The 62942-nt window shown below is 34.7% G+C and overlaps 2 protein-coding genes across 8 annotated transcripts; one reads left to right on the forward strand and one right to left on the reverse strand.

Moving 5' to 3' along the window:
* The first annotated feature begins 15014 nt into the window (after positions 1 to 15014).
* Positions 15015 to 15881, forward strand: LOC134241896 (ankyrin repeat domain-containing protein 17-like). Its single transcript, XM_062723913.1, has one exon. It carries the CDS (start codon positions 15015 to 15017, stop codon positions 15879 to 15881), a length of 867 nt encoding a protein of 288 aa, XP_062579897.1.
* Positions 15882 to 18990: 3109 nt separating this feature from the next.
* Positions 18991 to 49427, reverse strand: LOC134241894 (neogenin-like). 7 transcript variants are annotated; one of them, XM_062723906.1, is made up of 28 exons: positions 49149 to 49426; positions 45546 to 45708; positions 40551 to 40681; positions 39604 to 39891; positions 38846 to 39011; positions 37943 to 38085; positions 37270 to 37542; positions 36806 to 36998; positions 36064 to 36209; positions 35754 to 35939; positions 35279 to 35430; positions 34683 to 34941; positions 33935 to 34132; positions 33368 to 33463; positions 32836 to 33016; positions 31879 to 32024; positions 31330 to 31437; positions 30714 to 30911; positions 29179 to 29280; positions 27976 to 28147; positions 26983 to 27191; positions 26672 to 26815; positions 26423 to 26587; positions 25278 to 25304; positions 24483 to 24572; positions 23575 to 23775; positions 21387 to 21523; positions 18991 to 21105 (listed from the first exon to the last, which is right to left on the reverse strand). In XM_062723906.1, the coding sequence occupies exons 1-28, from the start codon at positions 49228 to 49230 to the stop codon at positions 21007 to 21009; spliced, it is 4455 nt and encodes a 1484-aa protein (XP_062579890.1). In that variant the 5' UTR covers positions 49231 to 49426; the 3' UTR covers positions 18991 to 21006. The 7 variants fall into 7 exon arrangements, with proteins under 7 accessions (XP_062579890.1, XP_062579892.1, XP_062579891.1 ...); XM_062723908.1 differs by lacking the exon at positions 29179 to 29280 and having other exon boundaries at positions 49149 to 49427; XM_062723907.1 differs by lacking the exon at positions 25278 to 25304.
* Between the last annotated feature and the right edge of the window lie 13515 nt (positions 49428 to 62942).

Here is a 62942-nt window from a genome sequence, read left to right on the forward strand (position 1 = left end):
AAAGTAAGCAAAACTCATGGTCGTTTTTGTTTGTTAAAGTTTTGAATACATGTAACAATAACAGCTCTGTATCATATCCATTAGTTAAGTGTTACAAATGATGTTCAATATTTCAGTGTATTTTTTTGAGAATGTTTTCTTAATCAAGTTATGTCTTAGAATAACAAATTCCTGTTTCGATTGTATGTATGATGCCAGCATAAATTTTAGGAAGTGCATTAAAAAATGTTTTGAGCATTTTTGCGTTTAGATGTCCTGTATATATTAAACTACGTGTATGTAATGACAAACCGTTTTGCACTTCATAAAAAATACTAGTATGAAGTACATATATTACATGTTTGTGGAGGAAAATAGGGATGTATTAATACGATATCTCTCAGTACTTATCAATGAAATTATAAAACAGGGTTTAGTGATAATCAAGAATTGATTTGTTAAGTAGACATTTATTTTTTGTGAACAAAGGACCTATATATATATATATTAATCATGTGATGCAGTTTAGTGGATATAAAGCATATACATATTTCCTTGTAATTTTTGTATCATTCAACTTGCATTTTATGAGATGTGTAAACAGGTAAACTGAATATAAATATTTCTTTACATTGACAATTCCTCTTTTGTAATCCTTTATTAACAAAGTTTTACAAGTTTAGTACTTAATTTTATCAGAATATTAGCATGTTTGATTAATAAAACTCTTTTCAACACTCATATGTGTGCTTGTATTTTTGAGATATAGGTGATGGAAAAAGAAGCATAAATACAAATGGCTATAAATTAAATTACTTTAGCTTTGTATGTTAAAACCTTAATGATATTACTTTAAAACTCGCTAAATGTCACAAACACAATGATTAATTTAACATGATGATCCTATTCAAAAATTAGATAAGAAATTGATATGATTCTTCTTTTAATGCTGACGATCAGCTTTAAGCATGTAAAAAGTCACCAAGGTTTGTAAAAATAAAAAAAATGCGGTTTACAATAATCAACATTTAGCATCGTTGTAAAAGAAATAATGTATAAAGATGTTTATGGACCGATGATTCCATACAAAGTTTTATTTTCTATCTAACAATTCGTTACATGTTCTACTGAAGAGTTGGGATTTAAAATTACAAACCTTAATTCACAATATAGTTGGTCTCAAAATAACAAGAATATGATGCTTAACATTTGGAATATTCTTCTGAATAAGATAAACATAATCTTAAAGGTAAGTAATTTAATGAATTATTTTCCTTAGTTATATATAAATAATTTAATTTCAGTTGTAACACGTCATTTGATTGGTTAAACGGTTTTATCCATTTTGTATAACATAACTTGCCTAATTCACAATGAATTACGTCAAAAACGTAACACTCCGCTTGCCGTTAACTTTAAAATATGCGATATTTAAAGCCTTTTTCCGAAGATAAAAATGGAAAAAAATTGTGTCATTGTCTACATTGAAATTAGATTATAAGGAATGAAGCTAATTTCAACTTATGTTATCCGATTTAACATAACTTGGGGCAATTTACGCTTTCTTATAAACTGCTTCGCGGTTTATAAAGCGTAAACTGCCCCAAGTTATGTTACACCAGATAACATAAGTTAAAATAAGCTTCATTCCTTAAATAAATAAATATTTAATGATTTTTTTTTGCGTGTGATGTTTATTCATCCTGGGATTAATTAGTGTCTCTGGTATGCATTTTTTTTTTAGAAAACTGAGTAAGTTATTGATATGTTTTGATAAATCCATCGATAACAAACTTATAAAGCATAATTTTTTTTTATTTTTTTTTATAATCAAGATAATGACAAATATGATAAAAAAGTTTTTTCTATATTTTTCTTCATTATCTCTCTTATTGTGGAAAACGTTAAGATGATCAGCATTAGAATGAATTTTGTATTTCAAAAAAAATGACAAAGAAAAGAACACAGAGTAGAACTACAAAGAATACATATCTTTTTTTAATTAAAGTAATAAACGCTATAATGTGCGTCATTTTAAAATACGGCAAAAAATTCAGATATTTTGTTTACCAATAAAAGTTACGAAAATGCTGTAAATTACACCATTTAAATAAAATTTGTTATAAAGTTATCAAATTATAGTTATTTATTATCCTGCAAGGAGAATAATGTCTATTTTTAAGTAAATCCACCACGTGACGCAGTCGCTACGTTTAGTTTGATAAATAATCACGGCGTCAAGAAAACGAGGTAAGCCCTTTGAGATACAACTCACTTTTACATGGATTGATTGATTGATTGTATACTGTTTTACGTCCCGCTCCAGAATATTTCACTGATATGGAGACGTCACCATTGCCGGTGAAGGGCTGCAAATTTAGGCCTATGCTCGGCACTCAGGGCCTTTGAGCAGGGAGGGATCTTTATCGTGCCACACCTGCTGTGACACGGGGCCTCGGTTTATACGGTCTCATCCGAAGGACCGCCACATTTAGTCGCCTTTTACGACAAGCAAGGGGTACTGAGGACCTATTCTAACCCAGATCCCCACAGGGTCACTTTTACATGGATGGCGTGTTACTATTAATATAAATTAGCTTTAAATGTAATCAGTATCAACCATCTATACTTTGTTATGACGCATATTAACCTTTTATTTGTAATCGTCGTCAAAATGCAACGTGCTTCGTTGTCTATAATTTCCCGTGGACATAAGTGTCTATATTTAAACCTACTGTTTACGCACTTCCTTTATCAATATTCATGAAAAGACTGAATTCTTGATTGCAGATATTGCTTTATTGTTCTGTTATTACAACGAGTTTTATAGTTAAATTTTGTGGAAATATTTTTTTTCGTTACACATTATGTGTTTCAATTATTTAATCATTTTGTTTCACATACAAATCGGCATCCATACGGCTTATATTACATTAAACTTGTGTAAATATCAATAAAAAAAATATTCCATTCATAGGTAGGCCTATCCGAAATGTGAATATATACAATGTACCGTACCGCGATAGGAATATTGCCTAGTACGTTCTGATCAACAATAGTGTCGAAAATATTCACCATTTCCGGGTGTTCTTGTGTTTAAAAATTATTATGTTTGCAGGATTTTTTTTTTTATACTTTTAAGAATTGATCTTTGGCTGTATATATTCATGTTAAATTTCGAATATTGGGTATTGACAGATGTTAGGAAATTCGAACAAAAAGTTACAATCTCGAAACTCGACAGCTGTTTCTGACATTTCAGAACTTTACAACGGAACATGGTATAGATTATATTATATATAAGTATGGTAGATAAAACATCGGATAAGGGATTTTTTATCCGTGCCGTTTGTGATAGATATTTTTTCCTATTTATCATATTCCAATTTTAATCGGCAAATAGCGTTTCTGTGCACGCACTGGTCAAAATTATACAGCAGATTTCTTGGACCACATATCGCCTAAAATACAATATAGCCGTTGAAATTAAAAGCAAATATTTTATGAAGTCGTGTTTTATTTATCTACTCTCAATTGTTTTTAAAATAAAATTTTACCAATTAAGATTCTTTTTTTTAACCCCCGTGTATACAAGGCGGCTACATGAAAATGTTTGGCGCGTGACCAGGCAATCGTTCTCAGAGGACACAAACTAAGACTACCAGGTAGCACGGGTAGCTGGCCTGTCAATTAAATCAGAAGCTATTGTTTTTTAAATGATTGACAGGCGGTAAAGTATTGATCTTGAATCAGGTAGATTTTGGGGGCGTTAACATAAAATTGGGTGTTTAAGTAATAATCATCAGATTATATCACTTACTTCTTTTATTTGTTGCATCACATCGTCTGATGAATGAAAAAACGCGATTTTAACCCCACTCCAGAAAATCGGGAAAAACTATTCTGTTTATAGCTCGAGTTTCCTCGTGAATATTATTCCACATTAGCACGTGGTTGGCATGTGAATATATCTGCTGTGAATTGATGCGTTTATTACCATGATTATATTTAATTTTTCATGGAACAAGTCTTGATAATTTGTAGGTTTCTTTAAAATTGTCCTAAACATATGTGTTTACAGCGGATCTCTTTTCTGTGGCGATAGAAGTTATTTTCAAATGGAGCGCTGCAAGGAGGATGCCTAGCATTTAATTTGAAAATGGTAAGAATATACGGGCAGTTATAGGTTTTCCTTCAGGCACCTCACATAAATAGCTCGCTTGTTTACAATGACCCAAACACTGTATGGAGTAATGTTTGGACATAAAACACATCATGTCTCATTATGTTGACAACGTTGTAATATTAATATTAAGCTCTCACTCATTGAACATACCAAGTTTAATAAAATATATCAAGTTGTTTCTTTGAAATTCAAAAGCGAGCACAATGTTTCCAAAGAAAGGTCCATTGCATATGCTTTGTCTATCTTTGCAAAAAAGAGTGAGTGTGAGCCCCCCCCCCCCCCCCCCCCCCCCCCCCGGGGAAAATCCTTTGTTCAAAATAGTGCCAAAGTTTCAAATATTTTGCATTACTATGTATGTGGTGGAACATGTACTAGCCTTATGAGACCACTTGTTATAAATAAAAATTTGGTTGCCCTTTCTCCCGCCCTTCTGCCTAGAAATTGTCCGACTCAATCTATTTTTTATATACCATTGATTTCACGATTTTTTTCCTTCCGTCGACCATGTGTTTAAATTTTCAGGATTTTTTTTTCACCTATAAGTACGGATCAAATAATTTTTCCATAGCCTGAGTTTGGAGGACCATCAAATAATTTTAAAGATTGGTCTAAAATATTGAATTACATATGTATGTTAATTTTTTTTCTTTAAAGTTGTAATTCTGACAATATTGGCAAATAGAAAAAATATTTAAAATATACCATAAATATTACAGTCGTTTGTTGGACGAGATCCACTGAGACAACCATGCATTTTCCGTCACAACTGACCTGCATAGTGAAGTCACTTTCACATTGTGACGTCATAAACAAGGAGCAAAACTTTATTCAGCATAAGCTATTAATAGAACTTGCGTATGGCTCTGTGTGTTCCAAATTTGTTTTTAATCTGAACTGTGGTTTTGTAGATATAAAGAAAGTTCCCGAACTTTCTGATGACCCCTCGTACTATAAGGTAATAAAACAAGGTCATTCATATCGATTTTATGTGTCTAATTTTCTTAGTGTTTCATAAGTGATAATTAAAATTTTGATAGATACTATATGTTATCTGTGGCAGACTTACAAACTCTTTATTTTTAACTTTGATGGTACTCCTTTTTCCCTACCTGGAATCAAAGAGTTTAAGATTTTTTTTATATCAATACGTGAACTATTTAACAACTGTTCGATAATAATACTAAATTAGTTACTTTAAGCTACATTATAACACATTTCCTCTTTGAAAGTTTTCATATTATTTGAAATATTTTGCAACTGTAATTCTCTTCTACATTTAAAGATTGTTATGTCGCTCCATATTAAAAGAGGTCTGAAAAAAAAAAATTCTTTGCTTAAAATAGACCACGTGCTGCTATCCATAACTTCTTTCATAGTACTTACATTCATTTGAAGACAATGGTACCTTGTTTTGCTTGAAATTATCATTTAAAAATGCAAACTTTAGACATTTTCTCAATAAATGATTGTAGAGAGAATACATGTATTAATGCAGAGTTCGCATATTTTTTTTTGATTTTTTAAGGCTCTGCTGAATTCTGTAGCTGTGCTGTTCTAAGGAGCACATCAAAAGCATTTTTCTGCAAAAGTATAGATTATATATGCAAAATATGCATTCAATTATGCATATTTACTGTATCTTTATCATAAAGACGTAAAATTTGATCAAAATATGATAAATTTTAGCCATTTGAAGAAATGTTTACATTTTGTTTACACTGCACTAAAGGTGGCCGTACATCCCCCTTAGACAAGCATTATGTCTATACGTTTTATGAAAATATTTTATTCTGTAAGGAAATGTATTCTGTCTTTACAGCACAGGGTACAATTGTAAAGATCTACAATGTCTCTGTCAAAGTACACGTCCACAACAGACAACAAACCTGGCACGTCTCGCCAGACTTATTCTGGGTCCTTGTACAGATGTGTTACGTGACATTCTCAAAAAGGAAATCCCTCCCTCTACCTTATCAAGGCCATTTAAGGCGTGGATTGATCACCTTAAAAACCAGAATGCAAAATGTCCTCTTACAAAACAACAGACAGTCAGATATCATTTTCCCGCCTTCTACAAAACAATATGGCGGAAATTATTCAGACTTTGACGTCACATTTCTATATTTACTTTTACGAAACGTGTACAACATAACAGAACATGCGGCGGGATGGGGAAATCAGCCTCAACCCGGGGATAGAAGTGTGTCTGCTAACATTGAAAGACTTCGACTGATCAGGAACAAATACTATGGACACGCGTCAAATTTCTCCCTAGCTGATCGGAATTTAGACAAGAATGGCGGAATGTTCCTGACATAATCGTTGAGTTAGAGTGTTACCGTGGAACAACCACGGCTTTTTAGGACTCTGTTAACGAAATCAAAACGTGCTCGATGGATCCTGATTTGGAGCAAAAGTACATCTATTATTAGGTAAACTTTTAGTGATTGGCGAATTACAAAACACCGTCGAAAACCTTTCAGAGGTAACTATCGTTTATTGGAACCGGGAGATATTAAACTGTAAGGTATTGTTTTACTGTCCATTCCTAGTTAATTTCAATTTATTTGCATGTAAAATTTGGTTGTGATTAGTGTTGGCAACGAGTACCCGGTTAACCGGTTAACCGTCGAACGTTGCGAGTATCGGTTAGTAAAACTGCTATTCGGTTACTCGGATAAAATAAATTCTACATAGTAAAGGTATAGAAAATGAATGTTTTATCATTTATAAATTTATACTAAGTTACACATTTCCCTAATTTTAGGTACCGTTAGACTTGATCTAGGGTATAGTTGTAGTGAATCAAATTACTTTGATTAGTTTTCACAGTTTCTTTAATTAATAGCTTTGATTGCTTGGGGTTTACATAGTTTGAAGGCCTGCGTTATAATTACCTTAATTGATAATTTAACGAGACACCGCCAGAGACATAATAAGCTTGGAGTTCTAACAAAAAAAACCCAGCTGATTCAAGTTCAAGTTCGAGTTCTTTATTGACTTTGAGCAATATAGCTCATCAGTACAAACAAATACAAACATGACTGTACAGGTTTACAGGAGAATATGGTAATTATGTACATATGAAACATATATATTGTTACGTTTTACTAAGAGTACCTGTGAAATTCGGGTTAACTCTTGTTTACAAGTTTGGAAAAAATGGACATTGAACCCGATGTTTATAAACTGCGTAAATATTTGTCAATGAACATTTAACGAAAGAAATGAACAATAATTGATTTGATGACTTTATTAATTTAACATGTATAATTTTATGAGAAAGTGATGTATTTTGTATGTTTTATATGGGTACAACGTTATTAAGGGGGATGTACAAGCCAATTGGATCTTGACTGGTGTGAAATAAGAAATGCCAAGAATTCGCTTAATACTCGTCTAAACTAGCCCAAAGTTACTCAAAGTGTTAATGCACTAGTTACCTACTGTAAGAGACCAAAATTAGTAAATAATTAAGTTTATTTTGTTTTAATTAGGAGGAAATTAATCATTGTAGAACTGCGCAGCTACAGCATTCACGAGATAAAAAATGCATTGAAAATGGTGTTAGTGTGATTCATTGATAATATGGCTACAACCATTTGTTTCGCTTTTTTCTTGTCATTATCTAGAATTCTTGAAAATTTGATTTTTCATATGTGTGTCTTCCTGGGGCCATGTGTTTATTTCGTCCGCCATTCCTCTGTCACACAGAGTTTGAATAACATTGATTTTAGAATAAATGCGACCATAAAAACGTCAAGACAAGAAATTACTAAGTAATAATCATTAGGTAATATTACTTACTACTTTTATTTGTTGCATCGCTTCGTCTGATTAATGAAAAAACGCGATTTTAACCCCACTCCAGCAAATCGGGAAAAACTGTTCTGCTCACAGCTCGAGTTTCCTAGTAAATATTAATACACTGAGCACGTGTTTGACATGTGCATATATCTGCTGTGGATAGATGCGTTTATTACTATGATTATATTTAATTTTTCGCGGAACAAGTCTTGATAATTTGTTGGTTTCTGTAAAACTCAAGAAAAAAGCTAAAAAATGCCCTAAACATGTGTGTTTACGTCGGCCTTTTTTTCTGTGGCGATAGAAGTTATTTTGAAATGGGGCACTGCAAGGAGGATGCTTAGCATTTAATTTAAAAATGTTAAACAATATGCGGTGCATGAAAAACAAATTGCAATTACATTTCTTACAATCGAAAAGTTGGTACATATGTCTATTTTGTTTAGCAGTTAGATAAAAAAAATAGGCAGTTAAAGGATTTCCTTCAGGCACCTCACATAAATAGCTTGATTGTTTGCAATGACCAACACATCGTATGGAGTAATGTTTGGACATAAAAACGCATCATGTCTCATTAAGTTGACTACGTTGTAAGCTCTCGATCATTGAACAAACGAAGCTTGATAAAATATATAGAGTTGTTTTTTTTAAATTTAGAAGCAATCACAATGTTTGCAAACAAAGGTCCATTGCACAGGCTATGTCTATCATCGCAAAAAAAATGAGAGACTACCCCCCCCTTCCGAAAATCCTATGTTCTTTTTTCAAAATAGTGCCAAAGATTAAAAAATTTGCATTACTAAGTATGTGATGGAACATGTACTAGCCTTATAAGACCATTTGTTGTAAAAATGTTTGGTTGCCCTCTCTCCCGATCTACTGCCTAAAAATGGCCCGACTCAATTTTATTTTACATCCAATTACAGGATTTTTTTTTCTTCCGTCAACAAATATGTTTAAATTTTAAGGAATTTTTTCTCATACCATAAATACGGACCCAATAATTTTCCCTGAGTTGGGAGGTCCACCAAACGTCATTTTAAAGATGGTATAAAATATTTAATTTTGTTGATTTTTTTCTTTACTCTGTAAAATTGTAATTTTGACAAAATGGGCAAATAGAAAAAAAAATATTCATTAAATCTCCTAACCCACTCTGAATGATTTTATTCCTTTTCAAATGTTGCTCCGCTGTAATGAAAATTGTAAATGTTTATTTGACAGAGTATATCGGGGGGGGGGGTGATCAAAAGTAAACGATATCTTAGGTATTTGATAGTTATATTATTGTTGAAATATTCAAGTATTTTTCAAAGTGTAAATTGGAGATCTTTGATAGCATATTGCTTAATTAAAAACAAACCCCTTTTCAAATTTGCTTTCACCGGGCAACATAACAAGTATCATATTCAACCATCTGCCTTCCTTCACTAAAACGGTCTATCCAATCATTGATTGAATTATTAGGAAGTCATTTGTCTTAATACACTATGAACAAATTCTTTTACGTTACTTCAAAGGCAGTTTTAAGATATACCATAATTATTTTAGTCGTTTGTTGAATGAGTTCCACGGAGATATAACCGGTAAAAATACACAAGTCGGTACTTCGTTTAATATTTTATTAACGATCCAAACTTGGTATTTACTACACGATCGGTATGTCGGCGTGGACAGTGCAAGGTCCAGTTTCCAACTGACGATCATGTACAAAACAACCAATTTATAACAATAATGAAAGAACAATTATAATGAAGAGTTACTCAAGGCATTAATGCATAATTAACATAATTGGAAATAATTAACAATTTAACTCAAGTACAGGTGGCATGAAATGTCTAGCGGTCATGGTCTATAATTATGTTATTTTAAGTACTAGATCAGAGAAAATAATTATCACTCAAAATATGTTCATTTCACACGGTCACAGAGACATGCAACCATTTTTCGTCACAAGTACCTGCATAATGACTTTATTTTCACATTGTGAGCAAATCTTTATTCGGCATATGCTATTTATAGAACTTGAGTGTGCACCAAATTTGTTTCTAATCTAAATTGTGGTTTTGTAGATATAGAGATAGTTCGAGAACTTTTTGATCACCCCTCGATCGTACTAGTAGATACTAACACAAGGTTTTTCATATCGATTTTAGGTATTTAATTTCTTTGTGTTTCATTGGTGATAATTAAACTTGTGATAGATATTATAAGTTATCTGTGGCAAACTTACAAACTCTTAATTTTAAACTTTGATGGTGCTCATTTTTCCTTACCTGGAATCAAAAAGTTATTTCAATACGTACACTATTTAACAACTGTTCGATAATAATACTAAATATTTACATCTCCAATAAATTTCTCCTATGATTCTTTACAAAATAAAATGCAGTATATTTTCTCATGAACTACATTAGGTATGTATCACAAATAAGCATGAATATCTCCATTGTTACGTCATAATACCGATCTTGTCGTCAAAAAGTAAAAAAATATAGTGCACAGTTTTCTTTTAAAAATGACAGTTGAACAGCGTAGATTTATGGCAAGTCATCAGAAAAATAATGTAAATATAAGAAATGAATTTAATTTTTGAAGATTCATGAGGTATATGAACTACAACGCTTCACGCCGGCATATTTATCATGAAGCGCTAACGCGCTTCATGAAATATGCCGGCGTGAAGCGTCGTAGTTCATAACCTCATGAATCTTCAAAAATTAAATTCATTTCTTAAATAAATTACTTCAAGCCACACTATAACACAATTCCTCTTTTAAAAGTGTTCATATTATTTGAAATATTTTGCAACTGTAATTCTCTTCTACATTTAAAGATTGTTATGTCCCTCCATATTAAGAAGAGGTCTGGAAAACAAAATTCTGTGCTAAAAATAGACCACGTGCTGCTTTCAATGAACTACTTTCAGGGTTCTTTACACTCTTTTTGAAGACAACGATACCTTGTTTTGAACTTAAAATTATCATTTAAAAGTGCAAAATTTAGACATTTTCTCAACAAATGGTTGTAGAGAGAACATTAATGCACACTTTGCGTATTTTTTTGGATTTTTTAAGGCTCTGCTGAATTCTGTAGCTGCGCAGTTCTTAGGAGCATATCAAAAGCATTTTTCTGCAAAAGTATAGATTATATATGCACAACATGCATTCAGTTATGCATATTTATTGTATCTTTATCATAAGGGTTTAGAATTTGATCAAAATATAATGTACTTTAGCCATTTGAAGAAATGTTTACATTTTGTTCTCACTGCACTAAATATGGCCGTACATCCCCCTTAATTTAGTAGGTAATTTTGTTGGTTAAAACCCGCTAAGTTATTAATTGATTGTATTGATTATGACGTAATAGGTATCTGATTGTTTCTTACGTCATCAACTCATCATAACAATTTTTGTCTATATAAACCAGCTGTTTTGGGTTTAGACTTCAGTCGGCTGTGGGGAGCGACTCGGAGCACACAGCCTTCCCTGGTAAGGGAAAAGTGACCTAAGTCACTTTGGGGAACGATTCCGTATACTTCGGTTGTAAGACGGTACCAAGTCTATGTATACGAAACCATTAAAGGGACCAAGTTAGTAGGAACGTCCTGTATTGACCATCGGTTGGTCACCTTTTTGTTAACCAAATAACGTTGTACCAACCAAGTTACAGTGTACCATTCTGTGTGTTTATAAGTGAACCATTTGATCGTCTTAATAAATGTTATAAACTTTTAACAAGTGTTATTCCTAAGAAACATTGTTTAAAGTGACCAAAAGTTGGCCATTACGTTAACCTATGAAGTGACCGAAAATTGGTCATTACGGCAACCAAAGAAGTGACCAAAAGTTGGTCATTACGTCAACCAAGGAAGGGACCAAATGTTGGTCATTACGTCAACCAAATAAGTGACCAAAAGTTGGTCACTATGTCAACCAAATAAGTGACAAAAAGTTGGTCATCACGTTAACCGATCAAGTGACCAAAAATTGGTTATTAACCATTATATAGACTGTAACCAACTGAACTATCAAACCTCGACCAAGTGACCAGAAAAACTAATAGCGGCCCACGAGTTTCATTTCACGATACCCTCGGTCTCATTACAATATATATAAATATATGTCATAAATGGTTAATTTAACATGTCTTTTCTAGTTTTTAGGCTAAAGTAAATAAAGTTACCTAAGTTGCATAGTTCTTTAACATTTTCAACATTAAAAAGTTGCAACAATTCAAAATCTGTTATATCACCTAAGCTTGCATAAGTAGGAAACCAGCGATTTAGTGGACATTCCCCATATTAACTATTAATTATGGAGTATGTAAATAATTATTCTCCTTGATGATTGCGACATATTTCAGGAGCTGAAAAAAAGTGTAAAATGGTGATTGACGATGACGTATTTATTAGTCTTTGTGTGTCGAATTCCTTATTCATATGTGTGTATTGTAAATATACTGCCCCTATACAGTATATTTATGCATTACTACTACCGATAAGTATAGTGTAAGATAAATAATTTATTTAAATACTTTTACCAAAAATCATCCGAGTATCCGGGTACTCGATCGGAAGATGAAGCGAGTAACCGGTTACTAAATATCGTCCGATTTGCCAACACTAGTTGTGATACTATTGAATGTTGGTAAAAAGTAAACAATCAATAAATTATATAATTTTGGATGAAAATCTTTGTAAAAGGTTTTATTTTAAGTAAAGATGGTAACAGTAAATTCACAGTTCAGTATTATAAATCTTGATTTATGAAATTCGAAAAATACATTTTCACAAAAAATCATCGAGAAAAAGAAGTTATTTAGTTCATAACTTTATGATGAATAATTGGTATTTCAGATGACATTAAAAAACTACACTGCGTTATCCCTGTGCATATTATATTTTTGGATTGATGATTTTGATCAATTTATATTACATGAAGCCAAGACATACCTCTTTCCACCTTTTACTTTGTAAATAAGTGATATTTTAAATGTTTATCTTAATGTATCTCTTTGTTATTATTAAATTATAAAGGTAAAATATGGAATCAAATGTTTCAACACCTTTTTATGTAACAGTTATAAATTATTATCCCATATATATTGAAAGTTACCAGAGAAAGAAATTTCTAACCTTTTATCAATGTAACGGAAATGTGGAGAGAGTAAGTTTTTCAAAAATATATAAAGTAATTCTACACACGTATTTCAATATATGACCTTTATATGTTTAAGCACAACACGAGGTAGAATATATCAGGAAATGGATAGAGGAAGATTCGGATTTTGTGGAAACTCACGGCTTCCCTGAATTTCTTCAGAAGGTAAGAGAGCAGCCACATGTGACGTTTGTTGGAGTTCCCGAATCCGGCAAATCCGCCACAGTTCAGCACATTGCTCTTCTACTCCAGCAAGAGGGATACGAAGTGGTACCTGTATTAGACTTTAGAGATCTTACCCAATAGTGTGATCCTAGTAACCCTCAGGTGTTTGTTATTAATATTGTAGTAGGTGTACTGGGTGTGCAAAAATCAAAGTTGGAATCCTTTTTAGAGTACGAGCAAAAACTTATAAAAGCGTCCTTTGAAAAAACAAAGGTTCTGATGACATGCAGAGAAACGCTTTTTAATCAATGCAACAAATCCTTCTTCACTAATGAACAAAATACCATTAAGCTTCACAACTCGGAGAATGAATTGAGTGAAGATGACCAGAGGAATATTCTTGAAAACATGGATTAGACCGAGATTTGTTGTCCTCTGCAATGCTTACAGAATCCTCGCGAATGTTTCCTTTATTGTGTAAACTATATTCCAATGAAGCAAAGTTCCGAATCAATGGTGAACGCTTTTTTATCAGTCTCATCGAATGCATTGTCGAGGAATTTGACAAGATGCAACAACCAAACAATTTATTATATGCGACACTGGTGTTGTGCACACTAAAGAACAACATTTTGTCTGAAGACATTCTTAAAGATGTGAAAAATAGATGTTTTCAGGAAATGAAGCATAGGGTGTTAGAAAGTTGTGAAGTTAAAAGTTCAACAGATACATTTAAGTTTGTGAAAGCTTTCTTAGCGATGGAGGGGACATACACGAAATCTTGTGGTAGAGAGCTCACATTTATTCACGATTCTATCTTTGAAATAACTGCATATCACTTTGGTAGACAGTTTCTATACCTGATTTTAGAATATATGAAAAGTAGTTACATTGCAAACTGTGTCAAACTCATGGGAAACACAAAAAGGAGAAGAATATTGAAACAAATGACAAAAAAGCCTGGAGTCAACTTGTGCAAGCAGTGATGAAAAGCCTGAAATAAAGGAAGGTATAGATCTGTGTATAAGGGTTTCTAAAAATCAGTATCCAATGTTCGCTCAAAGGTTGTACAGAGATATAGAGAATATGGAACTCTACGATGTGTTTATGAATAATGCTTGAAAGATAATCAGTTGTGTAAAGCATTTATTAATGTACTGGAGACAAAATCATACACAGAATTAAAATCACTTTTTCTAAGTAAACAAGAAAACGCTTCCAAAGTGCTGAGATGGGAAGTCAAAAGAAGTGGGAAAAAAGACAAAGGAATTAACGACTTTTATTATATAAAAGAGCTTTTACTTGGTTCACGACTGTTCGAATGATCAGATTACAACGCGAGAGTAATCAGTTGGATTATTGGCTATGGACATCACAAAATACTTAAGTACATCATACATCAAACCGAACTACACAAAGAGACATCATCTGCACTATTTGGAAATTTAAATTCTGACTTTGAACATTTTAATTTGAAACCAAACAGGGAACCAATGCTAGTGATATAAATAAAGTGATAGATGATTTTGATGAAATATTTTCAGACTCTCTAAAAGTTAGCTTTGCATCCTTGTATCAAAAGGAAAACATTCAAAACTTTGTCATAGAACAAACCCGCTTACTTGTTCTCAATTGTTATGGGGGTGATGTGAATACTGTTAAGATCTTACTGAAACATGTCGATTTAAACTACTCAATCAACAGAACGCCACATGTCTACTCTCATTGGGCAGTGCCTAGGGGAACTGAAAAAATACCCCTCTTCATGTTTATTTGGTCATGTTTCTGTTGTAAATGAGTTGATAGGTGTAGGAGCTGATGTTAACAAACTGGGTCATAGTCATACACCACTGACAGCAGCATGCAGTGCTGGACATTTGAGTGTTGTGAGAGAACTTTGCAAAATGGATGCAAATGTCAATTTAGAGTGTAATTTCGATACACCACTAGTAAAAGCATGCAAAGGTGGATATTCAGGTATTGTAAAGGAGCTGATTACTTGTGGAGCTTCAACAAATTTAGAGTCTGCAAGTAATTTACCACTTATAGCTGCATGTGAAAATGGACATCTAAATGTAGTACAAATATTGCTGCAATCAGGGGCCATTGTCAATCAAAAAAAGGATTTCAATAACCCTCTGATATCTGCATGTAGTTGTGGTGAATTGGTTATAGTGAGGGAACTTTTAAAAGCTGGGGCCAACATTAATTTACAATGTGGAAGTATATGTACAATGGATGCATTGACAGCTGCATGTAAAGGAGGACACATTTCTGTGGTGACAGAACTACTGAAGAAAGGAGCAAAAGTTAATCCTCAGGGTCTGTATGATTCACCATTAAATGCTGCATGTCGTGAAAATCATTCCGATGTAGTCATTGAACTGCTACGAGTTGGGGCCGATGTCAATTCATTGCGTTTGACCGGTACAGCACTGATAAATGCATGTTCAAGAATTCATCCAAATTTGTCGTTAATAAAAGAACTTCTTGAAGCAAAAGCTGATGTCAACCAGCAAGATGATGATGGGAATACACCATTATTAAGTTCTGTTTTCGAAAAAAGGATAAAAGTTTAATAAAATATCTAATTGAGGCTGGTGCTGATATCAATCAACACAATAAAGAATGGTATACACCACTGACTGCTGCTTGTTTAGATGGAGATTTAAACCTTGTGAGAGATCTTCTTGAAATGGGGGCTTCGGTTAATCCACAGCAAATATGGATTGATCGTTTAAAATATATACAGATGGTTCGATTAATCGCATCTTCTTTCGGCATTTACATCAATCCAGAGACAATTTCGGGGTTCCTAGCGAATGGACCGGGTTATCATCATACAACACCACTGACAGCTGCATGTCTAAATGGCAATCTGATCATGGTGAGAGAACTGCTTCAAAAAGGGGCTGATGTTAATCCAAAGTATGTATGGAAAACACCATTAATTACTGCTTGTAAATGTAGACGATTGGATGTTTTGAAGGAATTGCTGAAATTTGGAGCCAAAGTCAATTTCAATCCTTGGCATCCAAGGAAACCAAATAAATACAAAACACCGTTGACAGTTGCCTGTAAGAGAGGAAAATTAGAAATGGTTAAAGAGCTTTTGAATGCAAAAGCAGTTGTTAATCCACAGGGTGCATATAATACACCATTGGTAGCTGCGTGCACAAATGGATTCGGAGATGTGGTGAAAGAGAATTACTTAAAAAGGGGGCTGATGTCAAACTACAGAGTAGATATAGCACTCCACTGACAGCTGCATGTAAAGGGGGACATTTGAATGTAGTGAAGGAGTTGATAGAGGCTGGAGCAGACGTCAATTTACACCATGATGCTGATGAAGATAATATGCCACTGATAATATCATGTAAGTATGGAAGCATAAATATTGTAAAGGAACTGATTGAAGCGGGGGCTGATGTTAATTTACAGGGTAAATATAGCACTCCTCTGACTGCCGCATGCCATTTGGAAAATGTTGATGTTGTAAAAGAACTATTAAATGCTGGAGCTCAAATCAATCGAAGCACATTATGGAATACGCCTTTGATAGCAGCATGTACAGGGCATAATGCAAACACAGTGAAGGTGGTGCTTGAAGCTGGTGCTAACGTCAATTTACAAAATCAAGAAGGGGAGACGGCGCTGTATAAGACAGTCGATAGCGAGAATCCATCCATCATTGTATTGAAAATGCTTGTCGAACGCGGTGCTGATTGTACAATTTGTACAAAATCTGGAATATCACCTTTATACCATACATTAATTAACAACAAGATGAATATTTTTAAGTTCTTTAAAAAATCAGAAAATAAACAACAGCAAATTAGAAAAAATCTGCATTTGTTCACCATACTAAGAGATATTAGGCATGCGGACGTGGCGACTGATAGTAAGGATGATGTGGTGTCAACGAAGAAACTAATGTGGGATCTAAAAAGTAATTTGCACGAAAAATTACTTCAAGCTGACTGTTATGTTTTAAATCATTTGCTGCATATCGGTCTTGATTCCAACCAAGATATTTTTATTCGCCAGAAACCAAAACAGTCGGATATCAAACCCTTACTTTTCAGAGTTATTGATGGCGATTTATTTTTAAATCATAATTCCATATGCCACGAGAAAACAGTAAGCATTTTACTTGATGCCGGAGCAGATGTTAATGTGAGGGTCAAATACACAGAGTATAACCGTTTAGTTGACAGCGAGGGTTTGTCCGCTTTAGAGAGAACAAACAAACTGATATATGAAAACAAACATTCCAAAATAGATCTCTTCTATAAGAGAATGAAGGTACGTGAATATCGAAAGTGTTTAAAAGAAATCAAGAAATATGTCAGAAGATACTCCATATGATTTGACTACAGGTAATTAACTTCTGAATAGCCATCCCCAACTGACAATGTTAAATTAGATTTTCAAATGATGTTTGATTCACTTCTCTGACCGACTGACAAAAACTGGTCCATCTCTAATGCTTTTTACGTTTCAAGACAAAATATTTTTATTCATTTCGTCATCTAATCCCGTAAACAAATTTGGTGAAATCTGGAAAGAAAATGGGGACTTACCTACCGACCCAATAACATAAACTTGAATCTGATTAAGGCACGCAATCAATATTTAAAAGATATCCTTGAATGACTATAACAAAGCCAGGTATTATGTTTCCTTTGGAGAAAAAGAGCATTAAATTATTTGCTAAACGTGTATATTACCTACAAAACCCATGGTCATTTTTGTTGAGAAACATAAAAATTTGAATACATGTAACAATAACAGTCAGCTCTGTATCATACCAATTAGTTTGCTTAATCAGTTAAGTGCTACAAATGATGTTCAATTTTTTAAAGAATGTTTTCTTATTCAAGCTATATCTTAGAATAACAAATTCCTGTTTCGATTGTATGTATGATATCAGTATGAATTTTAGGAAGTGCGCGTTTAAAGATGTTTTAAGCATTTTTGCATTTATATTTTCTGTATATTTTAAACTACATGTATGTAATGACATAAAATGAAATTATATTGGTCCTAACTTTAGGAGGCTGGGGTCAACAAATTAACCTTCAGATATAACTTGATTTTTTAAATATGTATGTTATGTTATTTGTCAAGTATCATTAAGCTAAGAAAAATTTCATACATATTAGTCTTTAAATTTGATAATTTTTGTTTAGCTTTTTATGGAGCTTTTTTTTTTTTTTAAAGAGATCAATTCAGTCTAAAAATGTTCCACAAATGTTCCTTCCAGCTCTCTTGAGATTCCTGTATCTTTTTCAATTTCCTAACATATTTTTAAACAATATTTTTTTATTAATAATTTTCATGTTATACCAAGACATTGTAATTTTAACATTTTAAACATACATCCTTTGTAAAAGCCAATAAATATTAAAGATAAAACTTGGACATAATCTCTTTCATTTTCAATGAATTTTGTACCATATGAGCATCTTAGTACAAAACTAGGAAATATGGTGTTAGAAGTTTCACTTGAGCATTTAGTTACGATGCAGGATGACCCTGCTGTTTTGAACTCTTAATGATTTGAACATATTTAAATTAACGCCATTTGAGGATGCTCTCACATAAATTTCATTTATCAACCTTGTATTAAACATGGTATTTCTATGTCAATATTCGAAAAGATACCTCAGTCAATAGAACACAGAGTAATTATGATAATTTATTGAAAAAAGATGTTTTGTTCAAGGTCAAAATGTCTACAAAAACACAAACACAACCAAAAGCAATATTCATCACTTGTGACGTCATCAAACGTGACGTCACATGATTAAAGTACTAAGTATAAAATACAACTACGTATTGAAAACAAAAAAAATGTGTAAAACACAATGCATTTCTATAAATAACGAGTACACAACCTTTGACATAAAGCAAATGATATATAAAAAAATATCTAAAATGTATCCAAGTTAAACATTTCACTTACAAATGTAAAGAAGAGTGGTTTATGTGTAAAAGAGAAATGGGAGTAATAAAAACAGGAAACTTTCCATTATACTTACTTCAGTAAAAAAATTCTTAAAATCCAGGATTTACATTTTGTGACAATAAGAACATTTTTCAAGTCTATAGATTAAAAAAGCTTATTTTATGGTGAAATTTAAAGAAAAGAGTTGAAACCATCAACTTCCAATTGTGCAAAGAAAAATATAAACCAAGGTGCATTACAACATTAAATTCATTACAAATGAAGATTCCATGTTGTCAATACAAGAGCAATTTGTCTTTGCCAGTTTACATTATTAAACTACTATGATGTATTTATCAATTAACACAAATGTAAAATAAAAAACACAACAGTTTTACATTAAAAATGATTAAGTACATATGTTTGTGGCAAAATAATACAGACATATACAAAATGATAAACAAGATATCAGCAGTACAGATCTATAAAAAAAAAACAAACATCTGAGTCGGGGTCTGTGTTCAATAAGATATTCTCTCCTGCTTTGTGTAATATTTATACTCAAATTTTGTAAACAAAGGACCTCCCTCTAAAAGAAAACATAAATAAAGGTAACTATAATTCTAGGTCAAAGTGTTGATGATGTTACTAAAAATAGCACCACTAACCAGTCACAAAACACAAGGGATCTATGTTACACAATATAATCCTTGTTTAAGTGACCTAAAAATGACAAATTTGATTTCATTCTCCTTAATAATTTTTGTATTTACAACATATTTAAAGCGTAATAAAGATCCATGTTTTGCCGAAAAAACAAGGCTTTGAAAAAATACAAAAAAATTGGTCTATTCATGAGAGATATACACTGCAGGTGTATATGGCTAAGGTTTGACACATGGTTTTAAGAATTCTAAAAACACTTTGTTATTGATAATATCAGGATATCTTCAATGAAGGTTGGATTTTTGGCTTAAAATGACAAAATGTTTCTTCATGATAATTATTTTTTACATTATCACAAATGTATATGTATGAAATGACAATCTCTTTCTTACAATGCAGGCACCAAAAAACAACAATGTTCTGGCCGTCTCTCTCACATTGACTTATCTAGACTAAAGTGAGGCGACGTGAGAATGAGGCCGATTCAGGTGGTTCATACTTCCACATTCTTTGTTATACAAGTCAAATGATCAGTTTAATATGGCATCTGTTGGCAAAGAAGAACATTGATATATTCTTCTACAGATTTACTACTGTATTTGTTGATTAATTAATGAGTGTGTTAATTAACAGAAATTTCACTTTCCTTTTTACTTCTTCAAGCAGTAACCACTCATATTTCACAGAGTTGGACTTTCCAATTTGGATCACATACTGCTCTTATTTCACGTTCACTTAAAAATGTCCTTATTTTGAAAATTCACTTCACTACCTCAAGCCAAAAATGCTTGTTTAATTCCATTTTCAATGCAATTTGATTACTGATAAACTGACTTTTTCATTCCATTTTGACATTATTGAATTACTCCAAGTGGAGAGTTCCAAATAGATGCCCAAAGACGTTTATTTAACATCACTTTCTCCCACCAGTACAATTGTACAAGGGTGACACCTTAATCCACAAAATCTTGTAGTAGAATCTTCACCCAGGTTTTCCTGTATTATACTAAGAATATTTCGTTTCCTGGGATTGAAGAATTTTCTGGGTTTATTTAACACTACACTACATTAGCTGACTAAGAACGAGGCTACACTTCAAAGTTCTGCTGGGTAATGGCATTCAAGTCTTTCATTAAACAATCCAGGTTCGCCATTTCAGCAGATAATTCTTCTGTGCTCTCTGATTTCTGTGGAAAACAAAAACAAAACAAGGTACATGTAGTTTAAATACTATATCTTAATTTCATCAATATAATACACATGTCAAGGAACATTCCAAAGAACATCTGGGGAAAGTTTCCTTACAGAAGGCACTCTTAAAATTAATTTAAAACAATAATGCTGATTTCTGTCCAGTATGTAGATGTAATTGTACATGTAATTCTCTCCTAAAACTGAGGCAAACTTGAAATTTTTAATTTTTAATCTGATTATGTTTCTATTTTAACCACCCCCCCCCTTATTTTACCTGTATGTCTGGGTCAGCCCCTGCTTTCAGTACGACGTCTGGAGCCTTTGGTTTTATGACGGGTATGGCACGAGGTTTTACAGGTACAGCTGATAATGGTGGCCCTGCCTTCTTATATGGAGATTGCTGTGGTTTTACTAAAACAGGAAAAGAATGCAAAGGTCAGATATACAAATAAAAATTTTCCATTCCAAGGAGTGCACTTTTGTCTCAGAGAAAAGGAGGAACAATTTTAAAATACTTTAACAATCTCACTTAAAATGGGTATCCTTGCCTTATACCAGTGAGTCATATAAATTATCTGCTTTTTATTTCCACATCAAAAACATGTTTAAAAAATTAGAAATTTTCTATTTAAAATAATGTTTATAGTGATTTTACTGTTGTAGTATTTAGGTATTTGGGTGTGGTGTGTTTGTTAAATGAATTTATTTAGATAACTTCGCTGTTGCAAGGCTTTAGAATTAAACAAAATTTTGTTTTGTCTAAATACCTGTTTTATTGAAAAAAAAAAATAAGCATTAGGTTTAATTAATTTCTATCTCAGCAATATTTTAGTTTCTCCTGTTGCAGCAATGTATGCACCTGAATCTTTATTTGTACCTTATATAATATATTCTATGGGTCATTTTTGCATCATTGAATTTTTATAATTTTAACTTCAAATCTGTGTTTTCCATGCATTTTCATGCACTGTATGTTTTGTAATTTCAGCCAAATTCTTGAGACACAAGTATCCTATTTTCTTTCTTGAATGTATTTAAAACAACAATTTTCTGAAAAGTAAACAGGTAAAAAACAAAAGTAGGTGGTACATTTTTACACATGCAGCAAAGCTATGAAAACTACATGCAATGACAATTTGGCCAACCACCTTTGAGCACAACATTGAGATAAAAAAAACATTACAAAGAAAAAAAAAAGCAAAATTCATATATGACAGATCTTTTTTGATATTAGAAAATTGCATCCATACTGGAACAAAAATTTTTGAACCTATCCCAATTTTTAAAATGAAGGGATACAATATATGTTTGTAGTTATATCTCATTAAGCAATGTTAAGCTCATAAATGAAGGCTAGCTAAATTCAATACATTCTAGTTAAAGCATGCAAAAATGAAGACACAGGACACATAATAAATCTCTGGAGATATTTGATCAAAATCCTTGCATTTCACAAATCTTGGGGTCCTTTCATAAAGCAATTTTTTTCTCTTTTTTTCATCACTAGAAAAATTTGTTTACTTAAAAAAGAGCTCACACAATATGGTGAAGGGCTTCAAATTTAAATCTTGACTTCTCATTTGGTGCCATTGAGCAATAAAAGCCCTTTGGATGTCTAAGCGAACCATGGCATATCTTCGCTGGCAACCGTTTTGTGATAAAAAAAAAATCCAAATTTGGATTAGAAACCCTTGGATAGCAAAGATGTGTCATAACACTGGACCCATTTTTAGCATCTAATCTCAAAGACAGACTGTTAAGAAAGGCAGCCTGCCTTGGGTTGAAGCTAAACAGTCATGTTTTATATCAACTGCTGTGAAATTCATTGTAGTAGTTTTAACTTATCATTAGAGGGTTTAAAAGGTTACTGGTTGGCAGGGAATGCTTACTTCTCCTTGGCACCTGAACCCCCTCCCCCTTTCTTGTTTAAACAGGGGAAGACTGTCCTGCACTTTATTCTTGTTGCTTATACTCTATACATGAGTATAGGATGTATGAGATTGATCTATGTCCCTCATCTTATCCTTTTTCATTTCTTTACAAATAGATAAGGATGCCTCTATATGAGGAATCCAAAGAAAAATATAAGCCCCAAAGTATTTTGTAAAAAGGAATGCCAAATCACACATCCAAAAAGAGTATCAAAATAGAAAAATTCTTCCTTGAAGTGTTACCTAAATCTACCTCATTTCTAGTGGTGAGGAGTCTTTAATTTATCCCCATAATCACTTTTTTGTGCAAAATAGCTTAGAAAAGGCTTATTTTGAATCTTACTATTTATTCCAGCTTGTATTTCTTTAAAAAATTTTAGTTTACACCTCTCTGTAGATAATTTATTGTTCAATGCTTGACATGCTTTATGCTTCATAAAATTCCAGCTTTTCGGTTTGAGGGTTCATTACTTGACTTTTCCCCTTAACATTGACACCATTTACATGGCAACTGGGGGTTTCCCGTCTTACCTATCTGATGTTTTGGGGTGCTATGGTGATGAACCCCTGACAACGGTTTGGGGTAATTATGGGGGTTCGGGGATGTAAAGCTTCTCATTGGTCGGTTTCCTCGGGGCAGACTTCGGTAACCGTCAAACTCGTGTTGTCCGGGCGATATGACAGCCATAGGCTGACCTTGACCCAAGGAGTGACAGTCAGGGGGCCTCTGGCCTGAAAAGGGAGGGAGGGGTCAAAAGGTCAAAACTAAAAATAGCAAAACTACAATATCAAATAAAAGCAAGGAATTACAATACCATCAATAAAAAATAAAATGCACAACAGTTAAAGCTAAAATTTAAAAATGGTATTGATAAGATAAATGATATGTAAATGAGAAAAGCATTTGAAGGATAAAGGGCTGCAGATGATTGATTGATATGATGGGGCTACCCGAAGGTCACCGATAGGTCAAATTAAAATGTGTTTATATATTAAGCTTATGTTTCAGATATTGAGTAATGCAATGATTATTAAACTGTTATATATTGATAATATATAATTCATAGGTTACAAAGAGCAAAACCTATTTCTAGGACAAAGATGTTACAGTAAATATTGTCAAAATAAAATACCCTGGAATGAAAAACCCATTTGATAATACAGGGGGAAAAATTACAATTTGTTAATTCAGATAGAATGATTAAGTTAACTCTAATAGAACTAAACTAAACTGAATTTTTTTTTTTTAAATCCATTAACTACTACTGAAGAAATGTTAATATTTACAGACAGACCGTTAAAGGGAATACAATATAGATATAGAGACTGACAACGGGAATATGTTACAGACAGACAGACAGACAGAGGGATACATTACAGACAGACAGACAGACAGAGGGATACATTACAGACAGACAGACAGACAGAGGGATACATGCCATAGCCAATGGATCTACTGGAAAAGGAATGGTCGTCATGACAACTGTGTAAGCTGGAGCTATCGTCATCATCAAAAGCGGGACGTTTGTCTGCGAAGCAAAAATATCAGGAAATCGTCACAGCAAAAAAATATCAGGAAATCGTCACAACAAAAAAATTAAATATAAACTGCTGGAACAAGGCTATAGAAAAAAAAATAAGGAAAGAAGAAAAACATACAGATTTATACCAAACACTAAATAAACAGTTGTATAACAGGCTTAATTAGTTCAATCAATCTAAATTGCATTTTATGCTTTGCAGTTGGAAAAATTTGCTGGGCACTTGTTGGGCACTTATTGTCAATTAAAAAAAATATGAAATCAAAAACTGAAAATTCTAACAACTCGCACACACAAACTACAGAAAGGAATTTCAAACTTTTTGAAAAAGTGTTTTATCAAATTACTCATAAAACTAATATATAGTGTGCAAATTTGTCAAGGAAAATGATTAAAATTCTACAACTTCATAGCAGAAAAAAAAAACAATGAATAGAGCAAATGGCTAATGGTTAATTAAAATTAACTCGGGTCTGTTGAAGGAGAACACCCCACTTTTTTATTTTGTAATTTTCTCAAAAGAATATTGAGAAATGAAATTCCTAGCTGATTCAGTACAATAAATTTACCAAACATTTGAAAATAAATATTTATCTAAAGTAAGCATGGTGATTGATCAAGAGTTATCTCCCTTGGCAGAGGATGTGTTCCACCTTAACTGAGCTGTATATAAGTTAATAGTGAGACACTTACATGCATACTCTACAGGAAATGCTTGAACTACAAAGAAAAGGAAACAAAACGTAAACCATGCAGCTCTACACAATATATAGTAGAAAAAAAATTGTCAGAAGAAATCAGGCCTATTTCATTTCGGTTTTGTTTGAGGTTCAACCACTTATGGTGGGACAAACCTGTGGCAATTTGTAGTTGTATTCCTACCCCTAAGGTTCTTTATATGAAAGAGAAAAAAAAATGTTCAACGAGTTCCAATTGTTTCACAAAATGCTTGTTTGACACAGCTTTTACCACTGTTAAAAGGAGTGTTCATAAATGTGTTGAATTGTGTGTAGACTGGGCTTACTCTCTGGGTTATAACAAGAGAGGGAGTGGGACAGTGGAGGACCACAATCAGTATGTGTGTCTGAGGGGCGGGCATCTTCATTTTTATGAGTGTATAAGGCCAAAAAAAATTAATAAATTGTTTCTCAGGCCAAAAAATTCAAAATTCAATGCAGCAGGCAGGCTTTTTTTTGAAACAGGTTTTGCACCTTTTTTATAAGTCATTTGTGCAGTTAAATGATAATATCTACTAATTCTTAAGTTTTGTTCTCTAAAATTAGTTATAACATGTATTCAACATTAAATAATGTAATTCCAAACATTTATTTAAAAGTTAACTGATAAAATACTTTAGATTTAGAAAATATATTGTTTTTCTAATAAAAACGTCTTTCTTAGCATTTATGAAAAGGGGAATAACTCGATTTTCTTTTTCAACTTGGAAAAATAGAAAATCGAGTTATTTCCCTTTTCAATATGTCAATAAAATTGATCAATGCGGCCGTTTTTGAACTGATGCGGCGGTGCCTGAGAAACTATTTATTAATTTTTTTTGGCCTAAGAAGAGGCTGCTCTCTTGCTCTGGAAAGTATTTAAGAGGTTAAAGAAAGGGGCCTGGGAAATTTGTCACTCTAACACAAGGTATTACTTAAACATGTCTTAGTTTGGCTTTCTCTCTAGTTACTGTTTATGGTTATTATGGTCAGACTAGATAAGAGAAGAGGAAGTTTACAAACAATTACTTGGGATGTTTTTACTAAAATGTGGGCAGAGTATGCTGTCTGGGACAATCTGAGGGTCTTGGAGGGGTAGAGGGGGTCACACTTCACACTTACTTGGTGGGGGTTGAGGTAGATCCCCAGCATTGACCCTGGGTCCCCCTCCACTGGTGTACTGCATGTTGTACTGGGTCCGGGGAAATCCCGGCCGTGATAACATCCCCGCCTCTCCACGGTCCATGTTCAACGCTCCATTAGGTAGAGCCGTCACCATGGCTATAGCTAGAAAAGAGAGCATTATATTAGCATTGTTTAATAGACTTTTGATACTGTTTCTATCCTATAGTCCTATATTTTTTTTCTTACGTTCCCTGGGTGGTGGCTGAGCATCAACAGAAATCATGAGAGGTTTGGTGGCCTTGGGGCGGATTATCCCGGGGTTAGGTTGTCTGGGGGGCAGGAACCTCTCCCGTTCTTCGTGATCAGATGGTGGATGATAGTACATCTCATCTAGTTAACAAGACAATGAAAAATTTATAATGTTTTAACATGCTTTAGTCAAATTGAAAGATTGTTCAAATTTTATTTGTAATCTCTGTCCATTACTTGAATTCTCTGTTCCTGTTGTCAAGAAACATAAAATTTTCACTTGAATTAACTTTGATTTTAAGTCTTACTTCTCTCCTCATGGTAAGGTGGAAGATCATCCATCGATCTGTAATCATTAGAACTCCGGCGAGTTGTGCTCATTGTCAAGGTCGACTCGCTTCTCTGACCTTTGTCTATGTTCTTCATCTCCATGTTGTCATGGATCCAGAGGTCAGGGGGTTTAAGGTCACGACCTTGACCTTTAGCCTTCAGTGGAGATTGCTGATTCTGTTGAGCTCTGCAAGATATTAGTAAGTTTTACAAGTTAGAAAGTTCATGAACTAATGTTAAGCACTGAAAATTTCTTTTTAATTACATGACAAATATAATGTTTGAATTCAAAGAAGAGCCTGAACATATTTGATGATTTACAAATAGCATGACAATTTCTTATCCAATGGAAAAAAAAAATCTTAAAATAATGAAATTCAGATTTTCACACTTTCAACAAGCATTCTGAGAGTATTGCATAAGCAATACATGTCCCCTACCGGGTTCCCCTTTTTCTTTAGGATGTCATTTTATAATATGCAAAAGTCATGTGCAAGGTCAAACTGAAAGATTTTCAAGTTGTAAATGCCTTAAAACCAATAAAATAATCCACATTAAGACGAAAATTCAACTCATTTCTCCACCGTCTTTTCCTCGCTTCATATTTTTGTCGACAATCGGAAGTTTGCGCAGTTCGAACCCGATCTTAATTAAGCGATTATGAAAAATATTCAAAATGCCATAATTTTTTAAAAAATCAATGAAGCGTAGCGAAATTCAAACTTGATCTGTAACTCATTAAGATACACTCGCATACCAAAATTCAGCTCAATATCTGAAAGCGTTTAGAAAAAAAGTGTGAAAAACCAAGTGGGACAGACTGACGGAGACAGACAGACAGACGGACGGACGGACGGACAGACGCAGAGGAAACCTATAGTCCCCTCCGGTTTCACCGGTAGGGGACTAATAAGTGAATAACTTTGCATATTTAACTCTGATGAGTATCATTGGGTTGTTGTAATACATACTGTCTTTTTAGTCTCTGTTCATTGTCACGTCTCTTGCAGTAGATGACGGCGACAACAATGATGATGATACAGAACGTCGCCCCAACGACAGACGCAATGATGATGTTCATGATTCCCGTAGGCAGCCCGCCTTCAGAGTTACTTCCCCTTCGTCCGTCACTATTTCCACTGTCTGTACAAAGATATAACATTTAACAATTCAGAATTTACATATTTACTGCCATACCTTACTATTCTTTTGTCTATTAATTCCTGACCATAATTATTTTAACTCAAAAAAAAAAAAAAAAAAAGACAAAATCAGAAAGACATTCCGATTTTGGTAACTTTAAAAAAGAAAAAAAAAACTAATATTAAAAGGAAATTTTTCAAAAAGCCTGAATATCAAACGAATCTTTCTTTTAAAAAGAAAAGGACTACAGTTACTGTCTTGTAATTTTGCCCAATGTATATCACCATTCTACTTAAAAAAAATGTCAAAAGTTGGACAAACACCAAATAATTTAAGCCCTTACTTATTATTTAACATGCATTCTTGGGTCTTACCAAAATTATAACCAGGTAAGGTGGGAATATTTACCTTCATTATCTGCTGAGGAAGACTGTGGTATACTATTGCCGGGTAAGATTTTCCCGTTCTATATGTCCCTTCTGGTTTGGGAGACTGGGGTATACTATTGTGCGGTGGGATTTCCCTGTTCTATATTTACCTTCTGGTTTGGGAGACTGTGGTATACTATTGTGAGGTGGGATTTTCCTGTTCTATATTTACCTTCTGGTTTTGGTAACTGCAGTATGCTATTGTTAGGTGGGATTTTCTCGTTCTATATTTACCTTCTGCTTTTGGTGACTGTGGTATACTATTGTGAGTTGGGATTTTCCAGTTCTATATTTACCTTCTGGTTTGGGTGATTGTGGTTTAGTATTGTGAGGTGGGATTTTCCTGTTCTATATTTACCTTCTGGTTTGGGAGACTGAGGTATACTTTTGTGAGGTTGGATTTTCCTGTTCTATATTTACCTTCTGGTTTGGGTGACTGCGGTATACTATTGTGAGGTGGGATTTCCCAGTTCTATATTTACCTTCTGATTTAGCTGACTGTGGTATACTATTGTGCGGTGGGATTTTCCCGTTCTATATTTATCTTCAGGTTTGGGAGACTGGTACACTATTGTGCGAGGGATTTTCCTGTTCTATATTTACCTTCTGGTTTGGGTGACTGTGGTATACTATTGTGAGGTGGGATTTTCCCGTCGATCTGTTGGGGATATTCGGGGTTTATCTGACCGCCACCACTGCCGTCCGCTAAAAACATGCCACAAACATTACAAAGGTTAGTAAACAGTGTCAGTACAGGAACGCCTCACAAAAGATCTCCATATACATAACCATCACTAAACTATAGTTCAGGGCTATAACATTTCACTGGTACGACTTTTACCCATAGCCTTACATCCCACAAACCAGATTTTTCAGGATCCTGAATTTTGATTGATTATCAAGCACCTCGTTCAATCTTATTTTCTTAGAGAAATTAAAGGTCGTTTAACTGGAACTAAATGTTTATTTAATAATCAGGGTTAACTGTAAAATCAATGACACAAAGATATAAGGTTTAGTAAATCTTAGATAACTTATAAAAGATATTTTGTGAGGAAGACCAATGTACCCTTCACCAAGCACACAATGTTCTCTTTTATACCGGGACTACATACATTTATTTCCTTTATCTTAAAAATACTATTGTGGTTTTCATATTCATATAATAAAATGTATGACATTTCAATAAAATATAGTATGAAAAATTTAAAGTTATCATAAAAGAATTTTAAATCTGTAAGAAAAACCATATTTAACTACATAGAATATGAGAACTCTTGAGGATCTCTTTTACATTGTATACATCTTTCTCACACCACTGTCAAATATTAATGAAATTAAAATGACACATTACATGAAATATCAGGTAAATGATATTTTAATCTTTAGCAAATTCTTTGACAGAAAAAAATAAACAATCTCTACAAGATCCAAGCTATTTCTTGTGTGATTCAAAGTTCAATCTTTTTTTTTTTCATGTTAACTATATAATCCTTTAATATATGTCTACCACCTTCAATTATATGGCAACCTATTCATTTTTTGCAATAATTGTTATATATAAACAAAATCAAATGAAAAATAATGAATTTCTTTTTAATAAATTCTATCACCATGTACACGTGCTGTAACAGTGCATAACCAGACAAAAGCATACAGTCTTATCTACATAAAACAAACCTAATGTCCCTACCCCAACACAAACAAAAGACATCACTAGTTTGCCTTTTCACCCATGCAATCATTTTGTTTGGGTCTTAAAGGATTTTGTGAAAAATTATGTGAAAAGGTCAAAAATAATATGAATGGGTCAAAAGATCTCAAATGATCAAGTCTTAACAGTAGATGTACACAATTAGGGTTGTCCCCCTTTTGTGAGATCTAATATTAAGTAGTTAACTTAAATTCCCACATTCAACACATGAATCTTCAGATAAAATGTTTTAACTGTTTAAGATATCTCATGTATGAGGATCTAACTACATGTACTTTCAAATAATTTCCTAAAATCAGCTGAAATAAGTCCAGCTTGGGGTTTAAATGAGATTTTTACTTTTTTCTGTTTTTCTTTTGACCTACCTGAAGCTATTCAAGTATCAAATGACCCACCAATACCTCTTGGTTGTCTGTTTACTGACCTTTGGGAGTTTTGTAGATGACAGTTTCAGACAGCGGTCCGTAGCCTTTACTGTTCCGAGCCTGTACTTTGAAGTAATACGTTGTGGATGGTGTCAGTCGTTTTATCGTCGCTGATAATTCGTCCCCCTCCAGAACTCCATCCACCACCCACGCGCGTAATTCTTGTTTAGGATCCGTCGTATAGAAAACCAGGTATCCTACAAATCAAGTTGATCCTGTTAATTCACTTTTGATGATTTGATAACCCTTATCATTAAATTAATTTTTCAACATTTAGAGACTTCACAGGTCAATCTGTATAAGTCGTGTTTCATTAAATATGCCATGTGAAAATTAACCCTTATCATTAAATTAATTTTTCAACATTTAGAGACTTCACAGGTCAATCTGTATAAGTCGTGTTTCATTAAATATGCCATGTGAAAATTTAATGTGATTTACAAACCAATAACTCTCACAAAACTTAAAAACAATTCCTCAACTGACATCTGCGGTCATCTCACTCCTGATGTTGATATACCTATAACCTGATGATGATTTACCTGTAATTTTTCTGGTCACCTGATGACCTGACCTTGACCTCTGATGTCACCTGATGACCTGACCTTGACTTACCTGTGATTTGTCCGTTCGGTTTGGCTGGGGGTTGCCAGTTCATGATCACAGCTCGGGGGTCATTTTCTTTGGGGACTGGAGTCAAATCTAGTGGCGGAGAGCCTGGGGCTAAAAATATGAAATATTACAATGTAATCCCATTGTTAAAGATAGCACCTTTTATAACATGGCCCTTGGTATTAGGTTATTTTACAGTGACAAAATGAACATCCTAATAACGAAATTCCACTGTATCTAAATAAGGATACAATATTCAGCAGGACCCAAAATATGTCAATTAAGGCACATGTATAATATAAATGTCCAAAAATTCAACTATAAGGCCCAAAAAATTAATCAATAGTTTCTCATGCCAAAAAAATCAGAATTCAATGTGGCAGGCAGGCTTTAAAGAGTTATCTCTCTTTTCAATATGTCAATAAAATTGAACAATGCAGCCGTTTTTGAACTGATGTGGCGGTGCCTGAGAAACTATTGATTATTTTTTGGGGGCCTATCCTAAAATATTTTTTTTGTGAAAACCGTTGATTAAAAAATTCAGCGTTTTACCTGCTTCTTGTGTCCTGTTGGTTTCCTTCATGCTCCAGGGACTCTGTCGACGACCTTTGATGACCTTGACATCAAACTCGTACCTGGTGTTTGGCTTCAGACTGTCTATATGGGCATTTAGGTCAGTAAAGTTCTGGTACCAGTATCTGAAATGTAACGGTAAACCATTAAGGTCAGTAAAGTTCTGGTACCAGTATCTAAAATAAAACGGTAAACCATTAAATGTTGGCAAAATTCTGGTACCAGTATCTAAAACAAAATGGCAACTCATTAATGTTGGTAAAGTTCTGGTACAAGTATCTAAAATAAAACGGTAACTCATTAATGTCAGTAAAGTTCTGGTACCAGTATCTAAAATAGAACGCTAACCCATTTGGGTTTGTAAAGTTCTGGTACAGGTATCTAAAATATAAATGGTTACCCATAAATGTCGGTAAAATTCTGGTATCAGTATCTTAAATGTTACAGTAATTCATGAAGGCTTAGAGAAGTCAATGTTTTGCTTGTATTTTGATTTGAGGCAATGTCTCCTTCATCAGTTCATGTATTTCTAAGCCAGTTAAAGCTCTGTCATTTTCCAAAATTTGCCAGTGATGGGTAATTTTGCCTGGCTTTATCATGATTTTACCAACTAAATATTCATTTGAGAAATAATCTGTAATCAAAATCATTTCCACCAGCTTTCCCCTTATTCTGTTAATGTACAAGCTATTTCTATTGAAAGCCCTAGCTGTAAATTACTACATGTGTACCAATTGTTTTTTACTTTCATGGGGATGCCATGCCTTAAAGTATTATCTGTACACAAGCTCACCTACTATTTTCACTCTACACGTAGGTCAAAAGCTCTACAGAGTTTATGTTACTTGTTTTAAAAAAATCTGACTGTAAACAAAATTTTCTGATTCTGATGGTGGCAACGAAGTACCTTACAACATGATCTGTACACAGACTGACCTGCTATTTTCACTCTCCACGTTGGTGGCCACACGATACCTCACTGTGTAGTAGCGGGTGTCCTGAACCATCTGATTGACCCCCAGTGTGGTGTCGGTCCACATTAAGACGATTGTCGTGGAAGATAAAACTTGTGTCTTCAGGCCAACTGGTGGCATCAGGGGTAGAACTGACTCATGCACTGGAAAAGAACACAATACATTCAAAGTAATACCACACACTCAAAATAACACAACACACTCAAAATAATACAACTCAAAGTTTATCTAGTGATATATATGTTGCAGTCAAAGAGGGTCTCCATTAAGAAAAACCCACCTCTACTTGTTTTTTTTCCAAAGATAGCAGTAGAGCAACTAGAGATGATCTACTTTTCTAACTCTAAGTGTTAACTCACTGTTATGTGGTATCTTAGGTGGTATCTTACCTGATTCTTTGGTGGTATTTTAGGTGGTATCTTACCTGATTCTTTGGTGGTATTTTAGGTGGTATCTTACCTGATTCTTTGGTGGTATCTTATGTGGTATCTTACCTGATTCTTTGGTGGTGGTGGCAGTGGTGTATCGGGGCGGTCCCTCTCCTTTGTTGTTTTTAGCTTTGACAGTTATCACATACTCTGACGAAGGCACTAAAATTATGTACACATAAATATTAATATTACTGACCCAATCATAGGAGAGGTAGCTGGAAGAAAATTGTCTGTTTAGCCCTGAATACCACATTCATCCATCCTCAACTTGCATGATAATATGAAACAATCAGATTCATTATGCCACTTAACAAAATACTTTAATATTTTATTATAATTTTCTGTTGTTCATAACATAAATATTAATGTAACACAGTAAAACTCTGTTATAACAAAGTCACTGGGACCAGTGAAATTCCTTCACTATATCCATAATTCGTTATATCCATATAAGGAACTCCTTAAATTTGTATAGTTGGGGATACAAAATAACTTTGCTCTATCCATGAATTCGCACTATCCGTGTTCATACTACGAGTTTTACTGTAGATACGCAATTACTAGTAATCAAATTAAATCATTCTGTCATTTAATTTATTGAGAAGTAATGGTAATGATATGTATACTTACAGAGATCTTTGATGGTGAAGACGTGAGTCTCCGGCCCGAAGTGCCTCTTCTCGGTGTCAGGGACGCCCTTCCCCCAGCCCAGTATGTACCCCCTGACCATGATCTTGGACTCGGGGGGAGGGGTAGACCAGGAGACACGTATAGAGGTGTCGTCCGTTGTCACGTGGACACGGCGGGGGGCATCTGGGACTTTAGACTCTGTCAAGACAGTAATAAAGAGTTTACATGGCATAAAATGTATGTCTAGTAGTATCTGTCTTTTGTGTACAGTGATCTATACACAGCAATTATTCTATACAGTATACATTTACTATTATTTTAGTGAGAAAAAATATCCAAGAGTTCTGCAAACTTCTTTAAATCACGAATATAAATTGCCATAAACAAATCATTTTACTTGGTATATGAAGAGAAATGTTTCCTCAGTCACAAAAAATTAATTGTTAGAAATTGATTTCAAACTTACGAATCATAAATAAAAGATGACAAATACATATATAACTGTTGGTTTAGAGTTTAATAGAAATTATGAAATGTGGTGATAAAACATGGTTACAAATAATTTCAAAAATTAGGAAATCAATTCAAACAAATTAAAATTATATCTTTTAGGTATGACAGTTTTATCTTTTATACTTATGAAATTTAGTAAAAAATTTTACAGAATCAATCTGAAACATACAAAAAAGCTTTTAAATCTTTAACTTATGAGTTGACATGTTCCCATGGTAAAAGTCTGTCTACTCACCGTCCAGGTCGTCTTTATACGTGGTGGCCCACAGTTTCTGGGTTAGCGGCCCGCTCCCGTTCACAGTAAGCGCTGAGATCCGCACCTGATACTCCGTATCTTTCTCCAGATTGGTCAGAGCATACAGTCGTCGGTTTCCGTCCGTGGTGACTGTAGCTCCGTTCCTGGATGCCCCCCGCGTCTTGTAGCGGATTTTGTATCCTGTTATGATTCCGTTCTGATGATCTGCGGGGGGTGGATCCCACCTCACAATCAATGACTGGAAAAAACAGAGTATTTATAAGCTAAATAAATAGTACAGGTATAAACACACACATCAATACAACACTTTAATTCAAGATATTCCTGCTGTTTTTAAGATAGTTTACTACAGTGAAACTTTGTTTTTTAAAATACAGTGAAACCTGTCTAATTTGACTTGCACTGCAAGGCAAATTTTATGTTGAAGTACACAGAATGTCAAATACTACATTGTTAAGACTATGTAAAAAAGTAAAAGTGGGAATAAAAATGAACTCCAGAATTCCCCATGAAATGGATAGCCAGACATCAGATAATACTCAGACAGTTTTCACAGTATAAATATCAAAACGTACCGTGGAACTGGCCGTCTCTAGTGTGGCATTCTGTGGCGGCTCTGAAGGTTTGTCTGAGAACGTTTTGGCGGAGATTTCCCTGGTACTCATGCCCTCCCCATTCTCATTGACAGCCACGATGTGGAACGTGTACTCCCTAAAGGCCATCAACCCTAAAGAAGATGGAGAGGTTATCATGAAATTTCCTATTCATCAATTTATTATATAACATACAAAGATTATCTCGCACTGATCATGAATATTGACAAAATCAAAATGACCGCACAATCATGAGACCGATCATAAAGCAAGTGTGACAGGTCAATGCTTTCTCCTCCATGGCATCTGCTCCCACCTCTGATGCTGTTACAGTCCCGATATTTGCTAAGCTCCTAATTTGTCATTTCAAAGTACGTTTGAGATTGATTGCTGTTTGTCATCTCCCTATTTCATTTGAATGCTCACTGCCCCAGAGTTAATTACTATAGATTCGTACCTCTCAGCAGCTTCTTGGTGTCTGTGACCTCGATCTGACTCGTGTGTGAGCTGTCTGCCTCTGAGAAGATCAGCAGGTACTTGGTGATTTGTCCCTTGGGCTGACGGGGAGGGTTCCAGGAGACGAGGATAGAGCTCGGAGACTGAGGGACTGCGGACACATCAACCGCAGGGCTGGGTACAGCAACTGTAATGTAATAAAATGTATACTTAGAGTAATGGGAGAGGGGGTGTTGGGTACCGCAACTGTAATGTAATAAAATGTACACATCAAGAAACTCCCTAATTTCATTTAAGACTGTCCCACTCACCATCTTTATCAGTGCGTACTGTAGTACGAGCGAAGTTACTGCTGAATCCGTAGTTGTTTACGGTTCGTACTCGGAACTCATAGCTCGTGTCTGGCTTCAATCTCGGGATATTGGCCTCAGTGTGAGTCGTGTTCAGCATCCGTTCTCTGGAGAAATTAAAATTAACCAATTCTTACGTCTTTCATTTTTATCAAGGTTATATATTAAAATTGTTTGGTTGATACATGTATATTTTCTAGCATTATGATTGAATGCACCTAAAATGTACATTTATATTCTATTAGTTCTAAATTAATTTACCTCTTTGCAAATCTTTTGGACATAAAAATACTGTACGTGTACATAATTTGGTGTATTCAAAATTAAGCATAACCACTGGGTATGGATTTGTTGGCGTAATCATAAATTAGTGCTACACATGTCTGTTAAGTGTATTGTATATGTAAATGATTTCTTAGCGGTGTTCATGAATTAGCGCATTGTTGTCTGAGCCAAAGCCACAAAAATATGAAGCCCGCTTTTTAAAGTTTACATACAGTATTGAGAGATCATCCTGTTTCATCTGATAACATTTAATTATAATTATCTAAAGGTACAAATTATATCCTTTTTGTGGCTATTGCGATGAATCAAAGGATTTTCAAGATTCCATACACATTATATTTTGAATGACATAGCAACTAAATCAATACATCGTGCATAACTTTATTTTTATCCCTGACCCTTTAACCCTTGACCCTACCTTGTTGACCCCTGTTCTTTCCAGAAGACAGAGTATCCGGTCACCTGTCCATTACTGGGCTGAGTCCAGCGGAGCGTGATGAAGCGTTTAGATATGATGGCCGCTGACAGATCGGATGGCTCCCTGGGTAGATTTGCTCCGTTACTGGAGTACGGACCAAAAAACTGATAGCTGTCTGTCGAGGAAATAGGGCCTGTAAATAGAAGGGAATGGTAAAGTTCATGTACAGATAATTCAAAGATGGTTAGCATAATACCCAGATTTACTTTACTTCTTAGTATTCAAAGTACTGTAGAAACCAAGATCTTTTTTTTTGTTTGTTTAAACAATAAGCTGGGTTATTTTTGTTGAGAAAAAAATTCTTGACCTACCAACCCTTCTTTTTTGGAAATGTTACAGGATTAACAAACATATTAATATTTTTTTCAGCCTTATATGAGTTAGTCTTTCTATCTATAACTTACCATTTGGTAACACCACGAGCTGAGCTATAGCTTGTATACTCCCTAGCTCATTATTTCCATGACACTGATAGAAGCCAGCGTCAGACGGAACCAATCCCAGAATCCTGAGCTCGCTCCCGTCCTCAATGACGTAATCAGAGGTTACTATGGCGCTGCTGTCCTTCGTCCAATAGATTCCCGGGGTAGGAGCACCGTCCAGTTCACAGCGAAAAATGGCGTCCGTCTTCTCCTCAGCCAGCCGATCTACAGGCTTTACCAGAAATTTGGGTGGAACTGAAAAATAAAACAAGAAATAAAAATCTGAAAGAAAATGAAATGCAACACTTTGAAAAGCCTGCATCAACACTGCTATGTTTTCTGTGTGATTGATCTGTACCCACAATTTCAACAGAAAGGGAATTACAATTCTCTTTTCGGAACAAATAAAGTCCTTGCTGTGAAGATGTTTTTTAAGAAGCTATGGACATATTGTTACACATGCTAAATGCTAGAGATCAACTCATCAGCTTATAAAATGCTTCCATTTTGTTAAAATTCTAGAGATGAACTCAAGATGATAGACATTTCATGTAATGATCATAAAAATTTACTATAATCATTTGTAACCAACAGATTTTTCGTTGATGACTTGGAAATAAAAAATGTAGCAGAATATACTGCTGGATTATTTTACCTAGGACAGTCAGTGTGGCCTCCGAGTCTATGGAGTCCTCCATGTTACTGGGCCGACAAGAGTACGTCCCTGCATCTGATTTCTGGACGTTAAAAATCTGAAGACTGCCGGCTCCTGTCATCTGAAGTCTGCCTTGTGTCAGCCTGAAATATAGACCATTCTACTTAATATCATACAGTTTATTACAATAAGCTCCTTATTAAGATATTACAGATATCATAGTAGTTTTAATCAAAGTGAAATAATTTTGGGTGCTTATTTGTGTCCACTTTGAAAATATAAGATCTATTTCATTTATTTTTTGTGTGAAAAATCCTTATCTAAAATCACAATGACATGATCAGCATCATTAGTAGCTTAAGCTTAATTGCTTAAAAAGGTTTTAATAATTTCCTTTTATTAATAAACAGAAAGTAACAGATGGAAGCAGAACTAGCTAAGTATAAGAAAAAAATTTCTTTCCCAAGATTATGCTCTGCTTTATTAGCTATTTGAAATTAAAATGTTTAAATACAATTGAAAAGTATTTAGAAGATAATGTTACTTACTATAATTGACGAAACTTTGTTAATTGCTGTTTTGAATAATATGAATAATATGCAATACTCAATTAAAATTTTAAAATAGAATAGCTAAATCTGCCAAAAAGATTTCTCATATCTGAAGGATACCTACAGAAAAACATGCTTATAGTTAACACTCTGATAATAAATTGATGCTTGAAGTGAAGAGAATTTTATTCCCACTGGATTTTAAACATATTTCAAATTTAATGGATATAATCAATGACATTTATAACAAAGCAAAATTGCCAATACTGACACTTCTTATCAAGCATGTTTTACTGTATCTGGATTCTACTGACTAAAGGTACAAAAGAACTAGATGTATTCGTGTATTTACGTGAAGTCTATGGTCAGTCCGTCCTTTAGCCACGTGATGACCGGCTGCTTCCCGAGATGGTCTCTCCCGTTAGCCCCACAGAACAGAACGGTGGATGACCCCTCCTGTATCTGAGTATCCAGGGGCGTGATGACAAACGACGGCGCCATGCCCTCCTTCAGAGATTCTACAAAACACAGACAATACACAACATGAATGTAGAAGACAATATAATATATGGCCCAGTGCCATTTTTGCCCTTTTACAAATTGCAAAAAACAATTTTACCCCATTTTAAGTTTGATCAGTCACAGTTCTGTGTAAGAAATTGTTTCTATGATCTTTGAATTTGCCCTGTTTTGAATTTTGTCACTTGTGACAATGGTGGAAGGGGCAAAAATAAAATGGGGACAAAAATGTCTCTGTATGAAATATCAACATAAAGACCATATATACATAAAAAAAAACAATAAAGTATATTAAAGAATAACTTGTGAAGAAGACAACTGACAATTAATTAAGAAGACAATTAAGACAAAGAGTGAAAAACAATTAATTGTGAAAACAATAAAAACACAATTAATGAAGAAATTTAGAGAAAAAAATCCACTTTCACTGTGGAATCTATATCACAGCTAGCCTCTATGACTTTACTATCATTAAATATATTGTTTAAGAATTGCTAGTCGTACCTATATGAAAAATTTAGCCTCCATTGTTTAATAATCGCTAGACGCATTTATATTGAGCCCCCATTGTTTAAGAATCACTAGACATACCTATATTTCCGTTCTGTTCCAGTTTGGCCAGACGACTGCTTCGTCCCCTCTCTATGTTCTCCACCTGACAGTAGTACGTTCCGAAGTCCGCGAACTCCACAGGATTAATCTCCAACACCCCGTCCGGATAAATCCGGATGTTGGATTTGACGTCACGTAACACGCTGTTGTCTTTGTACCATGTGACATTTGGCGCGGGCAGTCCGTCGCCGCGACACTGAAACATGGCGACATCCTGGAGATAGATCGTCAGATCCTGAGGCTGGATTAGGAAGTTTCTTGAAAGATCTACAAATCAAAATAAATCAATATTAAATTAAATTTTATAATTCACAAAATCATGAGATCTATGCATTCTGCTGTATACCTAGGCTACTATAACTGATAAATTTGGAATACAGTTTTACTATATGAAAATTTGTAAAATTTTAATATGATAATCAGGATATTAACTTTATTTTCGTCCTGTGTTATTTTTGCCTTTTCACACTTTGTCAACAATTTTGTCCCATTTTGAATTTGCCCAGTCACAATGCTGTTTAAGACTTTATACTGTGTTCTTTAAGTCTGCACTGTTTTAAATTTGCTCAACTGTGGGTAGGGTGAAAGAGGCGAAAATAAAATAGGGCAAAAATCTCCCTGTATGCAGCATCTTAAACTTGTGTTCCTTATGTGGATGTTTGAATAAAAAGTGTTGGCACTTTGCTGAAATAGTATAATCACATTATTATCCTCAATCTCATGTATATATTCTGTAAACATGGAAATTTTTGCCCTTTCGCCTTTGTCTCAAGTAGGCAAATTTAAAACAGTGCGAATCAAAAGAACAAAGTATAATTTCTTAAACAGCAACTATGACTTGGCGAATTTAAAACAGGCAAAATTGTTAGCAAGTGTAAAAGGGTGAAAATAACAAGGGGAAAAATAACCCTGTATATAGTACTTACAAGCTGTCCTAAGACTAGCGGTTCTGCTGACTATTGTCCCTAGGTTAGGTAGACTGGACATACACTGGTAGAGCCCCCTGTCTGAGTTCTGGACATCCGTGATATGTAGTGACCCATTGGACCAAACATTTCTGTAAGAAAACAAGTGTCTAATTATTAAAATCTAAGAAGCTGTGGTCAATGTCTTATGATGATAGTAAAAATACTCCAACAAGGCAACAACATATATTTGACTCCAGCGTAAAACCATTTTAATAAAATATTCTCCTTGTCAAACCCTCTTGGCCAGTGAGTGAAGCCAAGTTATAACATGTAGGCATTGTAGGGTAGATTCAAATTTTTGGAATGGATCAATTCAAAGTCTGATTCTATTACCTACAGATCAAAAAATTAATCGTCACAAACTTGTTTACCCCTTCCCCCATAAATTGTGAATTAAAGTCGTGAAAAATGTTGGTTTACAGTTACTATAATTATAAACACCAAAGCAACTCCATAGCTGGGTTTTTAAAAGTTTGTTATGTCAATATGAATCTCTTTCAGAAATTGATTTTTTTTTAAATCAATCATCTGGATATATGGTCATATATACCCCAGTTCAATCAGAGTCGTAATTACTAGCTAATATGAATTCCAACCAATGTCCCTGAAACTGTTTAAATCTTAAAATAGCTGGTCAGGTTAAATATTGATAAGTAACCTTTTCTTACAATAACTGGCCAGTTTATAAATCACGATAAATTGTACCTCACAAAGCTTAACAATGCTCTCATCAAGGATAGTGTAGTCTTTAATGTGTACTACCCCCCCCCCCCCCCCCTTGTCTCATTTCCTGTATTTATGGTTACGATTGTATATACTTCTCCAAATCACCATGCTTCATTCTATTTCCTAAATTGCAGTATCAAAATATTTTCTTACAAAGTGGAAGATGTACAAGTACATGAAATATTTTATAAAAATGTATTGACATCAGACGAGATTATAGCAGCAGATAAGACAAAATATATAATCTTGTTCCTCAATAATCTCCCCCCAGTAAACTAAGATCTGACTTAATTCCCACAACAAAGGAATCCCTCAAATTAACCATGTAAAACATCTCCCCCTCCGTCTCAGATAAAAAACACACATACTCCATCATAATTTCATATATCCGTGATATCTAAATGAAAATCTTTTCCTGATTAAATAATTATCCCCGGCTTCGGGGAGCTCGCTATGTCTACAAGATTGACTTTCATGTTTACTATTAATACCTCAAAGTCTGATAGCGTGAGTCACTCATTCATCTCTCTACCTCTCTCTCCTTCATTTTCTTCTGGGTCTTTTGTATGTTTTGACATTTCTTCCTGACAAGCAGAAGGCTTAAGCTTCTTTTGACCCTGACAACACGCTCTTCCTCCCCAACATAACATTTGAAGACAAAAAAGGCCCTTTAATCTCGAGGCTGAACATCAAAACATCATCCATAGAACTTAACACAGACACATGGATCTACTGAGATAAGCTTCTGTCAAATAGAGGCGGCCATGTCAAATTTTTGTTTCTAATTGGGAAATATTTTCATGTCTCCCCCAACACAATTTTTCAGCCCCTCTATCACTGTGATTAAGATGTGTTGGTGTTATATTGATCTGCGACTGAAAGTTGGCATATGTTCCCACAGAAGTCCTAATCTTTCAGAAATTTGGAAAAAAAATCTATCTCTGAAGATGAATTACTTCAGTAAGTTCTATGCAGGATATGTGGTTGAAAGAAATGATCAAAATATTTACATCTATGTGATGTGGATCCAAAAAGTTGTATAAAGGTCACTCATGACTGTTGCAGCTGAACACCAATGGAAGTGAAGTTAACCTGATATAACCCCCTTCCCAGACAGAACCTTGATCTTTAATAAGTATAAAATTTACATCATTCAGCTCTTGATTAATTAATATCTCCTTAAGATTCTACAAAATAAAAAAAAAATTTAAAAGTATATACCCTCCCCCCTCCAGTCACTTTTTCAAGTTATTAGAATTCTTAACATCATGCTGTGATCAGAGAACACATCACTAATCATCTTTTTAGCTTAATGATGTTAATGTCTTATCAAGGTGATCAAAACGATTTAAATAAGCATCCCTTCTAGAAACATGATAAATAAACCTAAGAGGTTTTCTTCTTTTTTTAACCAGGAATTACAGATAACTCTTTGGTGACCCCCAGATTCCTTTCTCTCTCTCTCTCTCTTTGTCTGTCTGTCTGTCTCAAGAATATATACACTCAGTGTTTTCAATAAGAGCCGGCAACCGGCAAAATTAACCGCCTGTACGAGAAATTTTGCCGGCTATGAAATTTCCGTCATTAAGATTTTGCCGGGGCTGATACGTGAAATCCATAGATTTTATCGCAACTATTTCCATGATTTAGAGTAGCTTCCCTTGAGTGCGCTCTTTTTTCAAGGAAGTTTGATTAGATCGATCGTGTCATGCAATGGCGGCGCGAACAACGAATATTTGAGCGAAGTCGTGGAGAAACGTGCTGCTGCTGCTGTAACACATGCGTTTGAGATCACATACATTAAGAGGCATAAAGAATGGTCCCTTCCAAAAAGAAATTTTTGTGTTTTATAATTTTGATTGAAAATTGATTTTGCGGCAGCCTTAATATCAAGTGAGGGGTTCCTCGGTGGAAAAAAACAGCAAATAAATATAATTTTAAGACCTTACGAAAAATGTTGAATTCTTACAGAATTTCCTCAAACTGAAAATCTCAAGTGTTAAGCTAAGACGTAATAATTACGAATAAAAGTCTTATTATTTTGATCGTGACTCAGACGTACATGTAGAAATTCTTGCAGAATTTCCTCAACACTGAAAATGTAAAATTTTATTCTCATTTATTCGTGTAAAGATATCTTGAAATACAGGAACAGTATCATTTTCACATTTGGGAAGGTTTTAATGTACTAGTATTTTGTATCAAATTCCAGTTTCTTAATTATTTTGTTCTGACAATCTGTACCAAATGAAAATGCCAAAGTAAATAAGTTTTAAAATAAATTTATGAAACGTCTAAGATTGCAGAATATTTCAATTTTTGGAGGGTACTATACATCACCAAGTGTTAAAAAAATTACATTTTTAACTAAATATTTTTTTTTTTGAATTTTGAATAAAAGACCTGACTAATTTATGTGAAATGGACAAATATGTAGAATTTTCAGTATAATATTCTACCACAGACAATTGTCTGTACTAGAATTTCATACTAAAGTTGTCTATATGTTTGTATAGACACTTAGTTTTCAGAAGAAAAAAAAACTCAGTCTGTCAAAAACTGCCAAACAAATCTGTGAAAAGGTAAAAAATGTTTTCTAATTGGCTTTTTAAGGTAAAATTTGCTAATTGATAGTGACAGGAATGTGAAAAAATGGTACTTTTTTAATAGCCTGAGAGGTAAGAAAATGAGTCAAAAATGCTGATTTTCTCTCGGCCTCTCTCTCCCCCATTTTCTACCAGGGCTCTGCCCTGTATGTGGGGGCCAGGCGGCCCCTTGACCCCTCGCCGAGACTGGTTTCCTGCTATTCCATCTATTTTTCCTTCTATTGAAAATCTTATTGAAAACACTGTACACTCACACAATACCAAACCTCGGATTATAAATTCATAAATAAATGAAATTATAGTAAACACATAGAGAATAATACATGTCAAAATCTGTATCACACCCCATATCAACCCGAGACTCCAATATCAGCCCAACGACTGAAGCCAGAAGGCTGATACTGGTCAAGGGTTGATATGGGGTGTGATACAGATTTTGACATGTATTGTTGTTTTTTTAAATACAAGATTTTCTCAGGCTTATTAACAAATTTATCTCATACTACATAGACCTAACAATTTCCTGTTATTTATTTAATTTACGTACACATATTTAATATCATATGATTAACATGATTCAGTTAATTATCCATATGAGCCTTATGAGTTAATTTTTCTTTTCTTCAACAGCCAAAGAAATTAGATATTAATAAATTCAACAAACAAGCATTGAAATGAAGGACTTGTTTTCTTCACAAACCATAATTCCCTTTCACTTCTGCTACGAACTATTCAACTGTTACAGTGCAAGCCTCAAATCAAACTGGATCATGTTTTCGTAAAATTCAGTTTTAACCCTTGTACATATAAAATTAAGATTTAAAATTAATTCAAAATTAAGACAAGCAAGAACCAGAACATTCAACTTCAGATTTTGTCCCCCTCCCCCTACTCCAGCATGCTAGAGGTTTACGGCGAGATACTTTTGACTTGGCGCCGCGTAACCTCTAGCATCCATTGTAAAAATTCTCGCCGCTGAAACCCCAAGTGGAAAAAAATTATTTTATAAAGAAATAAGGCTTTGTATATTAACGAATGGTACGAAATAATAAAATACTCAATATTTACGATAAAACTTATGCATTAAACACTGTTAACCTCTCGTATTAGCAATAAATTCATTATTTTTTAAATCGAAGCAGAAATTGAAACAAGTCGTCTGTTTACAATTCGGATATGGAATTCAGAAAAATCTGACGAAACGAAACCAGTGTAATGCAACGAAAATTTTGTTTTCTGACAAGCAATCCGTAAAATTAATGTGAAGTCAAATCGAAAGTACTTCTGGTGACAAATTGGAATAATGACAATTTTCATTAATTAACAATAATGCACTCTGAATAAAATGGATTTTATTATTTCTTGTGGCTTTCATACCCCATGCAAACACGTAGGTACCTGAAAATTACTTGTTAACAGTTTATTTCACGCATAATACGTTCCGCCCAAAATCTCAGGCGGAACGGCTCGAAGAAAATGGCCTTCGGATGTAAGAGTCCGAGGTATATAAGGAGCGAAGGGACATTAACCGAGGCTCTTACTTGTAGGAGTACCCCTCCCCCCACCCCCCCCCACACACACACACCCACCCTCCCAAATATTTATGATATAAAATATTTACTTGTTTGCATCAAGGTCCAATGGTTGCCCGTCCTTGACCCACGTGACCTTGGGTGAGGTGGAACCTGATTGGGCGGAGCAGTGGAGCGTAGCGCCTTCACCCCTGGACACCACAAGGTCGCTCGGCTCTAATAGGAATGTGAATTCTGTGAAACTTGGTATTGCTGAAAATATACAAACGTAGATATTTATATGAAAATCTGGATTATTCAACAGTCCAATCCACACCTTTGCAATAAAAAGTTAAGTTCCTTTTTTGCAGGGTCAAGTAAAAGGTCAAAAGGGAAAGCAATGACATTTCTCCTCATCATGCTACTTAACATTTAGGTGTGCTCCAATAATCCACTGTGTTTAAATTTTTTTCTTTCCATATATGGGTAGGGGCAATCATTATTAATTTATATATTTCCAGTCAGATGACAAAGTTATAATAAACCATTATACAGTAAAGTCTACTGTGGGGATTCTATAGGTCTTTCCTCAAAGATGACGGCCTAGGGACATATTAACTTTTGAAAAGTGTGGATTCAACTAGGTCTACAAATGTAAGTTAGAGCACAGCTTACACATAGTAACAGATATCTGACAAAACATTATGGCGGTTTCAACAAAAAGTTTTTCAATGTATTAGCTGCATAGATTCCCTATTCTACAAGTGCATCATGGACTGCATTTCATGCAACTCTGATAGATCTCTCTTTTCCTTAAAAATAGGATCATTTTCTAATTTACATTTGAACTTTTGTAAAATTTTGCAAGATTTTGTTTTGGTTTTAATCAATATTGGTAATCATAAGAAATAAAAGAGTTCCAAACTGACAGACGTAAGTTCAATGAAAACAATGAAAGACAATCAGAAATCATTACTTGTATGTAAATGGAATGCATTTAAAAATGGTTCATCTGATTGAAATCTTAGGCTTATTGATGGAGTTCTCATCTCTTAAAGAGGACAGTCAACAGTGTCAGATATATACATGTAGGCATGTTTTTATATCCTCAGATACAGTCACTCAAATACTGTGAAGGCGCATATAAGTTATATAACCAACAACAGTAAATTTTATTAATATTTTAACTGTAACCAAGAAGATTGCTTTCAAAAGATGACATTTTCCAGTGAGTTAAAAATAAAGGTAATGAATGAAATTTAATATTGAATGGCAAAAATTGTCATGATAAGCAGTGGCTACAATTTTAGGAATTTTGAATTTTATTTTTGTTAGGTTTCTGTCAACTTAGGTGAACTACCTGTTAAATGATAACGGACAACTTTTCATACAGTTTAATTTGTAGCAAGAAAGGAAAAAAATTCGACAAAGTTTTTTTTTTTTTTGAGAGAGAGAGAGATATTTAAATGACATAAGTATCTTTAACATTTGTTTAACAAATACTTTTACCTCAAATTTTACCAAACCACATCATTTTACCCTGCAAAAGAGCAGTACTGAAGTTACTGTGAAACGGTCTATAGTAATTAGTATTACCGTATAATCCCTATTAACCACCCCTGCCCCTACAAGTGCCCCTCTAGGTCTTTTTTTAATTATCAGGAAATAAGGGTCCCCTGTACAGTGATTAAAATCATCTAGAAAAACTATCAAAAGTCTGCCTGAGTGCCAAGATTTGAAGAAAGTGAAAATAATACTTTCTATAATCCAATTTCTTGGTGGAAAATGAATCATTTAGCATAATATGGATGGATTATCTTCACTTAAAGTAAAGTTAGACATATTTTAGTGTTTCTTTGAATTTATTTTTTTTTTTCAAAAGATTTTTTGAAATTAAACTTTGAAATTAAATTCTAGGAAGAGAATACCAAAATAACTGTCCCCTTTTCCATGTTTTCGCAATTTTCTTAGCACCCGGGACTGTTAATCAGTGATTATACGGTATAAGCAGAAGAACTGTAGCTCTCGGAAAAATTATATTGACGGACCGGAGAGCTACAGTGCTACCCACTGAAAAAACTGTATACTTATTGAAGTTATTGTGCACATAAAAAGTGTGCTGCTTCTTTATTTATTTTTCTGCGTTTTCAAACTGTCATCTCAGAATATAGATATAGTTTTCAACTGGCCTGAATTTAGCAGACGTTTCTTCCCGTTGACCACCATATTAGAGGTTGAAATAGCAAATATAAAAAATTCAAAATTGATTAAACAATGAAGGAATATGAGCATTTTATTTTTGAGTGCAAGATAATTCGGTCCAACATGCTTCTGGCAGATGTCAATCACGAGAGTACTTTGTAGACTAGATAGAATGTTCTATCGTTAAAATGATATTGTCCTACGGACCTGGTTTAACGATAGAATTCTTTCCGTGTATACTTAATGTAGCAAAAGAAACATAGGCGATAACACGTACTTAATATAACTTAGTGCATTTACTACGAACAATCTAGAGAGTTCCGAATGTAAACATGGCAGGTAAATTTGAAGGGAGAGAAAAACGTTGAGAAAATTAAATGGATTTTCGTCTTTAGATGGATTATTTTCTGGAATAAAAGGCATAAGCAATCTTAAAAAGGTTTGTTTTGATTAATTTGATAGTTACCCTTTTATATTCTTCAAAATCGTTTCGGAGCGGATCCGCTCCGATTTGCTACACTGCAAGTATAAGGGACATATTCTAACTGTGGTGAGGGCTTGTACCGAGACACAGTTAGCTCATTCTAACTATTTGTAGACGAGTAAGGAATTTTTTGAAACTAATCTTTCTTTTGATTCTGGTAAGAATTCGGAGGAATTAATCCAGAAATAAGCGCAACTTTTTGTACACAATAAATATTCAGTTTTTAAAAAATGTGTGGCACTGTAGCTCTCCAGTCTGTGACAGTGAATTTAATTTTTTGGAGAGCTACAGTTGTGCAGCTACAGCCAGGTCCAGCACAATACCCCGATAAAGGTATATAGCTTGATAAAGTTATATAGCTTTATCAAGGTATTTAAAATACCTTGATCAAGGTATTTTATGTAATGAAAATTCAAAAAAATTCTTTAAAAATTAATTACTGAAAGTCGAGTTCTGAGTTTTTGTCAGTAAATTCACCCATGCATGTAAAGTACTCAAACACAAACAAATCAGTAGAAAAACGTGTCGTGTGAGGAGACGTTATTTTATGCTTTCTTTTTGATACCAGAGTGTTTTTCATGCACGAGTAGACACACTGACAAAAACTCAGAATTCGACTTTCAGTAATTAATTTTTAAAGAATTTTTTTGAATTTTCATTACATACAGTACCTTGATCAAGGTATTTTAAATAGCTTGATAAAGCTATATAGCTTTATCAAGCTATATAACTTTATCAGGGTATTGTGCTGGACCTGACAGCCATGATAGTATTATCATATTTTATTCGATAAATTATTTAACAGTCATGTATCTCTAGTCATTAAACAAATCAATTAGGCTTAATAATGCTTGTATAAAATATAGCTCATTTGATTTTGATTCTTGTTGATTCAGTTTGATTGCACATGTAAACATTTACTCGTTTGTTTACACATTTTATATTGACATAAATATTGAATAAAGCTTAAGAAAAAAAAGACGATTTAAAATGATGCTAATTTCCAGACACCAATAATCTGTCTTACCCTGAATAAAATCACAAAATATCGCTGAAAAGGTCAACACACAAAAAACAACCCGACACTTTCTTCTGTGGAACAACCCCATGGTTTTTAGTTGTTGAATGATTTCCCCATTAAAATAAAATGTTTCTTTAAAAAATCACATTGTAGCAGATTGTTATGGAAGAACTCTGATCAGTAGAAACAGGGGGAAATCACGATAGAGTTGTAATAAATCCGACATATTTTTCTGTTCTCTAACCCGTCGCCATTTTTTTCACAACACAAAAGCCGGGGTCAAGTTGCCCATATAAGGAATGACCCCAATTTGCATAATCGTTAGACGGCGCTATACAAAGATGGACAACTGCGTCAATACCAAGGGAAATTCACGTTGAGTTACATATCCTGAAGCAATGGCCTGAATATTCTTGATCTGAACAAAGTACTGGTCTTTTTTTTCTTCAAATAAATATTTTATTTTTCGAAAAATATATGTGATAGAGTGATATTTTATTTATTTTATTATGTGAATATTATTTAATTATTTCAGCTACTTAATATTCACGCGTATTTTATTTTATTTTTTTAGAGCTGATATTCGCGGAGTTTTTGCGCGCACCGCAATAAAATATTACAACACTACTTGGTTTTTAATTTTACTTATGTTCTAGAAGTCTTTACTTATCCTGAGGGTATTTAATATTATTGGTCAGTTCTAATATCCAAGCTTGCGATTGGCTCGGGACGTTTTCCCGCCGATCTCTTTGTTTGATCTTTTAGACAGAGATAGACTATTGAGAAAGTTAGATCTATATTTTGGTCACCATATTGACATACATATTTACATCAGTGCATATTGATAATTTTGAGACGAGACCTCAGGACAGAGACTGTAAGTTGACTTCTATTTCTTTTATCTAATCTAATTCTATATTTTCAGATAATTCATCGTCTTTGATTTTTAATGTAATTTTAAGAAGATATACTGAGTTCAACTTTATCATTATTACCTGAAGCTTAAAGTATAAATTCTTTGAGTATGTGAATAAAACATCAGTAATGCAGTAGTGTATATAGAGTGTAATTATTGTTTAATATAGGAGAGTATATCAAGACCCATTATTTATCGGGTGGCCCATTGTTTTGAGCCCTGATCCACAATCAGGTATACCTACTATTATTTTCTATTAATTGTGTGTGCATATATTATTGTAAATAGATTTGTGAACTATTCATTCTACTGTAATAGTTCTGTTCGATTCATTTTCTTATTTTCAATACGTAGATGTTGTAAGGGGCATTACTCTTCTTTTTACATGTATTCATTGAGTACTCAGTATAACATGGTATAACATGTAATATTTTTATGATCTATTATTATAAAGTAAATCGTATCTATATTCATTAAGAAATAAGGTATCATTTTTAAACATCTATATCGGGATATAAATACGGGTTGGTCACGAGATTAAATTCCATGAAGCCCGAAGGGCTTTATGATGAATTTAATCTCGTACCAACCCGTATTTATAGCCCGATAGATGTTTTAAAATGATACCTTATTACTTATATTTACATTTGTGACTTATTCATACTTTATATTTGTCTGATTATGACTTTTAACGTGTGAAATGCATTATTTTTCAAACCCAACGGCAAGTATTGTAATCCACTGATCGCGCGTCGACCCTTTATGACGTCACTGAGAAATTACGTCAAACGGTTATCCAAACGCACATCTATGACCTCTTGACCCCATACCTGTATTTATACAGTTATATTTGCATATCCACTGCTCTCTCCCACTATAATTTAATTTTGCTTGTATTCTTGCCTCTCATTGGTTGATTTCCAAAAAGAAACGCATAACATTTTGTATAATCTGGTTTGGTAAGGGGACACACCCCCTTGACAACCAGCATAATCATCTGTATCCATCAATCCCCTCATTTCCAGTCCTTGGGATTCATGGAAAATTCCAGATTTAATGAATGTACCTTTAATTTCAAACAGTTACTCGATCTTACCTCATGCAAACAAGCATCATGGCTGCTAGATCTATGCATAAGTTTTTACCTCCCCTCGCTTCCCATCACTTCCGTTACTACGGTTGTATTATTGCGCGGTAAATTTGAACTCATAAAAACAACACAATTTTACATCCCCAGTTGAATAATTATTTTAAAATTAAATTATAAGGAATGATTCTAATTCTTGGCCAAATTATCGAGTATAATATGGTTTATAATCCGCCAAGCGGATTATAAAGCGTAAACTGACCCAAACCATATTATACTCGATAATTTGGCCTTTTTATAATCCGCTTCGCGGATTATAAAGCGTAAACTGACTCAAACCATATTATACTCGATAATTTGGCCAAGAATTAGAGTCATTCCTTAAATGAACCTGCAGGCTTCAACTGCGTTCATAGCACTAGAGACGCAACTGCTTCTGCTATGAGTGCAATAGCTCTATCACACTCGTGTAGAACAATCTCTACTAGAATTATTAATCGTGTTGAGAAGTATATATATGAAATGTTTCATGAGAGGAATAAAAATAAGTTTTTAATAATATTCTTTAAAAAAAAAGGAAATTCAGAATATTTAAAATTGCTGATTCATATCTTTAAAAATTTAATTTTGGTCAATGTATTTAATTGTATAATAAAACTTTTTAAAAATTTAGAGAACGGCTACATTTATATTTTTTCGTATCATGTATATTTGTACAAAGAACGATAACTCTTCACACTTGGGTAATAACATTCAGAAAGAAAAAAATTCTACTTCAAGAATGATTTCAGCTATTAAAAAAAAATAGAAAAACTAAAAAAAAATCAAAGAAAAGCATTCTGGAGTAATAATCATTATAAAAGCATTCTTATTTTTCATCATAGATCTAAATTATTGATTTTTGTCAGAGGGTTTCAATAACGTTGATCGATGACGTCACAACTGCATCAAAACAAAAATTAAGAGAATGTGATGACGGCGCTGCTTGTATCCAGATAACTGTGTTTGAGAGGGAAATGCTTTATAAATTGTTTGTGATTTATTAGAGAAAAGGATCATTGATCAGGTGTAGTGATTATAAAGCCGTATGTTTTTCATTACTAAAGACAAAAAGCTGCGTCCTTATGTAAGTCAGGATTTCCTCTGATATTCTTGAAAAACTCAAAGAATGCAAATATAAGTAATAAACAACGATTATTCAGTGAACATGGCATTATGAATAGCAATAGCTCTGCTGGCATATTTTCCATGATGCGCTAGCGCGCATCATGGAATATGCCAGCAGAGCAATTGCTATTCATAACGCCATGTTCACTGAAAAACGTTGTTTATTTCTTAAATAGATACACATTCCTTTCAGTAGTGTTATATAAAGGAAAACATTTGCAAATGTAAATATTGTATTATAAATGCAATATATTTGTTTTCTAAATACTTATAATCTGTTATTGATATTTTCAGGGCTTTTGCTTGTTATACAATGCATTAAACATCTTTAATAAATTATATATGAGAACCTGAGCCACAGGAGTTGTTCTTCTATCGAAACCCTGTTACATATAGACAAAGAAGGTTTGGTCATGTTGTTTGAAACATTATGTACACTCAGGGACCTATATACTAGGTATTATTATACTATATTATTTAGTATATAGGTCCCTGGTACACTGTACTACTGTACAGAGATTAACAATAACATTTTACAGGGTCAGATCTAAGGTTTGCTGATGCATGAAGCATATTGCTTGCAGTGTTTGTGAACAGACCCCCATTATTTTTATTAATCTTTTTTCATAAAAAAAAAAATAAAAAAAAATAATGTAGAAATTAACGTTTTAACAAATCATACCCGCGGTATATTTGTACATTTTATAATGCCGCAGGTGTAAAAGTTTTACGTTATTTTTTTTTATTTTCACGTGGAATACATTTAAATGTCTATTAGAATGTAACGGGACTGTCTAGGGGTTAGTCCCGTACATAAGTCCGAGTTCAAAGGATAAAAGAATGACAAGAATTTCAGTGTTTTAAAGAATACTATATTCTGTTGCAATATTTACAATTTACAAACAAACGTAAAAGATATGAAACAATATCATATAAAATCCAAGAATGCAATAATTACCATTATAGAAATTTAGCCCCAGTCCCCAAAAATACGTCTGATCGATAATTGATAATAATGTAGACTGCACTGAATACACAATATACATAACAATAGTAATAGTAAACCCCGGCCGGGTACTGTAGACCCGGGCGCGCCCAACCCGAAGGGGTTATAAACAAAGGGGAATAACTCTAAACAACAAGTAATGACAAATAGAGGGAAATATGAATAAAATAAGGCACATATACATAAATACATATAATTGCATACACATATAATTAAATATAGGTAAAAACCACCACACTCCCCCTTCCTTAAGACCTAATGTGGATAAAAATACACATTAGTCTACATATATATAATCACATGTATGCTAATAAATACAAGTATTACTTCAAAGTAACATACATTAAAATTCAATTATTATAAAATTAGAATACACCTGTTAGGTATCAACATTCAGAAACTTTAAGATAGCAGACATTCAATCAATTACATGTACTGTAATAAACACACTTTTTAAACGATAAATAAACAATTCCACAACTTTCACATATTTACACAGTTAATCGCATTTACTCCTCAAACAGCTTGTCCATCGCTCGCAACTTCCTGATCTCGCTCTCTAATTCCCGGTTCTTCTTCTCCAGTTGACGCCTCGTTTCCCTCTCTCGCTCCAGTTCCGTTCGCTCACCGTCCTTTATCCTCTTTTTCACCAGTGCTCTCGCTCGTCCTACTACGTCCATGCTGTTGCACAGCCACATGAGGCACGACTGCAATTCCTCTGAATCACCTGCCTCTGGGAGGTTCGGTAGGTCGAGGCTGGGTAGGTTCACCCATGTTGTTTGGGTCCCTGTAGACCGGTGATCTGGGACCTCCCTGTCCCTGTACTCCTGTAGAGTAAGCCTTCTCTTCTTGCTGCTGGTCTCCAGCTCTTCTTCCTTAAGGTCGGTTGTTGGTGCAGTGGGCTCAGTCTGAGTAGAACATCTACTCTCCACATCCACCGGCGTTATTCCATCATCTGTAGTGGACTTCTCCTGTTCCTGGGTCACTACTAGGTCAGTAGTTTCTCTCAGGCATCCGCCTCTGAATACATATAGACCTGGGTCTAAATAACCCTTGTTCTCCCTGTGAATCATCTCACACTTAGTGAGTATAAACTCCACTCGGTCTGGATTGCTCTCATGTGCTCGACGAATGTGAGTTCGCATGTCTGATTTCCGTCTACACTCCGCGCTACACCCATTAACAGAACATATAAATTTGGTGACAGATAGTTTGTGTCTCTCCTCCCAGTGTCTGGAGAATTTTGATTTGGAAGGAAACTTCGTTCCTCTGCATCCTAGCACGGGGCAGATCATTCCTGAAGGATCGTATAGGACTTCAATATAGTCGGTCTGGCACTGTCCAAGGACAGCATTGACTTCACTCAGATCCGCGAATAGTTCAAGAAAATCTGTAGCCTGAAATACAATTTGTTTATCATTAAAGAACTGTATGAATACTTTCTTTTTACTAATAAAACTTGCATTATAACAGCAAAGAGTTGGAAAGGAAAATAAATAGACTGTATAACCTATCCCCGCCCAATTATACAACAATGACAACTGTCATTTCTCCGACACAACAAGTACACATCCCATCACATCACTCAGAGAATCACTATTCTCTCATGGGAAATAACACCTGGTAGATAAGACACCGAAAGCTAAACCCATGGTGTACACAAAACAATTCTACCCAATTCCAACCTTAGGAATTTATACCATGTACTACATGTCATCATGTCCTCAACAGACATAAAATTGGGTCTTCCATAGGATTATACTTCATTAAAACAAACAAATAACATAAACACCACCCCAAGAAATATATTTATCTTATTTATTTTTCTAAGGAGAATATCGAGAAACGGGTTTTATGAGCCTTCCTTTCCGCGAGAAAGCATCAGCGCGTCTGGATTGAACCGCATCCAGATCTGGCGATTTGCAAGCCAAAGGCTCGATTTCCTCCCGATCGCTCATAGTATCATATTCGGAATCTGAATTTTCTTCGTATAGACAAGATTCGTCTTGGTCATTGTCAGAATCATATTGATTCTCTGCAATTCCGTCACCGTGAAGTTGCTTCAGATGATCAACATGGACCACAACTGTTTTTCCTGTTGTTTCATGTTTTATCTCATAGGTTATGTCTGAGAATTTCCGAACAACCCTGTAGGGTCCTGTCCAACCGGATCCCAATTTTTGGTTTGCTTTTGGTGGGTACCATCTCCATACCAGATCGTCTATTGCAAACTCTCGTGGCTTCAGTCTAACATCGTGGTATCGTTTCTGTTTCTTAAAACTTGATCGCAAGTTTTCATGAACAATTCCATATGTCATTTCCATGGTATTGCGAATCCATTCTATGTAAGAATGATAGCAGCCAATCTCTGGTGTATTTGTAGGAGTTGTACCAGCTATAACATCTATGGGCAAATTGATTTCTCTCCCTAACATGACCAGATTGGGAGTGCATTTTGTACTCTCGTGAACCGTGGCACGATAGGCCATCATTAAATATGGCAAGTGGTCATCCCAGTTAGATCTGTTCTCATTGACAAAGATGGATAAAATTTGCTGGAGTGTGCGGTTGAATCTCTCTACCATACCGTCGGATTGAGGGTGATATGGTGTGGTACGGGATTTTATTATCTCCAAGAGAGAGCACAACTCAGCAAACAGAGCTGATTCGAATTCACGGCCTTGGTCGGTATGAATTCTAAATGGTATGCCTAAGCGGCATATTACTTCCGTTACAAGTTTATCTGCAACCGTCTGTGCTGTATGATCTTCTAATGCAAATGCCTCTTTCCATTTGGAAAAATAATCGCCAACAACCATAATGTATTGTTTTCCTTCTCTAGTTAATGGTAGGGGACCTAAGATGTCGATGGCAAGACATTCCATAGGACCAAATACTTCATGGTGTTGCATTGGAGACTTCCCTTGTCCAGGGCCTGGCTTTTTCTTTGAACAAGGTTGACAAGTTTGACACCAGCGTGCAACATCATCAGTCATTCCTGGCCAATAAAAACGATTTCTGATAGAATGTAGAGTTCTCTCGCGTCCAAGATGTCCCGACGTCTTACTGTTATGCAAATGTTGCATAATTTCTCTCCTAATAGACTTTGGGGCAACTAACTGGAGACGACTTTCGTTTTCATTTTCTTCCCATACTCGGTAGAGTATATGGTTCTCCACTTTTAGTCGCTGCCACTGGCGAAGCAAGGTGATAACTGTTGGCAGAGGATCATTTAGTTTCGGACGCTCTCTCCGATTAATGATAAGCTGTTTAACCTTTGATATTGCCATGTCTTTGTCCTGTTGTTCTTGTAAGTACTGAGGACTCCATTGTTCTACCCAATTGGATTCAGGTCTACTAGTCTTGGTAATGTCTGAATCTTGAATAGCTGCTGAGCTCAAAGCATTGACTGAGCATTCTCCAGATGAACATTGGTTGCATCCTTCTCTTTTGCAACGTTTCCTTGGTTTCCTAGACAAGCCATCTGCATTGCCATGAAGACTTCCTTTTCTGTGTTCAATTTTGAAGTCGTAGGTTTCCAAGAGAGATATCCAGCGTGCAAGTAAACCTTCTGGCTCCTTAAAATTCTTCAACCAGATCAACGAAGAATGGTCTGTTCTTAATAAAAAGGGTCTACCATATAGATAGTGTCGGAATTGTTTGACAAAGGTTACGACTGCTATTAATCCTCGATACGTGGTGCAATATCCCATTTGGGATCTGGATAGTGTCTTGCTACCATAAGCAATTACTACTTCCTCGCCATTTTGCATCTGTGAGAGCACAGCTCCGACTCCATATGCGCTAGCATCAGTATCCAATATAAATTCGTCTGTTGGTGATGGGTACGATAATACTGGTGCAGTTGTAAGGAGATGCTTTAAGGTATCAAAAGCATTTTCACATTCCTCTGACCATTCAAACTTTCTGTTCTTTTGTGTCAAGCGGGTTAGCGGGTATGCGACATTCGAAAAATTGTTTATAAACCTGCGATAATAGGATGCGAGTCCTATAAAGCTGCGTACTTCTGAAACGGAAGTTGGTACGGGCCAATTCCTTACAGCTGATATCTTGTTGGGGTTACATCTAATACCTTCTTGGGATACAGTATGACCCAGAAATTCTACTTGTTCTTGAAACAAGGCGCATTTCTTCGGTTTTAGTTTAAGATTTGCTGTACGAAGTCTGTCAAAGATGACAGTCAGGTTCTCTAGAGTTTCTTCGAACGTGGCACCAAATGTTATGATGTCGTCTAGATAAACTAGACATTTCTCCCATTGTAGGCCAGATAGAACGGCTTCCATTAAGCGTTCAAATGTCGCAGGGCTATTAGATAAACCAAACGGTAACACATTAAACTGGAAAAGACCCCTGTGGGTTGCGAATGCTGTCTTGGTTTTATCGGATTCGTCCATAGCGACTTGCCAATAGCCACTAGCAAGATCGAGGGTACAGAAGAATTTAGCGCCGGAGAGTGTGTCTAGTGATTCGTTGATTCGTGGTAGGGGATAGGCATCCTTAATCGTTATGTTATTTAGCTTCCGATAATCTACACAGAATCGTGTAGTTCCATCCCGTTTCTTCACTAAAACTATTCGCGCAGCCCAAGGTGAACTGCTTGGTTCTATTATATCAGCTTCAAGCATTTTGTCTATTTCTTGATCTGCTATAGCTTTTTGGTGCATAGGGAGACGTCTTGGTGGTAACTTGATTGGCTTAGCGCTGTCAGTATTTATTGTGTGTTTCACAAGATCTGTACGCCCTAATGGGGTATTTGATCCCATAAAAACGTCAGCATAACGTGCTAAGGTGTCGCTTAACAGCTGGCGTTGCTGTTCAGTTAAGTTACTCGAGCTGTTGTTGACCAGGGACTGCAAATAGTCTGGTAAGTTAGGCAAGTTTGTGTCCACTGGACGGCTCTCTGTGACTTTTTTGCTGTCGAATTCAGTGACAGAATCAATTGTTTGTACGGATGCCACTGTAGCGTTTCTTTTAAGTATCACTGCCTCTTTTGTAGGATTTAGGACTGAGAAGAGCACTTTGTTATCTTGTACTTTGACGACCGATTTTGGCAGTAAAATTCCTTTACTATTAGAGAGTGGTTCTATCAATCCGTCCACACCATGTGGAAATCCACAGTCTGTGCTTCCTTTCAAAAACATCTCGCTTTTCGCTGGTATGCTAATTGTCTCTGTAACATAAATGCGTGCGCATGTACTCTGTAATTTGTCCTCTTTTACTAGACCAATCTCACCAAAGAATGGTGAACGTAGACGTCCAGCATTCATGTCCATTATAGCTTCATATTTTGAAAGAAAATCAAGTCCGAGTATACCGGACAAATCTCCAAGTTGAGCAACAACAACAGTTGTCAAAAATTCCTTCCCATTAATACATAAGTCTATATCGGTTTTACCCTTCACCGAGAGCAAATCTCCATCGGCAGTAGTTAATTTAGTCTGTAGATCATCTAGATCTTTGTTTCCAAGCAATGAATCAAAAATTTCATTTGATATTAGACTCCAACTGGACCCCGTATCGACAAGAAAATTAATTTCTTTATTACAAAGTTTTGCTTTGACAAACCAACAACTTCTGGAAATACTGGACAAACGAGCTTTCATGTCTTGTTTTGGCCTATTTTCATGACTGGGTTTTTCAGGGGCTGGGCTTACGGCCGTGGGCTCAGCCCATTTTCGTTTAAATGACTAGAGTCATTATGGGTTCCCCTTTTATTTTTCGGCTTTGAGTTTTTCTTTGGACATTTTGAACTTATATGGCCAGTTTCATTACAAGCGTAACAAACTATTTCTCGAGGCCCATTACGACCATTAGGTCTTTTCTCGTAAGGACCATTGTGTCCTTTAATTTCCAAAGACTTCAGTGTTTTCTGAATCATGTGTTGAATAGATTCTTCTAGTTTTTCAAGATTTACATGACTATTGTCATTTTTATCCGTGGGCGGAAGAACAGCGCGTGCATAACCAACATGTGGTTTCTCAATGTCCTGCGGTTTCCGTGGGGTGTCTTGTGACCCTTCAAACGACTCAAATTCGAGTGCCAGAGAAATAGCGCGATCTAGCGTTTTAGGATGAGTAAACTGCACGTAGCGTTTTAGTTCGTGACAACCTAAACCAGCGACAAACTGTTCAACAGTAAGACTTTCACGCATATCTGAAGGAAATGTAGGGAAAGCGCGACCAGCTAGTCGCCTTAACGAGTATCCATATTCGGACACTGTTTCACCTGGTTTCCGTTTTCTATTACGAAACTCGCACCTGTATGCCGTTTCACGCTCAGGTGGAGAAAATCGCTGAGTTAGCGCGCATTTTAACTCGACATAGTTGCCTAGTTCCCTATACGAGAGCTCACTAAAAACTCTTTGCGCTCGACCTCTCAAACTCATAGCTAACTGTGTAGCTTTCTCAGCATCTGTCCACTCGTTCCACATTGCAACTTCCTCGAAATGGCATAAATAATCGGGCCATTCTGTATTCTCTGCGTTGTACACGTCCGGTTCTTTGTATTTTCTAAAACGATTGTTTCTTTTAGACTCAGACTGGTTTCCATAATTATTAAAAACACTTTGTTCTTTCTCAAAATTAACCTGAGGTGTTTTACAAACATTAAGTTTATCTCTGCCATATTTATTTGCGTAAGAATCACGCAGTGTGCTAGCTTTCGTTCGCATAAAGTTAGCATCGGAATGGCTTTTCATACTCTTTGTGTACGACGTCACGTGATCTATGGATTCGTCTGTATTTTGTCTATACATCGGTGAAAAACATCTGTTTTCTGATTGATTAGGTGAGAAATACGATGAATTTCGGGGACACTCAGTATCAGAGTTTATTTTGGAATCAGAATTATCTGATTTATATCCACGTTCCATCGACAATGACGGAGAAAAAGATGAAACAAGCGTGTCGTATGCAGAATCTTCGTCAAGTAAGTGCGTGGATCTAACATTTTTCACTTTCGCATTGTCGGAAACTTTAGCAGTTTCATTACATCCTATTTTAGAATTTCCTCCAGATTTAGAGGATTGTTCATCCGATTTACAAGTAACACGAAGAAAACTTGGAATGAAAAATCGCAAAATTGCGAGAAACCCTCCCCAAAAAGACATTGTATGTAAATAAATACACAGCGTCAATCGACGCGTAAAAATCCAAGATAAAACACCAAAATATTCTTTTATCCTCGGAACGAGCCCCCAAAAATATCTATGTAACGGGACTGTCTAGGGGTTAGTCCCGTACATAAGTCCGAGTTCAAAGGATAAAAGAATGACAAGAATTTCAGTGTTTAAAGAATTACTATATTCTGTTGCAATATTTACAATTTACAAACAAACGTAAAAGATATGAAACAATATCATTTGTTATACCCTTATAAATATCCTTCTATATATTTATTACTAATAAAAAGTCCAACAAAAGAAATGTTTATTACGTCGGTCTAACAATTTCACTATTGACCGGTCTTACATAAGAATTGTTAGACCGCAACGTCACTTGTCTGTTACGTCACAATTAATAATCATCGTTCAATATCGGCGACGCGAAAATAGCCGAAGTTAGGAGCTATTTTAAAAGAGTTGTTGCTAACAGCAAGGTAAGGTAGAAGGGAAGAGTATGTTTTGTGATAAATAATTTTTGTGATATAATAGATTTATAATTGATTTTGTTCTTTCTCAGCTTGATGTTTTATATTTACTGAAGAAGCCATAATTTTCCATATAAAATAATTGATAGTAAAGCGTGTATTGATAAAATTGATCAATCTTAAGTGAGCAGTGAAGGGTAGAACAAAACAGTTATAGACTGGGATTCGGACAACATATGATTTGTTGGACCTGAAGATGAAAATGTTGCCCTTGGCCTGCGGCCTCGGGCAACATTTTCACCTTCAGGTCCAACAAATCATATGTTGCCCTCATACCCAGTCAATAACTGTATAATAAAATCCAAGAATGCAATAATTACCATTGTAGAAATTTAGCCCCAGTCCCCGAAAATACGTCTGATAAGTAATTAATGATAATGTAGACTCTCTGATTACACAATATACATAGCATATAATAATAGTAAACCCCGGCCGGGTACTATAGACCCGGGCGCGCCCAACCCGAACGGGTTATTAACAAAGGGGAATGACTCTAAACAACAAGTAATGACAAATAGAGGGAAATATGAATAAAATAAGGCACATATACATAAATACATATAATTGCATACACATATAATTAAATATAGGTAAAAACCACCACAAGAAGATAAATTTATGGCAAAAAGATTAATAATAAAAGTTTATTATATACCTAATGTGTATCACCCAATTTTACTGTTGAATTTACGCTATCACGTGACGTCGTGAACCGATTTTCCGGATCACCAACATGTTGTTTTCAGAATCCATATCACCACTCTCTGAACTGATGACGTAGTACGCAGAAATATGACGTTATTTTTCTTGCGCGTTAAAAATCCCTTGTTATTATGCTTTGTTTTATGGATAAATGTCATGCAATTGATTTCTGAAGTTTTCTTTTGCTATATTTTGCTAGTTATGAGGGGGTATATAATAAATTTATCATTATAACAGTAACTTGATCCGAAGAGCCGTATCACGTCTCGTTTACAGGCGCGGATCATAAGATAAAAAAAGACGCTTCGCGTCTCGTTAGATCTGATGATCCGCGCCTGTCAACTCGACGTGATACGACCCTTCGGATCAAGTTACTGTTATAATAATATATATATCTCTGGACCCGCCCCGCACGTAGCAACAGGGGGGCGGGGGGCTGCCCCCTCACTTTTCCCCCCAACCTTACTTATACTATTGATAAATGTACCTTGAAAGGCTGGTTGCCCCCCCCCCCCCACTGTATGTGATATAAGGAAAATGTAAAAAAAAATTGGTACTGAAAGAAGTTGGTTTTGAAAAAAAGTTGGCCTCTAACCCCCCTCCCCCTCCCACGAAATTGGATTTTCGACTTTGGGAACCCCCTTTTTTGCTTGTAAACTTATTCAGTTAGGTAAATAAATATTTCTCTGCCTTCCCCTTTCAAAATCGGTGCTACGTGGCTGCCCGGGGTGTATATTTGGGGGTGGGGAGGGGGGGGGGTCTTGTCCACAAGCACCTGTGGGCTACAAGCACCGCTAGGATATGAGGTTGAATTTCCGGACGGGTTAATCAGTGGTTGTGATTTTTGATAAAAAAGAATTTTCATTTATCATTGGAAGTAAATGCTAAATCCATGTATTTTCCTTAATGGCGACCAGGAACAAATCCCTCCTTTAATTAAAAGTTAAAAATATAAGACTGTTTGATTAACTTAAAATTTGCTATTAAAATATAACATTGCGCCCATTACTCCTTGCATACTTCTTGACCTTAAAGGGATTGACATTATTATTAAATTTGCAAGATCGATTTGTCCTCATTCGGGACTGGAGTACTAGTACTACAGCGGGTACTTATTTTATATACAGTATTGTATAAGTTGAGATAAAATAATTTTTTTCATGTTAAGCCATATTTTAAAATAATAATGTTTGTTTGCCATGCAAGAATAATAATAACATGAACCAGGATTAAAATCGGGGCGGCACTATACGT

The sequence above is a fragment of the Saccostrea cucullata genome, unplaced genomic scaffold (assembly GCF_032062105.1).
Source record: "Saccostrea cucullata isolate Sc308-1 unplaced genomic scaffold, CSIRO_AGI_Scuc_v1 ctg9783, whole genome shotgun sequence".
Lineage (NCBI taxonomy): Eukaryota > Metazoa > Mollusca > Bivalvia > Ostreida > Ostreidae > Saccostrea > Saccostrea cuccullata.

Excerpts from the sequence above, each read along its gene's own strand:
- LOC134241894 (XM_062723906.1), bottom strand. The coding sequence starts at position 49,230 with ATGGGGTTGTTCCACAGAAGAAAGTGTCGGGTTGTTTTTTGTGTGTTG. Across the intron at positions 40,682-45,545 it reads TTGGACCTTGATGCAAACAA|AAATGTTTGGTCCAATGGGT; the intron begins GTAAATATTTTA and ends GTTTTCTTACAG. Across the intron at positions 33,464-33,934 it reads CTTCACCATCAAAGATCTCT|TGCCTTCGTCAGAGTATGTG; the intron begins GTAAGTATACAT and ends ACATAATTTTAG.
- LOC134241896 (XM_062723913.1), top strand. The coding sequence starts at position 15,015 with ATGTCTACTCTCATTGGGCAGTGCCTAGGGGAACTGAAAAAATACCCC.